The sequence below is a fragment of the Lissotriton vulgaris genome, chromosome 4_1 (assembly GCF_964263255.1).
Source record: "Lissotriton vulgaris chromosome 4_1, aLisVul1.2, whole genome shotgun sequence".
NCBI classification, from domain to species: Eukaryota; Metazoa; Chordata; class Amphibia; order Caudata; family Salamandridae; genus Lissotriton; species Lissotriton vulgaris.
In genome coordinates, this window is record NC_141691.1 from 875,002,815 (window position 1) to 875,074,903 (window position 72,089).

The following is a 72,089-nucleotide window of genomic DNA, read 5'->3' on the forward strand; positions in this document are numbered from 1 at the left end:
TGCACTGTATTAAAGCCCTGGAAATTGAAAGCAATACAATGCAGCGGTTGGGTCCAGTCCTTCTGTTGCTGTTGCTGTTGTTGCTGGTGTTTGCTGCTGTGAGACAAGACTGCCCTCTCTGGAAGTTGAAGTCAGCACCCCAGAACTGTGGGATCGGACTCTAAGTTTCAGCTGTTCTTCTTCCAGGTCTGCGACTTGCTCAACAATCTACCTCTTGTACTTTCAACCATCCCCTTCAGAAAAAGGAATACAAGTTTGTAGAATGTATAATTTGTACATTGGATCAAGTAGTGTAAAACAGACATACTCTTTGGGCACAATAGTTTCACGTTGCAGCCTTGTATTACAAGCCAAGCAAAGAATTAAGCTCTCAACCAAGGCATGCACTTCTGTCTTTTTATTTACTCTTGTGGGAGCGAACCTTTCAGACACCTTCTTAACCTGATCCTGCAATAGATGCAACAATGGGATAGCTTGGCCCATTGAACTGTCCTCCTAGTAACTTCCCATGTGAAAACCTCAAAAGAGTGTACCATCTGTGGCAGGCAATTGACTAGGCCCCATTTATCCACATCTATTGTCACAGCTTTCCCAAATGCATCCCCTCCTATTAGAATGACATGGTCCTTTATCTGTTTGTACTGCTCAACGAGACGTTAAAACTTGTTAGTACCTCCTGTATCTGGGCTTTAACTGGTGCTCTATTATTGCGCTGAATAAGACACAAATATTTTCAGATTTTAAAAGAATGGCTGAAATGAGTGCAGCTTCTTCAGTAAGTTGCTGACTATGTCTTCCTTTTTTGAGGAAGTCTTGCACCACCAGGTTGATGCAATGGGTCAAACACAAGACCATGATATAGCCTCCGTCTGACATGGCCTTGACTATGTTACTGCCTTTGTCCGTGTCAACAAATCCAATTCTGAGACCTCTATGTTGCAGCCATTCTTACACCTTGCTGTTAAATTCATCCAAGACTTTTACAACTATACGTGATTTAGCTATAGCGAACATGGCCACTGTTGCATCCCGCCAAACGTGCTTAGAACTTTCTTCAGGCCTAAGACCTGCAGATATCTTTTGCTTCACCGCACAAAAGAGATCCAGTTTGCAATGATGCACATGTAATCAGTCACCTGAAAACTGGTCCACATGTCTGTCATCATTTGGATAGTGTGAACAACACTTTGCTGCAAAGTTGGTCCAATCAACTGCGCAAATGTTTGGTTGGGTGGTTCAGCTCGTAGAGACCCTCCTGCATAAACATGCCTGTAATAGTAGCCTAGATTTTCTTTTTTTCAAGGCCACTGGCACAGGTATCTTTCAGAAGTAGATGGTGGTAGTAAACTCTATGAGCATCGTGGTGGGGCAGTCACTGTATGTTGTGGTGTCTTCATCTCACTCCGAGTCTTGTGCCATTGTGAAGTTGCATAGGTGGGTGATTCTACAGGTGTACTGCTGGGGACAGGGCTGCTTGACGTGAAGATGCCACCCTCTTCCTCATCATCACATCACACTGTAATTAGAATTGTAGCTGATGTTCCTTGTTTCTTTTCACCTCCACAGCCATGTTCAGCAATTTTGTTAAGGGCCTCCTCCCACTTGATTGTGTGGTGTTTTTTTCATATAGGTCATTTGGCCTCTAGTACCATAATGTGTACCAGGCTTACCTCGAAGACCTTTCCTGTTGCAAATAGTGCAAACTGCAATGTGCTCCACCTCTTTGCTAACCATAAAAAAGTCCCAAACTGGGGAGATGTACTTTGCCACTGGATTCAAGCTGCCTGGTGGATGAGGGGTGTTAACCGGAAAACAGTCCCAGGATGCTTGTTACCTGTCCAGGGAGGACCTGGCTTGGCAGTTCGGGCTGGACTGTTCCCATCAGGAGAAGGATCAAGACTGATTTGCATATGGCTTAGTCTGAACTGGGATGGCAAAAGGAGCTAAAGAATGATGATGGATTCAACCCAGATCAAATATTGAATGGGAGTTAGTGTCTGAAAAGCTTCAGTGCCCTGTCCATCATCTCCTTGTATTTACTTTTTTGCTGTGCTACTGCCAATGCCCTGAAGAAAAACTGGAGGTAGGTGGACATGTCATTGATTGCCTCTCTGCTTCTCCTGAGGTAGGGGTTGGTGTCGGTCTCAGCTGGGGCTTTGCAACTATGGTAATAGCGGTGCTACCTGTGACATGCCCCTTGGAGAAGGTTTAATAGCAATGTTGTATTCCTCTGTGTCACCTTCCACATGACTGCCTCATCATCTTCATCCTCCACATCATCCCCTTTCATAAGCCTATGATCCTTATTATGACTACGGTGGTCCATGGGACCACTGCGGTCCTGTTGCAGTCCAGCTCCCGCCACACTGCGGGACCGCCCGCAAAAGTATAAATGTGGTAGTCTGACTGCCACGGATCAAGGATTATGCAGTGGTCTGGCAGTGGTTTGAGGCCAAAATATGCTGGGGTTGCAGCAGCCGCACCGCCGAGCATATTTTGAGTTGCATCATCGACACCTATTTTATGGGGGTCGCATTGCCATGAAAAAGTTTGCACTAAGGCAACAAAGTAGGGCCCCCTTGTACCTCAGTGCACATAAGAACATGCAGGGGGGCACCTGTTGTGTCTCCTGTAGTATGCACCCCCAGGTCCTGCACAGAATTGAATGTAGGGTGCATTCCTTCCCATACAGGAATGTGCACTGGCAGTTTCACTGTGGTGTTGTTTAAGTCTCACAATGAGATGTTAAACAGCACTGCCATGGGACCGCCACACCACCTGCCCACCAGAACACGAAATTAATCCTAATCTGGTGGGTGGGCTTTGATGAGATTTGACGGTCTTGGAGCCGAGGGGTGGCATGCTGCCCACCCCAGGACTGCTGAAACTCATAATAAAACCTTAAGTCTTTAAGGAACTTTTCTTTTTCCTTGCCTCTCCTATTGTCTCATGGACTCTGCTAGGGTCCATTTCATGTCCCTATCATCATAATAAGAAGTGGTGCTTGGAGGAGATGGATGGTGGAGTAGTATTATTCATTCTCCTTGCTGGATATCTGGGAACCAATGATTACAAAATAGTAGGTTCTTGCTTGGAAGGAAGCTCACCACCTGTTCTGCTCCAACATCATGAAAATGTACCACTACTGGCTGCTGCTGCTGTCCACTTTGCACTGTTTCCAGAAACGATTGTGTACTACTTTGCGAAAGGGACAAATCCAATTCAATGTCACTACTCTTCAGTGTCAGCATGACTGCAGTACAGATATGATACTGGCTTGGGTTGGGGTGGTGCTGTTGATGCAGGAGTGCTGATCTCATCTTTCTCCCAGTAGACTGGTGCAACAGGCACACAAAGTGGTGGCCCAAAAAAGATTTGGAGCGAAACACCACTGGTGGTGAAGTAATCAGGGTTCCCAAGGCCTACATGTTCCGAAGATAACCCACTTACATTCAAGAACTGTTGGCACGGAAACTGGAAAAGTCAAAGAACAAGTTTATTAAGACCCCATGGGGTGGTGGTACACTCATACAGCACCCTTCGGTAATGCAAGAGGTATCACACCGAACATCGGTGTGACCCTTCTTTTATATGATTCTACAGGTAATAAAACGTACACGCGGCACAAAGTTACGGAACATTATGTACATATAAGGGCATATTTTGGAATACTGCCAGCTCATTGGAGGGTTTCAAACCCACTGGTCAGTTTGCGGCACATTCCTGAGGAACGACTGGTCAGTGTGAACTGCGCATGTGTGGCTTGACCAGTACTAAAAATAGCCTGTTGCTGGGCAGACTGAAGTGGTCAGTGGAACGGACAACGGACTAAAGGGCACGCCGGCCACGAGGCCGTTCATGATCTAAGATGGCCGCCAACACATACAAAATGGCGTTTCTATGTATAGCTAATTTAAGCGGGAATCGTGTAGCAAAGCTAAGCGCTAACCCAGCCATCGTCAAAATACGACAGACGACCCTTTTAGCGTTTAGCTGAAGCTACCTCATAGTGGACATAGTCAGGGTGTTCATCCTCTATGTCAATTAACATTATTTGTGTTACTTCTTTATGAAGCATCATTTTGTCATGGGCAAGAGCTCGTCTCGAGGGTACACAAACTGACAAGCACATAGAACAAAAAACTGGGCCACACTGGATACATAAGCAAATAGAAAACAGAATTCCCACAATAATACATAGAATCGTTAACAGTTTCCATCCCCAGGTGGTGAGTATTGACCAGAACCATCCTGACAGAGTCCAAGTACCATTATCTGGATGTATTTCAGCCGCTATCTTATGTAGTTTAGTGATGGCATCATATACAGAAGGTAAATTATCAGGTATGTAAACGCAACAGCTACTTCCGATGATTCGACATGCCCCCCCACGATCAGCTAGCACTACATCCAGAACCATCCGATTCTGAAGCGCAACAATTCTAGAAATCTGTACTTCTTCAGTGATATTCCCAAGTGCAATTGCGGTATCATTAGCCACAGCCTCAACAACACGAGTTAGTCGTCGGATCTTTCGACTGTTCAAAGCTGCCCCAACGAAAGAGAACAAACCCAAATTGAAGTCCACATATTGTTGCAAGGTAGTGTCCGTTTGGTCAACATCGTCCAAGACAAGGGAGCGCTTATCACGATTTAAAACAAAGTCGTGATAGAGGATGTAGTTGTTGTGATACATGGGTGGGGCAATGAATACAGGCGGCAATACAAAAGACACGTAGCAAGTGCCTGACCATCCCAAAGGAAGCTGATGATAACCCTTCGTTCCGCAGATGAAGTAAGTATTTCGGGAGGTGACAAACGATATACCAGTAGGACTATCAAACGTAAGTGTAGTGTTACATTCACTTCTCCCAACAGAAATTACACCTTTATTACGTATACATAGGTCTGCTTTGGTAGCGATAACGTTGATAACATGTGCATTCGATACATTGACATTCCGCTGGTTGCTATACATTCGTGAAGCAGACACATTGTCAGAGCGGTACTCCTCATATTCAAATCGAGTACCCTCAACTTGTGGATACCCATCCCGATCATGATGACACAATTTATTCAAACGAAAAAGCACTCCCCCTTTTGTGGGCCATCTCAAAGTAAAGAGGAGAGTATAAAATGCATTACAGGACCCATTATGCGAAAATGGGAGAGGGATGAGTGGAGTACCCCCTTTCTTCTGATGCCCAGGCAACATCCCACACACCCAGCAATTTGAAGTGTTTGTCATATTGTGTGTATGATGTAGGATCTGAATAAAACTATTGTTCAGATAAGTCTGTCGGTGCCGTTCTTCATGATAGGGCAGGGTGAAATGGTAATGTTCAGATGGAGCCGGGGTAGTTGGCAGCAAATGTTCACGTGCAGGTACCACAAGTTCGACTACCCAGGCTATTGCCGCAATAACTACGATAGTCAGAACAAAGAGAATGGCACCCACGAGTCTCTTATCTCGTACTGCTGATAATGCCATAGTTCTGAAAACCTTCACTGAGTCTCAATAATTCGATTTAGTCACAAAGTTTCACATACACATACGTGTATACCTAAAAAAAGAAAAATGTGGTGCTGAACTCCGAGGTAGCCGCTGTTTTCTTCTCCGGGCCAAGACGGGTGTCGCTACACTGGCAGAACTGATCCCCCCCCCTTGGAATTCCCGGTTTCCGTTTCACAAACCTGGAGCGGTAACCAACCAGTTCAAAAAGGCAAAAATCTTCTTATCGAGGGCGCAAGTTGTAGCGCTCTCGTCCGGCAACAGTGTGGTCCGGGAAGGCTCCCTCAACTTCGGCCGACGTCACAGCTGGGCTCTTTTCTTTCTCCAAGATCTCTTTGTAGTCAGTCAACACAGCCGGAGTCACCAGGTCCGGAGAGACACGGCGACAATGTGTCGAATGCACCCACCGCTTCCTGTTGGTCACTCGTACAGCGGTGCGGGTTGCAAGGAGGACCTGTTCGGGGCCCTTCCACCTGGGCTCCAGACTGCTTGCTCTCTCAAAGGAGCGAATCATCACGTGGTCAGCAGGGCGGAGATCATGGCCCTCTCCAGTTGAGTTGTCAGGGAGCGCTTCTCGAACCTGTTGGTGAATAGAGAGCAAATCATTTGTTAATCGTGCCAAATAATCATTCATCATAACACAAGGCACATCATGTATTAATCGCGGCTTGGGCACCCCCCAGATATTCATAGGGCGCCCAAACACCACCTCATAGGGCTTAAGGCCAGTTCGTGAATGGGGTACTGATCTAAGAGAGAGTAGTGCTAGCGGCAAAGCATCTGGCCACTTCAACGATGTAGACGCCACAATTTTGGCCAGCTTAAGCTTCAACGTTGCATTGTACCGCTCGACCAGACCTGCTGACTGAGGGTGGAATACAGCGTGGAACCTCTGCTGAATCCCTAACCCCTTCAGTACATATTCCACAATCTTTTCAACAAAATGAGGCCCATTATCGCTCCACAGAAACTTGCAAACTCCAAAGCGAGGAAAGAATTCCTTAAGCAACACCTTAGCTGTTGTCAAAGCCGTATTATCTTTCGTGGGGTAGGCCTCAACCCATTTACTAAAAGCACATACCACCACTAGGACGTACTTCAGGTTATTGCAGCGCTCAAGTTGGATGTAATCCATTTGGAGTACCTCAAATGGTGCAGAAGGTGGAACGAACCCTCCTTTCGGAGTATGGGTCCCCTTTCCAGGATTGTGTTGCAAACATACCAGGCAGGTCTGCACTACTCTCTTTGCAGTATTAGCAATCTCGGGATGTTCCCAAACTCGTGTTAAGAGCCGAGTGATTGCAAGAGCTCCGACATGCGCCAGTCCATGTGTCATCTGGACCATCGCCTGCAAGTAAGCTGCAGGCAATTTCCACTTTTCCATGTCTTTGCTTCTCCAACAACCCTCGTCATCTAGTACCCCATCTGCTGCCCATGTCGCAAGTTCAGATTCAGTAGCTGATTTTTGAATGTCTAATATTTCTGCTCTAGCATCACTCCATCGCTCAGCCTGCGATTGTACCACATACATGGGGGAGCTAGTTCGGGACATAGCCGTTTGTCTAGCTATGCTGTCTGCAAAGGCATTTCCTTGACCCACTTTATCCGTAATCTTTTTGTGGGCACTGCATTTTACTATCGCTACTTTCTTTGGGCCTAGCAGCGCATTTAGGAGATCACGCACTAGTTCTCCGTGCATAATGTGCTCTCCGTGAGATGTCAAAAACCCACGTTCTCTCCAAAGTAGCCCAAAGTCATGTGCCACTCCAAAGGCATACCGGCTGTCCGTGTATATGTTCACACATAGACTAGTACTCAATTCGCAGGCTCTTGTTAAGGCTATCAGCTCTGCTGCCTGAGCCGACTTTTGTGGTATCCTAGCTGTTTCTACCACTGTCTTAAGTGTCGTAATCGCATAGGCTGCGGAAGTCGTGCCATCTGGCAGCCTTAAACACGATCCATCAACCCACAGTTCCCCATCCACATCTGGAAGTGGGACATCCTGTAAGTCAACACGACCCTTTGTCTGTTCCTCGGTCAGGAAAACACAATCATGATGTTTTTCTTCCTGACCCTCCTCAGCCGGATAGGGCAATAAAGTGGCAGGGTTCAAAGTAGCGCATCTTTTCAGTGTAATGTGTGGCGCCAAAAGTGTCAGCTCACATCCTGTTAGCCGTGCACTCGTGAGGTATTGGGTCTTCGTTTGGTTTAGCAGGGCATCTACTGCGTGAGGAACTAACACCAACAGTTTGTGTGATAACACTATTCCCTCACTCTGCCGTATGGCCACTGCTGTTGCTGCTACCGCTCGAAAACACCCAGGCAACCCTCGTGCTACAGGATCCAGAATGGCAGAGAAGTATGCACATGGTCTCTGCTTATCCCCGTGTAATTGCACTAATACTGACAATGCGCACCCATCATTCTCGTGCACGTACAATGTAAAAAGTTTCGTGTAGTCTGGTGTGCCTAACACGGGTGCGGAACAAAGGGCCTGCCTCAACTGTTCAAAAGCCTTCTGACATTCATCTGTCCACTCAAGGGGCATTGGTGTAGCTTTGGACAGTAATGCTAGCAAAGGTTTTATGATATGTGAAAAACCCATGATCCATTGTCTACAGAAGGACGTCAACCCTATGAAGGCACGTACATCTCTCTGCGTGCGTGGGACTGGTGTGTCTAAAATTGCTTGAATTCGATCAGATGTTAATGCACGCCCCTCCTTAGACAACAGATGACCAAGGTAGGTCACCTGAGGTCTACAGTATTGAAGCTTCTTCTTCGAAACCTTATGATTATTCTGTGCCAAAAAGGAAAGCAACGCAAGTGTACTCTGTTCACATTGTGCATAAGAGTCAGCAGCCAGCAAAAGGTCATCCACGTACTGGATGAGAGCGACGCCAGACTGCAATTTAAAGGAATCCAACTGCCTTTTCAAAGCCTGACTATAGATGCTAGGACTTTCAGTATACCCCTGTGGAACACCACAAAATCTATACGATTTATTATTTAGCGTAAAGCCAAACAGGTATCTGCTATCAGGATGAACAGGAATAGAAAAGAACGCATTCTTTAAGTCAATTACACTAAACGTGGTGGCCGTTGGTGGAACCAAAGTAAGCAGGGTCGTAATATCGGACACCACCGGGTATTGAGGAATGACAATTTTGTTAATCTCTCGCAAGTCAATAATAAATCGATAGATTTTGCCGTCAGTGTCTCTCTTAAGAATCGGAAGAATAGGACTGTTGCAAACATTATAAGGGACCTCCTCCACAACCCCTGCAGAAATCAAATCCTGAACAATATGTGTCAATGCAATTTCACCTTCTCTCGAAATCTTATACTGTGGCACTCGTGGTAGAGGGGCCCCCTCCTTAACAGTAATATGTATCCGTGGAATACGCATCTCTCCCACATCCGTATCTGAGGTCGCCCATAACGTATGCGGGAGAGAGGCCAAAGCTGAAATATCTGAGATTGCGTAAAACCTGTCGGGGTCAGGATAATTGTCATTCAAGATAACCCGTACTCCCTCCGGAGCGCAACATATTGTCGCTCGAAAATATTTAAGCAAGTCAATACCCAGGATATTATCTGGGGTATGGGGTGATAACAAAAATTGACCAAAACTAAAGTATTTGTCAAGACATAGTGCAAGGGGCTTGGACAATGGGCTGGGGGAGGGTGTGCCATCAAACCCTACACATGTAATCATTTCGCCAGACAGGGGAGCCCTCGGAACCAAGTTTTTCGACAAAGCGCTACGTGTAGCTCCTGTGTCGACTAGAAATTGATCAGTAGAACCCAGAATACCCGCTGTTACATATGGACCCTGCTGATCTACCGGCACTTCAACTGATTCCTTACCCCATCCTACGCAGTCCTATGCATGCACATAATCCTGGTGTTCCACATTCTCTCCCTCCGAAATCTGATATTGATTCCGCCTATCAAACGTATTTCGTTCATCCTGGCCACGGCCCCTCTCCTCAACCTTTCCACAATCACCTCCGCCACCTCTCGCTCCCGTATAACCTCCTCTTGACCTTCCGCCTCCTCGACCACGCTGACTACGCTGCTCACGAAGTATCGGACAATCTTCGGCCCAATGCCCAAACTCCTTACAATAAGCACACTGATCCTCCGCTATGTCCGTACGACCATACGACGTATTTCCTCCACCCCGTCTACCTCTATCATTCCCTCTACCCTGTGTTCCCCGAACCTGCGCCAACATCACCTTCGTTTTCAATTCCTTCGCCTTTTTCTCTACACTTTCTTTAGCCTCCAATTCCTGCCGCTCATAGTACTGAGCCATAGTTAACAAGGACGCAGGGGTCGCCGTGGCCCAGGAACTTTCACTCGACTTCAATCGTTTCGCAATCTCCGGTAGGAGATTAGCCACATACTTATCTACAAACAAATGTCGACCCGTATCGTCTGTCAAAGATTGACCACTGTAATCATGAAATGCCTCCTCAAAACGTGTAAAGAAATCTGAGACCGTTTCATCGGGTTTCTGTTTGCACGACGCCAACATAGTCCAATCAATCTTTTTAGAGGGAACAAGCGTCTTTAATTTAGTCAGAATAGCTGCCGGGAGATCTAGAATTAACTGACAAGGCTTACATGCTGGTTCCCTGTCTAAATCTGCAGCATTAATTTCTTTCCATGTGCCCCCCAATATCGTTTCATCATTATTTTTACGAATTTGCCGCCACATATCAGGTGGCAGAATTAACCCAAAGAACAAATCTATATCCACAAGAGTCATCACACAAGACGAAATAGCCCCTTCCACCCCTTCATAAAATGCCGCCGGATTTTTTCGAAGATCAGGTAACGAATTTTTCAACGCCATAACGTCTGCTCTGTTCCACGGCGTATATACCCAATTATACACAAAATACCCTTTAGCATCCTTTGACAATTTATCATCATCTGTACCTTCCCCTTTAGGTGGGACATACAAAGGCGCAGCTTCACGCATAGGCATAACATGCAATGCAGAACTCTTATCTGAACCACGGAGAGAGCACTCCTTAATCTGCCCATTATTTCCCGAATCGGACTCCTTTTGCCTCCTTTTCCGCTCCTCCCGCAATCCGGCTGTCTCATCCCGTAGCGCGATCAGTTGCTTGAATAGGTCGTCAACATCTGAAAGATCAAAATCACCTTTAGCCAAATTCTCACGATACACTGACAACGCTTTAGATTCTAACGTGTCTGAAAGTTCCCGATACGCGCCTACAACTTCATCCGCCAAACTAGACAGAAAATACATTAATTCAAGATCCGACCACGCTTTCTTTTCTGTTAACAACTGCTCCTGAGAAACACAATTCTTATTCACTTTACGAGCCCAACTCCGCAAATGAGCGGACCTCGCCGTAGTAAACCTGAGAGCGGATATACCCTTGTGATCCGACTTATCCTGTCCATCGTCCTCTGAATCCCCAGCTGGAGCCGTCGGCGAAACATACGGAGGCGGTGACCGATCTAACAAAGAAAAATCATCAATTTCATTATTAAGGACAGGATAAAGTGGTCGGCGGATAGGAAATTGACCAGTCGTCTGCAATTTACGTTCCCGTTCCTCCCTTTCTTTCTTCTCCTGAGCCTCCTTTTCCTCATGCTGTAAAGCCTTATCCCGAGCCGCCTTGCGCTGCTCTTTGTCCGCCAAGGCAACCTCACGCTTCATTCGCTCGCGCACCGCTTTCTCCCACATTCGCACGGAATCCAACATATTTTGTCTAGACCTGCGTTGAAACAAACATTGCTCTACAAACTGTACTTTACGTAAATCGAACGACCCATGTAGAGGCCATTGCAATTCAGGATCGGCCTTTGTATACTTATGCCATAATTTGCTATACATAATAGGGGGAAGGCCATGTTTGATGTACATCTCACGATTTGGTGTTCCCTCTGGGGGAGCCGGCTGTGCTTCCGCTAACCTAATTGAGGTACCCTCTCCATGACAGCACATCCCTCGGAGTGTGCTGAAAACAGGCATGTTCAGAAAGTATCACGAAAGCGTGACACCGTATAAAAAGGCACTTACAGTACTTCACACAAATGTGCCGCTCAAAGGGAAAAAAACAAAGTTAGAGAAACATCTCTACATGCCTGCCTATGTGAAGTGCACTACACATATAAGTTCAAAGATCACAAATTCACAACGTTAGCTAACTCAAATCAAAACGTAGGACTTCGGCAAGCGTCCAAGGACTACCTTACCGATCACAAATCACAGAATTTCAGTAAGCGTCCGAAGACTACCTTACCGAACACAAATCTTACCCAAATTCTCAAATGTCCAGATTCCAACTGCCAAGGTCTTGTAAGCCAAGTCAGCCAAACGGCACTTTCTCAGCGATGCAGACACTCGAAAACTCAGTCGGAGACCGGCGCCACCTGGAAGGTCAGATCGGAAGGAAAGGAAGAAACACCGTGGCAGCCAAGACTCGGGTCACTCGTGGCAGCGCGCGTCCATGGCGAGTTTCCAATCCTTCGTCACGACCTCTCCTTCGGGCATCCGAGTCGCCGATGAGTCCCTTCGTGGTCGCCAATTTGAAGTAATCAGAGTTCCCAAGGCCTACATGTTCCGAAGATAACCCACTTACATTCAAGAACTGTTGGCACGGAAACTGGAAAAGTCAAAGAACAAGTTTATTAAGACCCCATGGGGTGGTGGTACACTCATACAGCACCCTTCGGTAATGCAAGAGGTATCACACCGAACATCGGTGTGACCCTTCTTTTATATGATTCTACAGGTAATAAAACGTACACGCGGCACAAAGTTACGGAACATTATGTACATATAAGGGCATATTTTGGAATACTGCCAGCTCATTGGAGGGTTTCAAACCCACTGGTCAGTTTGCGGCACATTCCTGAGGAACGACTGGTCAGTGTGAACTGCGCATGTGTGGCTTGACCAGTACTAAAAATAGCCTGTTGCTGGGCAGACTGAAGTGGTCAGTGGAACGGACAACGGACTAAAGGGCACGCTGGCCACGAGGCCGTTCATGATCTAAGATGGCCGCCAACACATACAAAATGGCGTTTCTATGTATAGCTAATTTAAGCGGGCATCGTGTAGCAAAGCTAAGCGCTAACCCAGCCATCGTCAAAATACGACAGAGGGAAGCTACTTCTTCTCACTGACCACTTTCTTGGAAGCATCTTTCTTTGGGGCCATTTTAACACAGCTTGCCCCCTGCTGCTGTGGCAGGAAGATGCAGGAACGATGTATGAAGGCAAATACATAAAAGGTTGGGGAACCATAATCCAAATGCCCTACATATCCAGCAGTCTCTGGTCAGCTCAGACCTCGGATTACTGCTGTCATCCACAATAAGTGCTTCGTCTATGCCACATCCACTGAAATAACTTCTTGCACACTGCAACATAACTTTTGTCATGTGGAAATTGCCCATCATTGGAAAAAGATCACCAAATTCTACTGCATTGCTCATAAAAATATCATCTACATAGGGAACCAACCTTCTGCAGCTGGATGACATTCTAGGAGATCAAAGGAAGAGATTGAATTCCAGCCCGCGGAGGAATTCACTTTTCTCATCCTTCAGTTTGCACCGAATAAGCGATATGATACATTCAGTTGAATCAGTTTTGCAGACTTCAGCATCAGGCAGAAGAAGATCCATGTAATAAGCCATTTTGAAGCTGTCTGGTAGACTGGGAAGTGCTGATGGCATGTAGTGATTTTGCACACGTTGGCAAGGCAGTTGGGGTATAAGTTTGCAGCTTCATTTGCTTATGCCTACAGCTGACACAGCTTGCTTTTTATTAGCTACTTCATTGGTACATTCTTGAAAAAGCACCATGGAAGTATCATGTGTGCTGGATGTTCCAGACAAAGGAGAGCAGGCTTTAAAATCAAACTTATTAAGAGCAGCAATTGTAAATCCTTTCCTGGTAAAGTGACTTAGAAGTGGTGGGCTGTCAACTTCACATGATATTACAGCATAAGCTGCTAACAAGTTCCTGCTCCGTACTATGTCCTCATAGCTTGTTGATACACCAATCCTATTCAGTGATGTGACTAGCTCTCTACTTTTGCACTTGTCATAGATTACATGGGCTGTCATCATGTGTAGCAGAGTTTTCTTTTTGCGATGATGTAAATCACAAAACATAATTTGGAAAAGACAATACGTTTGCGCAGTATATGCCTGTCAGTTCATGGGATTGTCTTCCACTTCTTAGCCATCATCAATGTTGTTGGCTTCTGTTCCCAACTCAAGAACATTATTTCGTAACAGTTTTGTTTTTCTGAAATTAAACAATAATGTAAACAATGTTAAGATAACATCAGGCATTCTTGTTGACTACCATGATTTACATAGTTCTGGAGAATCACAAAATGTATAATTAAGTCCAAAATCTAAATCTTTCAGGACTTTTCTTAAAGTGGTTGCTTCTTACTTTACTGCAGTCAGTCAGTCACACAGCTTTATTCGATCTTTTTAAAACAGATCATAAAAGCACACATAATATAAAATTCCCAACACAATATATACACATATATACACAATTAAAATAAAAATTAAACACTTTTGCCGTGATACAAGTAAATTCATGTAAAACGTTGAGAAAAGAGCAGTTCAGAATTTAAAATTAATTAATTTGCTGCTACTAAAATCTCGTCCCCCTTTCTCCTCTTCCTAAAACAAGCCCACAAAAATGAGGCAACAGATCAGCATACAAATGGGTCCCGTAAAGTTTTTAAAAAATACATAGCCACCCGACACTGCCTAAGGTGGCTCGTAGTGGGAGTGTTGCGGGGTGGTGGGGCGGAGGAGGGGCAGGGTGGGGGGTAGTAAACTTCGACATATGGCCCACCGGAGGTAAGTACATAAATAAATCAAATCAATTACATTGCGCTCTCTGCAACGCAAATGTCATTGCAACGCGCACAATGTAATTCATGTTATTTATTTATTTATTTACTTAACTCCGGTCTGACGTATGCCAGAGTTTACTACCCCCCACCCTGCACCTCCCCTGCCCCTCCCCTGCACTGCCCCACCACCATGCAACACTCCCACAACGAGCCACTACTGTTGGTGTGTGAGTATCTGTATTGGTGAGTGAGTGGGTGTATGAGCGGTTGTATGAGTAAGTGAGTGGCTTTATGGGTCTATGAGTAGATATGTGAATGGCTGTATCAGTGACTAAGTGGCTGTATGAGTGTGTGTGTGGGTGAGTGATTGTGCATAAGTCACTCTTTCTAGGACTGTCCGCATGCGCCATGAGACTCCCTTGGGATGTGATATGTTGCGCAATACAAATATCCAGACTAGACTAGACTAGACTGTATAGGTGACTCGATGTTTTAGCGGGTGTTTGGTTAACTGATTGGTCATATGAGTGGCTGTATTGGAGAGTGAGTATCCATGTGTGTGAGTGGGTGTTTGAGTGGTTGTATTGGTGAGAGAGTGGCTTTGTTGAGAGGCTGTATGGTTAAATAAGTGGGTGTGTGATTAGCTGTATGGGTGAGTGAGTGGCTCTGTGAGTGACTGTATGTGTGACTGAGCAGCTGTGTGAGGGGCTCTATGGATCAGTCAATGGTGTGTGAATGGTTGTATGAGTGTGTGAGTAGGTATATGAGTGGGTATGTGGGTGTTTCAGTAAATGTGTGAGTGGTTCTGTGGATGATGAAATCAGTGATGTCATTTGAGATGTCATCAGTGATGGCATGAGGGATGTCATTGACCATGCCATATCTGATGTAATATGTGAGGTCATAAACAAGGCATTGTGGAGGGGTAAGTTATAGTAAGCTCAGTTAACTATAACTGCTGAATTTCACAGGCTTTCTTTGAGCGAAATCAGAGCCTAACTATAATGTCCTGGATACAAAAGGCTTCTTATCAACGTTTCTCTTCAAAGATTAGGCCCACTTCAACTGATTCACTGGTAATAGAGGAAATATCAACAAAACAGAGATTAGGTACTACTATCAAAACATTGGCACAGTTGAGATGCATTAATTTTATAACCACAGTGACCAGCTTGTCAATGAGGCTGAATAATTTTAGTGCTATTGACAAAATCAATAAGCTGATTTTGAGTTGGCATAAGTCACTTTTTTCCCAATCATTGGAAGAGTTAATTTCATTTTTTTCTTTGAGACATTTCCAAATTGCATTTTCAAAAACTGCTAAAAATATAATCGTATCAACATCATTATCATTTTATTTGGATTCCTAAGATACCAGGGAAAGGTTTTAGTAAAACGAGCGGTAGTCCTTATTTCTCTCCCTTTTTTTCAAGCAAGCCAACCAAGAAGAAAATAGAAATATGGCAAATGAAAAATATCAGATTTGCATTTCTAGACCCTTTACTTACGACCCAATTGTGCAGATTCATAATTTTGATTTTTTTCAAATTAAAATGTTGCTCTCCCACATTTGATTGTATGTAAGTGAAAAGGCCACTCTGTTATTGTGTCATTCACATTTTCTTCTGCCCTTTATAGCAGCATGGGATAGTGGGTCAGCTCACTTCAAACATTGGCTAACTTCACTGTGACTGATGGCAATCTGCTCTTTCACAAGGAGCACATTCACACACAAAGTAATTCCCTTAAGTGTCAGAGACCACTATTGCAATGTGTGCATTTTGAGACCACAAAATGTATTTGCTTTAAGCCAGTATTTTATTAGATTTATCAGTGTATGCAGTTTCCACAACAATAAAGTTTTGCAAAACCCATCACAAACCAAAACAAAGCCAAATGCCTGGAATCTAATGCCAGACCTATTCATTTTGCAATGTGTGTTATAATGTGGGCTATGGCAAGTGAAAGCCTTTCTTTTATTTCAGTCTATACAAGCTAATATTAGTTTAAGCAGTTTCATCAATGTTGCCTTTTAATAATTCAAATGTCTGAATGTAAGGTTTTCTGCTCTCTTTAGATTTCTCAAAGAAAGTTATTGTGAAATTTAAAAAAGGCAATTATGCTCCACACAAATTCAAATTCATCTCTATTCACATAAGATGGAATTCAAAGGTACATATTAAAATACAGTACACAGTACACAGTTGCAATGTGAATAAGAAAGGAATAAAAAACACTAAACTCGGTGCATAATAAAGGCATTGGGCTCAGTAAGAAACTATGTCCACTAAGAGAAGCATAAAGTAGCACACAATACTAGCTAGAAAGAACATTTTGTGAAGAACTATCCATCATAAAAATGCACAAAGCATAAAAAATAATAGATAAAAGCAGAAGATTCAATCGATATGTACCCACTAAAACTTTTTAATAACAACATGGATTTACACAACCAGAGTGCATTGTTTAAAAAAGAACCAACTGCCTTACAGGTAGAGAAATCATCCAGTTGTTGGCGAAAAATCAACGCAACTCTGCACCCACTAAACATTTGCTTGCGTAAAAGCGGGAGTAAAAATAGTTTAGTGAAAGGGGCATAAAACTTACAGAAGAATGCAAAATGTAACAGTATCTGTGGAGATGTCTCATCACAGGGAGACATTAGTATAACAGCCAGGGCAAATTGGCCTTGAGGAAAGCACAGAAGACATTGAGTAGAACATGTCTGAAATCATGTCAGTAGCACCCGTTCCAAAGTGTTTGGCACAATAATGATTTAAGGGGCTACTGCATCAGTGGTTTGGAGGAGGCAAGAGTCTCTAACAGTTGATTGCATTGGTTCTTCCTCCTCTCTCTTGGCCTTTCTTTGAGAAAGGAAACAGCCCATGATCTATCCCTTATCCTTCGTAGGGATATTTTTTTGGTTTGCCTGGATTATATCTTGGTTCTTTTTGAGATATTATATTTCCTGACACTTGCTGCTTATAAATTTCCCTGACTTTGCCTGCATCTTAGGTTTAGCATTAGGGAGTTTCCCTTCAGTAGAAAAGAATGTGTTATAATTTCCCTATTTTAGCTCTAAATAATGCTACTTCTTATTTGTGGTCTGACTTGCTTGGACTATATTCACAATGCTATATCTAGGGGATTATTGAATTATGACTAAAACTGATTGAATTGAAATTTGAACTTCAGTAATATGTTAATAAACATTTACGGTTTGAAAATCTACTCCTCTCTGTCATTAATGTGGGGAAAATTAGGATTTACTTCCATTAATATGTTATTTAAGTTGACAATCCAAGCCTCAGTGCGAGATAAAGACTGATCCAAGTGGGTGCAGTGGATTTTAGAATTTGAACCAAGTTTGTACAGTGCAAACACCATTTTTTTATTCCGCTACTGTGATGATAGCACACAATAGTGCTCACTGGGGCACAGAGAGTTAGAATTTGCAATAGACATTTAAAATCTGTTCCAGCCCAGTTCACGTACCTGTTAGTTCCATAGTCCAGTTTGGAGAATTGGCGGCGTTCTGCTATACTGAAGTGGATGCTGTGTACTGGGAGTGTGAATACAGTTGGGTTATGTATTTTGTTGCGTGTTGTGAAAGCTTTCTGTTGTTTGTTGATGAGTTAGGGCCTGATTATGACTTTGAAGGCACAGAGCCAGGCCGGCCCTGCACCTGCACTGCGGCCACACAGCCAAAGCTGTGGTCAGGTGGCCCGCCAGATTAGGAGTGTTCTACAGTCTGGCAGGCGTTGTTTTTTGATGTTCCCACAGTGGTGTCCTACAAAATGGGCACCAAAATGGGAACACCTAAAAAGGTTCCTGCATGGCATGAACTCCAAAGTCCATGCCGAGCAGGAACTGGTGTGCATGCACACAGAGAGTGTTAGAACGGGGGGTCTCTAGTTGGCAGAGGTAGGTACCATTGTCCAAATAGGGACCCTTGCTTCTAGTCAGGGTAAGGAGGAAACCCCTGCTCACCCTCTAGGTAGCTTGGCACGAGATGGATGCGACGCCTCTGGCAGCGGCAACAGGTGCTGCGACGATCTCGGCCTTCGTAGCGGCGGGAATTACCTCGCACTGTCGGGGATGCGCTCCGCAGCGAGCAATGCAATAACTTTTCTGTAGCAAAGTCTTTAAAGCTTAGTTTCCAGCTTCCCAGCACAGGTACAACTTCCAGAGGCAAAACATATGGGCCACGCACTCCAGGAAGGACAGAACTCTCTCAGTAGAGCTCAGGGGAAGCTGGGGTTGTACTCCTTTTGTTACTGGGACTTCAAAACAGGGAGCCAGCTCTTCTCAGGCCCTTGGAGATTCCTTCAAGCAAGGGAACAAAGCACAAAGCAAAGTCATTCCACTCTCCTTAGCAGCAAAGCAACAGCAGGGCAATCCAGCATAGCAACAGCTGGACAATCTTCCTTCTTCAGTTTCAGCTTTCTCCTTGGCAGTGGTTCCTTCTTAATTCAAGGATGATCTTATATTCTGTTGTCAGGGGTCCTGTACTTATACCCCTAAAAGTCTTTGTTCTCTTTGTGCAAGTGGGCCCTGAACCCGGTCTGAACCAGTTCTGGGTGTTCCTTCAGCACTTTGTTTTCCTGGTTTCTCCTTTCCTTTCAGAGTGAGGAGCAGGTTCGTCAGCCGCCCAGCAGGAGGTGGAGCCAGCATTGTAGAAGGCAGGCACAGCCCTATTCAGGCCCAGGTGCTATCTCCTCCCACTCATGTTGCAATGCAGTCATTCAGCCTAGGGCTGCCTTAGCCAGCCTCCTGGGGAATCCCCAGCCCCTGTCACTCTAAAACCAGACAGTCAATACACAAACAGGCCAAGGCACACAGAAAGGGCAGACAAGAGAACAGCAACTTTCTAAAAGTGCTGTTCTCAAACACAGGATCCAAAAACAACCTTTTCCTGTTTTATGTCCTATCTTGTTCCTATCAGAAGATATGCTGGTAGCCACTGTAGCCAGCATCCCCCATGATAGACTTTGGAGCAAGATTGCCTTGAAGCAGTGAAAAACGAAATTGGCTGTAATTCACTACCAGCACATGTCACCTGCACAAGTGCATGCTCTACCTTTCACATTCACTGCACCCTGCCCCAGGCGGTACCATGGGCCTTCCATAGGGGTGACCAATGTGCACAAAAAGGGAAGGGTTAGGCATGGTCAGTGGGGACACTGACCAGGAGGACATGGCAGTTCACAGACTGCCCATAGGCACTGCGATGGCAGGCCTGAGATACCATTTTGGGGCTACTCCTGTGGGTGGCACTATCAGTGCTGCAGGCCCACTAGTAGCATTTGTCATCACCAGCCCTGGCACACCCAGTGCACTTTACTGGGGACTTCTTGGTGATACAAATATGCCAATCATGTACATCCAATCATAATAACAATTTACACAGGAAGCACTTACACTCTGACACTGATCAGCAGTGGCAGAGTGTCCAAAGCATCCAAACCAGCAAAAACGAAATCCAGCACAGCATCAAAAATACAGGAGGTAGAGGCCAAAAAGACTGGGGAAACCACGCCAAAGATGCCAAGTCTAACAGGGAGGAACATGCTGTGCCCTCCTGTGTGCAACCCAGGGTGCAGAGGCGCATTTATTTCCTCTCCGACATGGTTTTCATGGAGGAGGAACCGCCATGAAAACCATGGTGGAGAAGAAATTCCTAATATGCTTGGGGGGACCACAGCGGTCCTGCAAAGCATATTGATGCCTCTACACTGCTACCCTACTGCCGGGGTATGGCAGTTCCTTGCTGCCTACAGCAGGGCAATGGCAGTCTGACCACCCTAATTGTAATAGGGCGGTCGGAAGATCACCATCGCCGCGCCCAGCCTCAGTTTGTTGTGCCTTTTCCATTTATAGTCCATTAGGGCTCGGTGGTGATGTGAGTCTTGAGATGTCGATTCCTGTATATCGCTTTGAGTTATGAAGCGAAACGTGCTTGCGGCAAGAGTTGGAATTTTGGTTATCACACTCGCCGCAGTCTGAGAACCCGATATAAAATATTGGATATAATAAATTGTGACTTGTCTGTTAGAGTTTGTGATGTTGGGCCATGAAGCACGATCAACCACACAATAGATAGGGACCTAATAACTTCTATTGTGAGGGGACATTAATTTAGAATGGTGTTTTGATAATTCTTTTGTGCAGAGGAAGAGGCTGCATTAGTCAAGATAATTTACTGCAGATTGAGATTCACTTCATGTGTGTGATAGTGCTAGGATGGTGTTATTCCCATGTCTCCTTAGAGTGATTGCGATCTTTGGAAGTTTCTTATAGTGGAACAGACAAGTTATTGTTTACTTATATTTGTTCTTGTCAAGCTAATCGCTGTAGAGGGAGAGCTGTCTGTGAAGTGCTGCATTGTAGGGTTCAGTGCTGATATTAGTCAGTTAGTGTATATCCCACTTTGCGATTGGTTATTATGTTAGAGAATACTGCCCCAGGAGTGAACGTTGCTGTGGTGTCATGCTGTGACTGGAAGTTAGTGTTATTTCATTTTGATTTGCAAATTGTTGAGAAATGCCAGTTATTTCAGTTGAAGTGTGTTGCACCATACTTAAGAGACAATAGAGAGAGGTGTAGAGAGGTGTGGCTCACTGGTTAGAGGCGGCAGACCCGGAGGCTGAGAACGGCCCGGGACCAGGGTTCGATTCCCGACGCGGCAGGGTCGAGGACCAGGGTCAGCGGACTGATAATTCTCGCCTCGGTGCCCACTTTGGTCAGTGACCACACTCGGTAACTCTGGGCATTAAGCTTGCCTCATCTCTACAACGGCCCCCCACAGACGCCGGGGATGCCTGGCTTCACCTTGGAGATACCCAGCATGGGACCATCTCACAGGGAAAGCCAGGACGGGTTCCCCAGCGGTCATTCGCGCCAGGATACTCCGGTAGTAATTGAGCGCGCTATAAAACACCTTACATTTACATTTACATATGAAATTTTTGATCAAAATGAGAGCTTTGCTTAGTGGCAATGTGAGAATATCTCTCTATGACTGGTATTCTCATGCCCACTGATTATATGACAGGTCATTTTGGTTTATATGCATGTATCTGGCTTAAACAATGGAATATGATCACTGCAAATAAAGAGTCTTTGCAGTTTTCCCCAAAGGTATTTTTAATCTATGAATGATTAATATTTAAAGGGGAGTGTTGCATGAGGTGAAATCTCCCTCCTAGGTCAGCCCAATATGAAGCTCGGAATGCATGGAACATGCAGCACATGCATAGGAGAAGGAAAAATATCAGAATAAAGCCAAAAGGTCAGTTTGTGGTCAGTTGGAAGCGAAGTAGGATGCAGAACAGCAGGCATGGAGGAAAGAGATAATTGGGGGAGTTTGGATGTAGTCTGTGCTGCCCAATGGAAAGGCAGGGAAAAGAAAACATGAGGGTGAGATTGAAACAAGGAAAGATAATAATAACAGCAGTGATTATAGTGATAATTTCTCACAGGATTTATTGGCCTCACGGCCACCTCCATTTAGCGTAGTTCCTCATACTGGAGGAAATCTGCCATCTTCTGATTTCGGAGCAAGTAGTCCTGTTTATCAAAATCTCCTTGGTGGGATGTGACTGGTACTCTTACACCTCAACAGATAGTGCCTGTTACCCTTCTAGTTCCAAATTGAGTGCCTATTTTATTTCAAGTTCCACAGATATTTCCACCTATCCCACTGCCAGCTTCACAGACGGTGCCCCCACATGCTACCATAATTGCTCCAAACCCTGTCCCGTCAGTACTCTTGACAGCCACTTCAGGTTTAGGAGTTGATGCTTTTTCAGAGATGGGAGTGCGACCCTGAAAAGAAGCAACTTGTGTTGTGAGTGCTCTGCCAGTAGAAATCGATAGCCCAGAGTCATGGCCATTAGAGAGTGACACCCCTTTAAGAGTCCTATATGTGGTAAGGGTGCATGTAGAGTTGGAGGAATCAGAAAGGAAAATCTTGAATTGAGGTTCAAAGTTCAAGAATTTTAGGATGTTTATGACTGAAGATGCACTTAAGAATATGTGAACTGCTGAGGTAAAATTTTAACTAACGGAACTAGTTTGCAACATTCGATTGTGGAGTAATGCACAAACGTTCAGACATAGATGGGCTCAGAAAACAAAGGAACAAATGACTAAAAAGGGACAGATAGGTATGATAGGAGTGATCCCGAGATGAAGGATTAACCATTGAGGTAGGTGTATGGAGGAGAACATGTGCATATGGCTTGGAGTCACAATGAGGTTTTTACATTCACAAAAGAATTCCCAAAATTGAGCAATAACCCCGACCTTAGTTATGCACAGACTGATGGCTCAAGAAGATTTCAAAGGTAAACATTGTGGCCCCCTATAGTTTTGGGCTAAGTGTAAGGTGTCTATCCAATGGCCAAGTGCAGAGCCACAATACATGCTTAGACTTATGCTCCGTCTACTGTAGTCATGGAAAGGTATGATCAGGTGATCCCATTTTGAAAACTGAGGTTCTCTAGAGTGATTGGTTGAAAATCTCAAGAACTATTCATAAGTCCAAAGATTCAGTGTTTGCCTAATATGAAAGACTGATGCAAGACGTTCCTTCAGCATTGTAGCACCAAAAACCCATAGCAAGGAAATGTTGTGCCTCAGTTTGTTCTTGGTTTGTGTACTGAAATGTACTCACATATCCAGATGAACATGGTTTGTTGAGAGTCAAAGCCATTAGACTAGATATGAGATATGCAGAGTACAGCAGTGATGATTTGGAAGCTAGACAGAAGAAAATTAAGAGGAAGTTCCTGATAGCCCAGACAAAGTTTGACCAGAAAGGATTTCAGAATTGTCTGTAACTGCCAAAACCTGCTTATGATTCAGGTGTAAATGCTGGAATGCAGCAATGTTGATATCAAAGTGGTGGTCAGATGATCCAAGGTGGGAACAATGTCCCACAAGGTAGAGAACAAGGAATGCCGATTGATCCCAATTCAGGGATGGATATAGGTATGTTTATAGAAAACAAAGCTCTGTCATTACTGTAAATAGTTGGGCAATTAGAAAGAAGAGTGTTGGTCTAATCCATTTCAAAGGCACCCTGATGGCAAGATGTCTAATAGGAATGTTGTGTCAAGGCCAAACGTGCAAATGGCAATTATTCTGAATACTAATATGCAGTATAATCTAAATACTCTGAGGTTTACCATAAATCCAAATCCCAGATTTCAACATAAATATTTCCTGAATTCAGACAGCTTCTATCAGTTCCTGGTATTCAAAGGTTTTGGTGAGTCAGAGTCAGATCAATCACAATAACAGTGCCTGAAAGAGGAGTAAGATTGCGTGCTTGGTGAAGTCTTTGAGGAAGACCAGAGTGGCCGATATGGGGATGTTGCAATGAAATGTAGGCCTGGGCAGTGAACTCCGCTCTGTTCGCTGGCTTTGCAGAGTTTTCTGCACTCCGTGGAGCACGTGGAGTTGTGAAAAAGGAGACAAGATTTTTCCTCATTCATGCTCACCAAGAATAAGTTGCCGAGTGCGAGAGTGGAAAATCTAACGCTAGACTGCTTCCCAGCAAGTTTTCTCAACGTGAGCGGTCCCAGATGGTCACGACCACTCTCATTGAGAAACCATCAGTTCGCATTGAGGAAGCTGTAGCTTGAGTAGAAAATCTACTCAAGTGGCAGAAAGAAGCAGCGCCCTCTTGCGCTGTGCATGGTTCTGTTCACACTGATTTTCCAGCATGGGACAAACACCTGGCGCTTAAAATCTACGCAAACAGAGTGACCTTATGCACACCGGTGCTTGCGGAACTTTGCATAGCTTCGCAGAGTTTTTTGGTCACTTCGTGGAGATTGACATATCAGCACTCACCAAAATCAGGCCAGGCCAGTGAAATGCCACAACAATAAATTTGTTATTGACACTGGTGCTACTCTTTCTACTGTAAGGACAGTGGAAGTCCCAAATAGTCCCACAAACTAAATTTGACATGTAAATTGAGTAATACTGAAAATGATTTCATTGATAATTTGGAAGATAGAAGAGAAGTCCTTGTATTGAATGCAGAGTGGAGGGGGATACATCAGAAGGTGTATGGGGTTAGGAAGAAGAGAAACATAAAATGTTTGGGATACAACCGAAATTGAGTTTGAATTGGCAGCAGCAAACAAAGTTATGTTTTATCAGGAGAAAGGAAAATTTTGGAATTCTTAGTGGATAGGTTGAATTAACCCAGGGTATCATTTATTCAACGAAAATAATCACATTTTAAACAAGGCAAATTTTAAGCTGTGAAACCATTGATTTTTTTATTAGAGATTTCTTGCTTTATTTTCCATAATTTGCAGATGAACTTTTTTTTTTACGTACTGATGTCTTCATTTTGAGTTTGGTGGATGGGTGGGAGATGGGCATCCGCATTAAACCCTATGACATTTGTAATAGGCTGGATGGGGTGTCCACCACGCGTGTGACGAAGTAGCCCGTCGGTTAAACTCTAAATCAGGCCCTATATCGTTAAACAATTCGATATTATGTGACTGTCTCCTAGCCTTACCTTGCATCCTGTAGACACAGAACCGTAGTTGGCCACGATTTGAACCATTAAGTGTTATCGGATTAATTCCGACAGAAATGTAATCAACATTGCTAATGCTGAAGGAGGAAACAGCAGAAATATGGCAGGTCACAAGGTCCCCTGAAACCATGAAAGCAAGTGATCCATGTTTTCTAAAACGTGGACGCCCCATTTTCGCGCATCATTGTAACTTGTCAGCTAAGTGCTTCTTCGGCAATGGCACCGTCTTTTGTAAACAGGCCTCCGCGCTAAATAGGCGGCGGAAATGCCTCTCGGGTAATTGTTGAGAAGCACTCAAGGCTTACAAAGCCCATCATTAATGCATGCAGCTGTCTGTCCCAGTGACAGGTGTACTGTACTGTGCAATCTGACCCGCTGCATTTCCGCTCAGTCTGAGACTTTGCTAGGAATACCGCAGGCCCTGCCTCCAGATATGATCCAGGATAGCATTAAAGGGATTGATGTAGGCTGGCAGATCAGAACTGCATTTAGTGTGTGCGAGGTCGCAGCGGCAAACACATAACCACTAAAGTAAAACATAAATTGAAAAAAAACCTGTTTTGGTGATGCTTTTCAAACTTTCAAGTACAAGAATAAAGAAACATCTGGAAAGAGCGTCGGTGGATATTCAAATAAGTACCCTTAGCGGTATTTTATTTTGTTTTTTCCCAAAGCAACAGGCAAATTCCATATCTGTCTTGTAAATGATACTAAGGCGGCTCTTATCTTAATGAACTTAAATCGTGATATCTCTCCATCCTCTGCACAATACCCAGAGGCGAATTTCTTCCTGTTATCAGATGTAGTTGAATCTGATGGCAAGCATCCATTAGTCTTTAAGAATAGGACTATGCATTTCAATTGTCTTGCTTTTAGTTGGGTCTGGCATGAAAATCTGAGCCTTACAGTGACAGACAATAACCACAGGTTTTTAAGAGGCTCACAGAAGTAATTTGCATTCATAGAAACGCAGCGTTTTGCCAAAACGGTTGGCACAAGTTCAAAACAGGGAATGCAGATGACCACCAGCAAAGTGAAAAATTAATTGACAAAGCCAATAGCTTGGGATTATGTGTAATCATAAATCTACTGCAAAATCTAACCAAAGTGATCATAGTCCACATAAAAAAAGACTTTTGCAAACATTTTGTGTTGAGTCATTTACGAGGTAAAGTTATGCAATGTATTAACATACTTGCAAAGTGTTTTCGAGTAAATAACGCAGTGCAATGAGAAAAATACAAGCAAGGTATACACTCATATAATGAATGCTTGTGAGCTACCAGTCCAACTAAAAAGAAGGGGAGATGGTGTTTGTCTGGCTATGTCAGAGTTTAGATAAAGGTGATTAGGCACGGCGCACTGCGATGGTGCTTGGAAAAGTTGGCTAGAAAGGTTGAAGAAGTAGTGGTAATTTCAAGGTGCTCCTACAGGTGACGTAACTGTTCAGGTGCGTCCTAAAGGGTTGAGGGGTTGAGTGCGCTACTAGGGTGTAGGCGCATCCCTGTGGTGGGCACACTTATGTGGTACTGTGTGTGGCGAGACAACACAGTGAATTCCAAAAGAAGTTCAAATAAAGTTCCAATGATTGATAGTTTCAAAATTTAATTAAAGTTTTCATTGATGCGTTTCATATTTCTTTCATATGAGTTGACAAACAATCAATTTAATCATCGTCAGACATTGAGAGTAGCTCCAATGCATTTCGGACAGATGTCCTTGACCAAGGAGCACTGCAACAAAGAGTATACAAAAGGTCCAAATCAATAAATGCAATATCAATATGGGTACAACAACATAATTAAAAGGGAAACATTGGTGTCTTCGTGAGTCAACCTCATGCGCCCTTTAACGAAAGTGGAGGTAATGGGAAAACGATAAAGTCTCGCCCGAAAATGAAGCCTTGAAAGGAGTGTAATTAGTAAGGATGGGAAAATTTGAAGGCGGTTTAGAGGGGGTCGGTAAACAGGGGGTAGACCTAGGTGGTAGGTGAGGATGGCGAAAATAGTGTGTATAGGGAGTGAAAAGATATGAAGCGAGTGAGAGCTCCAGAGGAAAGTGCCTAACGGTAAAGCCAGCGGCTCGAAAAAAACGAGACTTACGTAAATGGCTTGAAAATTCACAGCGGTCCTAAAAAGAAAGTAGGATCGCAGCTTACTAAGGTTAGGAAAACAAAAAGACGAATGAAGGCTAGTACAGCGGAGAGATTAGTAAGAGACTTACTGAGTCTGGCGGTTAGGCGTGGTTGTAAGGATCAGGTTCCCGTGGTGAGAAACTCCGCGGAGTGAACGCGGAGTTTGGGTGAAAGGTGGGAGGGTAATGGAAGTTGAAAAGGGACTGAAAACGGAGAGGAAAATGAAGAGGCCATCTATGAAGGGAGGGTGAGATGAAAATGAACCAAGTGAACCAGAAAAAGAATGAAAGGATACCAATTAAGTGCAAACAGCAAAGCGGAGTGACAATGCATCAGGGAATGCCCACTGTTGGCATTTATAAATAACAGCTTAATTCAGTTCGGTCATTGAGACCAAAAGGTTTCTGTGATTGTAACCTGTACATCCATGCAGTTTCTCTTTGCAGAAGGGTTTTGTTATTGTCTCTTCCTTCAGTTTTGGGAACAATCTCCAGAACCATGTATTTGAGTTGGGCCACGTTATGGTTGGCCTCATTGAAGTGGATGGCTATATTGGACTTGGTGTTTTTAGTCCTTATGTTGGACTTGTGTTCGTTCAACCTTGTTTTGATTTTCCTGCTGGTTTTGCCCACATAGGTTTTGCCGCATGGGCATTCCAGGAGATAAATCAAATTAGAGGAGTCACATGTGGCGTCCACATTGAGTTTGATATTAAATCCTCTCATGGGATGATTGACAGTATTTCCTTTGATCACATTATTGCAATTGCTGCAATGGTGGCACGGTCGTGTGCCGGTGTGGTGGACTGAAATGGGTTCAGTTGAGTTCTTAGATAGGATCTCTTTGAAGTTCATGGGTCTGGTGTAGGCGAAAATAGGGGGGTCCTTGAAGAGGTCCCCGAAGTCTGGTTCGGATGAAAGGATGCGCCAGTGTTTCAGTATTATCCTCCTATAGTTGTTACTTGAGGTAGAGTACCTAGAGACGAGTACCATTCTCTGATTGTCAGTTTTAGGCTTGCTCCGTAGAGCTTCTGTCCGAGAGGTTCTGGATGTTCGATCAATAGCCTCCTTGAGGATTGTCTCTGGGTAACCTCTGCAGCGAAATCTTGATGCCATAGATGAAATTTGGTTTGTCCTGGTGTCTGGGTCGGATCACTGAAATAATATAGACTGCCAAAATATCGACCTGCAAAAATATCGTTGACAAAATATCGACAGACAAAATATCGACTTTCTATCTACAAACAGGTAAGTACAAAAATATCGAGTACAAAATATCGTTAACAATAATATAGATGTAAAAAATATCGACTTTATTAAAAACAGTGTTAAATTAAATTAATATTAAATTTTAATGACTAAAATATACTTAAAAATACTTAAATTAAATTATAATAATTAAATATTAAATGAAAATAATAAAAAAAAAAATTACAATCTTATTTGTTGACCCTGAACCCTAAAATATACCCCTTTACCCAAAAACCCAAAACTGACCCTGAACCCTAAAAATACCCCTTTACCCAAAAACTAAAAACTGACCCTGAACCCTAAAAATGCCCCTTTACCCAAAAACTGAAAACTGACCCTGAACCCTAAAAATGTCCCTTTACCCAAAAACTGAAAACTGACCCTGAACCCTAAAAATGCCCCTTTACCCAAAAACTGAAAACTGACCTTGAACCCTAAAAATGCCCCTTTACCCAAAAAACTGAAAACTGACCCTGAACCCTAAAAATGCCCCTTTACCCAAAAACTGAAAACTGACCCTGAACCCTAAAAAGGCCCCTTTACCCAAAAACTAAAAACTGACCCTGAACCCTAAAAAATACTCCTTTACCCAAAAACTGAAAACTGACCGTGAACCCTAAAAATGCCCCTTTACCCAAAAACTGAAAACTGACCCTGAACCCTAAAAATGCCCCTTTACCCAAAAACTAAAAACTGACCCTGAACCCTAAAAATACTCCTTTACCCAAAATTTATCAATATTATTTAATTACCAATTATTTATTAATTAACAATAACAATAAAGTAAATATATTAGCACATTAGCTGTAATTATTTTATTAATTAATATTATTTTTCCCAATTAATTACTTAACAATAACACAAAATTATATATATTAAAATGTACTCTAATTAATGTAATTAACTAATTACAATTAATCAATTACCAATTAATTACTAATTCAAAATATGTACACAATTATATTAATTAATTAACTAATTATTATTAATTATCAATTAATTATTAATTATAAATATTTACAAACATATATTAATTAATTAATTATTATTAAATTACATCCCACCCTATTCCCCTATAAACCCACAACCCGCTACAGAATTACATAACGCAATTATTAAAAAAACAAATTCCATTTAATAAAATATTTTATTACATTAATACACACTTTTCACACATATTATTACATAAAAATACACTATAAAATATTATATATTATTAACAATTCGATATTTTTGCTATCTATATTTTAAACAGTCGATATTACTTCACTTACCTGAAAAACGATATTTTTGTAGTCGATATTATGTCCAGTCGATATTTTGTCCAGTCTATATTTAAAACTCGATATTATGTCCAGTCGATATTTTGGAGTCGATATTTTGTCTGTTCACCGCCTGGGTCTGGGACAATACGGGTTACTCTCAACATCTGGCTATAAGGCAAATGTCTTTTCAAGGAGGTTTGGTGAAAACTACTAAAAAGTAGAGCATTGTTGCGGTCGGTGATCTTTCGGAAAAGGTCTGTCTGTATTCCTTGAGGAGTTATTTTGATAAGGACATCCAAAAAGGGTATCTCTTGGTGGTTGATATTCCAGGTGAAATCTATTCGGTCATCTTTAGAATTAAGGTCTATTAGAGCAAGTTCCAAGTTCTCTTGAGAGTGCTTCCAGATGAAGAGTAGGTCGTCTATATAACGTACATAGAGTTTAAGATTGAATTAGAGCAATTATGAATTAATGAGTACAAAACGGAACTACTGACCATTGTTGATAAAGCCGTAACAGATGGAGTCATTGACGATAGAACAAAGAGATACCTAATCACAGAACATCCTCGAAGCCCATCTATAACCATGCTGCCTAAAATACATAAAAATCTGATGGACCCTCCGTTCCGTCCAATCATTTCGACCACAGGTTCAATACATGAACCCACAGGCAAATTTATAGATCGCTACTTGCAACCCATGGTCTCAAGTCTACCCAGCTACATTAAAGATACGACAGAGTTATTGAACAAACTATCCACTGTACAATCCCTTGAAAACGAGAAACTAATCCTATGCACAGCCGATGTGAGAAGCTTATATACCTCCATCCCCCATGAAGGGGGGATTAACGCTGTGGAACAATCCTTACTTTCATCTGAAATTAGCGGTCCTTTGAAACCATTCATTCTTGAACTGATGATATACACTCTATATCATAGTTATTTCAAACATGAGGAAAAATGGTACCTACAAATGTCCGGAATGGCTATGGGCAATTGTGCGGCTCCTACCTACGCTAACCTATACATGGGCAATTTCGAACTCAACCATATCTACAAGAACAAAACCTGGATGGACAATCTTAAACTCTATGTACGTTATATAGACGACATTTGCCTTATAGCCAGATGTTGAGTGTAACCCGTATTGTCCCAGACCCAGACACCAGGACAAACCAAATTTCATCTATGGCATCAAGATTTCGCAGCAGAGGTTACCCAGAGACAATCCTCAAGGAGGCTATTGATCGAACATCCAGAACCTCTCAGACAGAAGCTCTACGGAGCAAGCCTAAAACTGACAATCAGAGAATGGTACTCGTCTCTAGGTACTCTACCTCAAGTAACAACTATAAGAGGATAATACTGAAACACTGGCGCATCCTTTCATCCGAACCAGACTTCGGGGACCTCTTCAAGGACCCCCCTATTTTCGCCTACACCAGACCCATGAACTTCAAAGAGATCCTATCTAAGAACTCAACTGAACCCATTTCAGTCCACCACACCGGCACACGACCGTGCCACCATTGCAGCAATTGCAATAATGTGATCAAAGGAAATACTGTCAATCATCCCATGAGAGGATTTAATATCAAACTCAATGTGGACGCCACATGTGACTCCTCTAATTTGATTTATCTCCTGAAGTGCCCATGCGGCAAAACCTATGTGGGCAAAACCAGCAGGAAAATCAAAACAAGGTTGAACGAACACAAGTCCAACATAAGGACTAAAAACACCAAGTCCAATATAGCCATCCACTTCAATGAGGCCAACCATAACGTGGCCCAACTCAAATACATGGTTCTGGAGATTGTTCCCAAAACTGAAGGAAGAGACAATAACAAAACCCTTCTGCAAAGAGAAACTGCATGGATGTACAGGTTACAATCACAGAAACCTTTTGGTCTCAATGACCGAACTGAATTAAGCTGTTATTTATAAATGCCAACAGTGGGCATTCCCTGATGCATTGTCACTCCGCTTTGCTGTTTGCACTTAATTGGTATCCTTTCATTCTTCTTCTGGTTCACTTGGTTCATTTTCATCTCACCCTCCCTTCATAGATGGCCGCTTCATTTTCCTCTCCGTTTTCAGTCCCTTTTCAACTTCCATTACCCTCCCACCTTTCACCCAAACTCCGCGTTCACTCCACGGAGTTTCTCACCACGGGAACCTGATCCTTACAACCACGCCTAACCGCCAGACTCAGTAAGTCTCTTACTAATCTCTCCGCTGTACTAGCCTTCATTCGTCTTTTTGTTTTCCTAACCTTAGTAAGCTGCGATCCTACTTTCTTTTTAGGACCGCTGTGAATTTTCAAGCCATTTACGTAAGTCTCGTTTTTTTCGAGCCGCTGGCTTTACCGTTAGGCACTTTCCTCTGGAGCTCTCACTCGCTTCATATCTTTTCACTCCCTATACACACTATTTTCGCCATCCTCACCTACCACCTAGGTCTACCCCCTGTTTACCGACCCCCTCTAAACCGCCTTCAAATTTTCCCATCCTTACTAATTACACTCCTTTCAAGGCTTCATTTTCGGGCGAGACTTTATCGTTTTCCCATTACCTCCACTTTCGTTAAAGGGTGCATGAGGTTGACTCACGAAGACACCAATGTTTCCCTTTTAATTATGTTGTTGTACCCATATTGATATTGCATTTATTGATTTGGACCTTTTGTATACTCTTGGTTGCAGTGCTCCTTGACAAAGGACATCTGTCCGAAATGCATTGGAGCTACTCTCAATGTCTGACGATGATTAAATTGATTGTTTGTCAACTCATATGAAAGAAATATGAAACGCATCAATGAAAACTTTAATTAAATTTTGAAACTATCAATCATTGGAACTTTATTTGAACTTCTTTTGGAATTCACTGTGTTGTCTCGCCACACACAGTACCACATAAGTGTGCCCACCACAGGGATGCGCCTACACCCTAGTAGCGCACTCAAGCCCTCTATGTCAGAGTTTACCCACAGTGGTCCGGATCCCACAGCATGTGTTAAACATGCGCACAGACACACACAAAATAGCTATAATACATAAAGCATCTTTGTAAATGTTCAGACTTCTTTTGACACACACACACACACACACACAGGTAGAACACATGAAGCACCTTAGCAACATTTAAAGCTTCTCTTAACCACACAAACGTGCGCACGTGCGGGCACACATGCACACACACAGATATAACACCTGACACTTTTAATAGTCTCTTAACCATTGAGAACAGGAATGGTAAAGGTTACAGCCCTGAAAGCTTCCCTAACAAAAAACGAAGTAGTGCAGCACAGCCAGCAGGAGTACTAGCATCCCACACACATGCATACATCCTATACAAAACCAGCAGAAGCATTACAAGCAAATTTTAAAAATAAATAATTACAGCACAAACTACAATGCAAGCTTTATTCATGCACTGAGAACAGGTGAAATATTAACTGCAGAATACAAGCATCCTTTCAAAGTGTATTTTTTATGCTTCTTTCACAAAACCTGAACAGGTACAGATACAGCACGTGCAGCTGAAATATGAGCTTCTTTTCTTACTTAGCACTAATACAGCTTTGGCAGCAGCCTTGCAAGGAAGGATGCTTCATACAAAATCAGGTATTGCTTGCAACTGCAAAGCAGTATTCTCATCCACACAGATTGGACACTACTAAGGAATCAGCTAAAGCTAAGGGATGAACATGGAAAGCTTCTCTCAAACTCAAGACATTCCAATTATATGCAACATCTGTATGAGCTTCCCTCAAGTACATACTATCTGTACATCTTTTGCAACAGCGTTGCAAGGATGCTTCAGGTACAAAAGAGGCACAGAACACAGAGGAAAAGGCTGCCCTGCAAAACACACAATCAGTAGTGCAGGCTTATCTCAAACACAGTACATGTACAAGATGTACAGCGGCAGTGCAACTTCCTTATCCCTGCAACATGTACCATAATCATCAAAGGTTGTGCAGAATAGTATAAACATTACAAATCACTGACCACTCTTTAGAAACCTTTAAAACACCCCTCCACACAACTGGGCCTGCTCATATTTTCTGGATCCATATGTTATTCTCATGTAGTGCATGTTATAAATAATTTGACAGATCACTTACAGAATATTTGAAACAAAAAAATTGTGTGGACAGAATATTGTGTCAAAAATATCGAGGACCAAAATATTGAGAATGGAAGTGCAAATAGGAAAGTATAGATCTACTATTCGTATCACCCACCTACATACTGTGAAGATGTATATATCGTCAAAGTATCTATATGTACCTATATGTGGAGTTATATGGTAAAAGGTTGCTTCCCTATAGAAACTTATCTTTGCCATATTTTTGTCCTTGAAATTCTTTACACAATATTTTTTCCACACTATATATTTTCTCTGATATTTTGTCTAAACACTTTCACAGGAGTCAGTGTGGCAGCAGCTCATGTGAACACACAGGATCACTGATATGCCAGCACAGTGGTATGTCAGTGTGGTAGATGTAATGTCCTTCACACCCTGACAAATGGCAGGCCACCCACCTAGGGGTGGCTCCTCTGCTAAGACGGAAGAGCTTTGCCCCACTGCTCTTTAAGCAGGAAAAATAAAAGGATAATAACGTAGTTAATATAATTTTATTTTTTACAGGTTTGGAGCTGGTTTAGGGAGGGGCGGGGCTGGAGGCACAGTGGGAGGAGTGGTTTGCACACTCCAGGTGCGCGTGACTGCTTGGCCGGCTGTCTCGGGCAGGCCAAATAGTCATGCTCACTTTGCATGTTCCCCACCAGGCTGCATTACACAGCCTGGTGGGGAACATGCCTAGTCGCCCTGTCCCCATCTGAGCATCGTTCCACAGCGCTCATACCAATCACAATGCTGCATTGCAGAGAAATACAGTTGATAATAAATGTTCTACTATTCTATATTCCCACATGTCTCTTGATAAAAATGATATCTCACTTATGGAAACTTAGTTGAGAGAGAACTCTGTTCCTCTAACAATCAATCATTTAGGATTTATAAAGTGAAGGCTAATCGCTCGATCGTGTATCCAGGCACTTGCAGGTCCCTGAGGCTTATTTGAACAGCCAGAGTTTGACGGCCATTTGCAATTCCAGAAATGAGGTGATGGTCCAGAGGTGCATGGGAAGGCTGTTCCAGGTCATTGCTGAGTCTTCTTGACTGTTGGTGCAAGTTCAGGTGCTGGTTAATGTATGCGGGTCCCTTGTTGTTTAGAGCCTTGTGTACATTGGTAAGCAGCTTGAATTGGCAACTCTTTAGTACAGGGAGTCAATGCAGTTGCCTGAGGTGGGGTGTGATGTGGGTCATTGGGGAAGGCTGAGTCTGGGTGTGGCGTTCTGTATGTGTCTCGTGTGTAGACGTAGCCACTTGAAGATCATACATAGCATGCACAAAGTGAGGAAGAAGGTGAAGGAGATGACGTTCATCTGTGATTTCTGAGTGAGCCTTTTGTTAATGATGATTCAGAAACCGGTCCTCAGGAGGTTGTTTCCGGTCCAGGGAAGGCATGGCTTGGCAGTTCGGGCTGGACTGTTCCCACGAGGCACAGGGTCAGACTGATTTGCATATGGCCATGTCTGAACTGGGGTGGTGTGGAGTGCAAAAAAAGGATGGATTTAGGCCCAGATCTCTGTACTGGGCTGAATGTATGACATTGTTCTGCATTCTGTCCATCAACTGTGGTTTTTGCATTTGATTCTGAGGCCTCTAGCATGGTCGGAAAGAGTGGAGGTGGGTCCTAGGTGTGATAGCCATCTGGTGTCATTCCATGTGTTGCTGCTGTTGCCAAAGATCTGTACTTCCATCTTATCTGTGCTCAGCTGCAAGCAGTTGTTCTTTATCCACTCAGTGATGTTTGAATATCAAAATGTAAAAAAAATTAATTAAAAACAAGTGATGGATGGAATGCTTGAATGAATCTCAGCCACTGGTAATTAGTTGTGCTGCATCACAGTCCATTGTTATGTTGCATACCATGCCACCTCAGTTTGGACCAGCTATATGCAAATCAGTCTTGATCCTGCTCCAATTAGAACAGTCTGCCCCAAACTTCCAAGCCAGGTCCTCCCTGAACCAGAACACAAGCAACTCAGGACCGGTTTCTCCCTAGTAATGGGCTCATCAACCGGGTACAAATTGGTTCCAGTGACACAGTGTGCACGGGACCACATTGGACATACCAGTCCCACTAAGGGTTTTACATCAAAGTGTACAAAAAAGTGATGTATGGAATGGTTGAAGTAATCTCAGTCACTGGTAATTAATCAGGGCTGCATACCAATAAATTGTTCTTTTGCACACCATGCCACCTCAGTTTGGACCCAGCTACACGCAAATCAGTCTTGACCCAGAACCAATGGGAACTGTCCAGCCTGAACTACCAAGCTGCCAAATGTTTCTGTAAAGGCAATATACTTTCACAATGCGATAAAAATATTTAAAAAATGGAACAACATTAAATTATAATCATTAAGCTGTGTTAATAACAACTAGCATTGAAGCAGCCTTGGCCAAGTTGTTTTCCTGTGTGTGCTACACATTTGGTACTTGCTGTTGTCAGTCTGTTGTCAAAGAATAGTAGAGAATTGTACACTTTAGAATAGCTGATCGAAATATATTTGACAGTAAATTCCCACAGGGAGATATCGATATTCTAGCCAAATATCTCATGTATAATCCTATCTATGGTACAGTGTAGACAGCAGTTGGACATGCTCCTTTCTGCAGGGTTATCATCAAACCTTTTGTCTTCTTCATCCTATTTTTCTGCCCCTCTTTTTGTTGACCTTAGGACTCGGGGCACCATACCACTGCTAATCAGTGCTAAAGTGCATGTGCTCTTTCCCCTAAAACCTGGTATGAATGAGGGTGTTTCTATAACACATTGCTACTCGTAAAAGTGTCCCGGCCAAAGTGAGTAATATAGAGGGTTTGTCAACCCATGTTCACCACTAGAGTCTAAATAAAAATGAATTCACTTCCTTTTTGAATTTACCTTCCTCAGATATATGTCTCAGATGTTCAGGAAGTTTATTCCAGAAGTTTGCTGCTTTAACAGTGATCCACTGTTTCTGAAATCGAGAAATCACAATGAGGCCTGCACAATCAGAGCACAGGAGGCTCCCAGGGCAATATGCCTGAAAGCGTTCATTTAGGTATCTCGTCCCCTATTGTGGAGGACTTGATGAGTTAGTAACTGTGCATTGTGCTTAATATGCTGGCGGACTGGCAACCAATGAAGGTTGTCCCGATAAGATGCCACAAAGGCAAATTTTAGAATTTTGAATAATGAACGGACTGCCATATTCTGCATGACCCATAACCGCTGGATCAAAAAATCCAGGGAACCAAGGAGTAGGGCATTGGAATAGTCCGGCCTAGATAAAATCAGTGACCTTACCACTGTCACTTGTGGCTCAAAGGGTAGCAGGTGAAGACATTTTTTCAACATGCAAAATATCCAGAAACATGATTTCGCAACGGTTACCACCTGTGCTCCAAATTAAAACTGGTCATCAAAAGCACACTCAGATTTCTGGCTACTGCCATTGGACGGGGTGGGGGGACGTTGTACGACCAAGCTCCATGCCAGTCCAGGAGAGGGTCCCATCCAAACAATAAAAGTTCTGTATTATCAGGATTATACTGTCATCTGTTAGACATCAGCCAATCTAGTACTGCCACTAGGCAGCTACCAACGCAGCCCTTGCATACACAGGATCCCCATCATACGTGAGTAGCAGCTGGATATCATCAGCATATGCGATGATGAGATGATATGAGAGGATCTTGATGTTAAAGAAATAAATCCACCACATATGCCAAAGGAGACATGTAAATGTTAAAGAGCATGGGATTAAGGGTGGAGGCATGCAGCACCCCCCCATTTCAACACTTTACCTCCTGATGATTTGTTTACACTTGTGTGGCATATTCAATTTACCTATAAGTCCTGTAAACAATGGTATCCTATATACCCAGGGCCTGTAAATTAAATGCTACTAGTGGGCCGGCAGCACTGCTTGTGCTACCCACTGACATAGCCTATCAAACTGTTCTCGGGCCTGCCACTTCAGGGCCTGAGTGCGCAGTTTACAGCCACATTGAGTTGGCATTTAAAACTACATGCCAAGCTTTGAATTTTCCTTTTACTACAGATAGGGCCCACCCCTGAGGTAGGCCCTAGGTAGCCCTTTGAGCAGGTTGCTGTGTACGTAAAAGATAGGACACGGGCCATTATTGTACAGTATGTCCTTGTAGTGATATAAAGCCTATTTTGTTTCTCACGACTGCGAGGCTATTCTTCTTATAGGCTAGCTTTGAAAATGCCAATATATGTGTTTCAGGAGAAATTCTTGATCTGAAAGGAGTAGCATTGCCATGTTTGGTATCTTTAGAATGGTAGTCAAAAATCGTTCTTACTGGTGTAGTGGAATTTTACATAACTATTTTAGAAGTGTTAGTTTTAGAAAGTGGGCATTTCCCTATGCTTATGACAGTTTCTGCTTTGCAGCCTGACTCTATGTCTAGGCCTGGGTGACAGCTATTCTTTTCAGACAGTCATCACTCAGGAAGGGCTGGGTGTGAAAGGGTTATATCTGCATAGTCTTCCTGGCCTGAGAAAGAGAGGGGGGGTTCACACTTTACATTTGTATAGGTTATGTCTGGCCTTCACACAAAGGGCTGATTTACACCCTACTGATGTCTGGAGCCAGGGCTTGGGCTGAAAGGAAGTATTGTATATCAAAGACATTTTGAGTATAAGTACAGGGGTTCTGACCCCGTAATTTTAGACACTGCATGGGACTGGTAATCAGACTCTAGTGGCTCTACATAGGGCAACAGAGGACTGCTGTGCTGCCAGGAGGAACCACCATTTAGACTTTTTGTTTTGTTGTGCTAACCTTCTGCCTGTTAGGTTGCTTAAGGGACTGCCAAGTGAGTCTGTGTGCTTGCCAGTCTGCCTAATTCCCCCGAGTGCTCCCAGTGTCATCCCAACATTTGTCTGCTTGCCTCCCATTCTCCCTGAGGTCAGAGGGATTTTAAATACCTCGTTGACTGTTTCTGGCTCATACACTTGCAGAAGGCATTCTGCAGGAAGGCCCTGCCCATTTGCCCCGGGTTCAGCACACCAAGACTAAAACTCAGAAGCTACATTATCAAACAGATTGCACATGATGCTCTACACCGAGCTGTACCCTCCACCAATTTATATCACCCCTCTGTCAGCATGCCAGTTCTGAAGGGTTGAGAGAAACCTTGTGGAGCAAAGCCCCAGCGCACCCTGACAACCGGATCACCATGGTGAAGTGACTTCAGCCGAAGTCACGCTCCAAAGGGCGGGGGTGCAAGAAGTAGGCTGCTGCTTTGGGACCTTTAGCTTCAACTTACCAGCCCCGAGGAGAACTCCGCAATTCGCTGCACTCACCAGTGTCCCCCACCGAGACAACTCTATGCTAAGGAGGCCACCTGAGAGGCCTGGCCTACCACTGCAGCTGGTGTGAGGTGCTGTGCTACAGCAGGTCCCCGGAGGGGAATCGGCATAGCTGACCTGTGCTGCCTCACGAGTGGCCTTTAACTGCCAAGAAATTTCATCCATTCTCCCATTGCCCGCATCTTTTGCAGTAGGGCTTGGGAGCATTGTGGGGGCATAACAAACTAGGCAGTCAGCTGCTCGAAGGACCCCTGATTAGGGATAGTACAGTTCTCTACAGTTGAGGGACCGCACCAGGAATGAACCATATGCGAACCATCAGTTCCCATACCTGATCAACGGGCATACATTTCTAAGTATTGGTTCGGCACCTATTGCCTAGAAGATTATATTTATTGAACCAAAAAGGCAAGTTTTATCGTTTTACACAGGTTTTGTATAGGATAATAAGGGTAATCTTGGGACATTCATGTTGTGAAAAGTTTCCACCACATTTCTGGTGTGCTAACTGCATTTGTTTCAGGATAATGAGTACTATTTTATGACAGTGATAACTTGAAAAGTATACACACTATTTATGTCATTCTGGTCCGAATATGTTTATAATACAAAAGCTGTCTTCTTATATAAAATTGTGTGCAGCCTATTTTGTGGTGTATTCATTGTTTTACTTTGTGTACGTGAGTTCCGTAAACTCTTTACACATTGCCTCTGATGATAGGCCTGACTGCTCTGCCTCAAGCTACCAGAGGGTCAGCATGGATTATCTTTGGTGTGTAACCTACTTGCCCTGACTAGAGTGGTGTGTTCTGCCTGGCTCAGGTGTATACCCAAGCCAACTAGAGCCCCCATTTTGAAAAACAGTGATGTATGGATTTTATTGCCCGCTGCACCACTTTTCTGGATCAGCAATGGATGCATATTTTAACTGGTCTTTTTATCTTTTTGTGGATGTATAATAAGTTTTGCCCTTGTTGCTCTTTTGGATGCAGAGTGCCCCGTGATTAAGAGATTTGCTCTTTGAATGTTCCCATAAAGATAAATCCGCTCAATGGCAGTCACTGCTTTCATGCAGGACAATTAGGTAGATGGATATGATGAGAGTCGGGCATAGAATATGATTAGTTCATCTGTCATTCTCTACTCTGTTGTTTATTACTATGCCAATTTATCTGTGCTGCCACTGATTGCTCTATTGATTTGCACATGCTGGAAACAATTTGTAATTGCAAAGTATACATTATGCTTCTTAGAGAAGGCGACGAGGATTTCTTTGATTTAGTGTGGCGAAGTGTTATCTTTAACGTGGAAGTACATTTTAATATATGTTTGTGAAGGTTTAAAATAATAAAAAATGTCTTAACAATATGGTATGTTAATCAAACACCCCAGGATGTGTATGGATCATTAAACGGAGAAGCCAGAACCTGTTTATGACCCAAATGATATGCTGTGAAGATCATGTGGGGGAATTAAGGGAGGTCCACTCTATTAACAGGCACGAGGCAACATTTTTGTCGTTTGTATATTTTTGTACAATACCACGTTCTGCAAATGTCCATCTATTATATGGGACTGGATTTTTCAATTAATGATCATTTTAGTCAGCACTTAGGGTGTTATTCGGGTTAAAAAGAGATATTGTGCATGTATTGGTGTATGTTTACTATTCGTAAGCATTGGGAAGTTACATTGTTCATTCCAGCATACATTGATGAGGCATGGTAAAATCCCAAGATAGGAATGTGCAGATGTGGAATAGCTTCCTTCAGTAAAAATATATCTAATACATTTCATGAAAATAAGTCAGCATGTAATGTATATCTATCACTCCGTGCAATGCTATACAAAGTGTTAGAAATTGGTTGTTGGTTGACTTGGGTGTGAGCCCTGGTCAAGCGGCAACCACATTCATTGTCAGGGTAAGGCACAACCAAACTCCAAATGAGCTTGTGCTCAATCCCTTAGTAGCATAGCATGGAGCATTAACTTAACGGCAAAATGTAAATTGATTGTGCAACACTTCAAATAGTAAAACATGAATAACACCACACAAAAAGTTCCCATACAAGGTTAGAAAAAAGGGGCTGAATTTAATACCTGAAACAACAGCAAGATCGCAAAAATCCAATAAGTAGAAGTAGAATTATGATTTATTAAAGGAATAAACTATAAAATAGCACCTAGAGGCACACAGTGCCAACTGTTGCTATCTGGTCAGCTTGGACCGAGTAAAGTCAAAAGGTCAGGCCGACTGCGGGAGACCGCTGGTTAGATACAGTCCCAGATTAGTCACACTGAAGGTTTGCCTTCTCAGGTTTTGTGCCAAGAGTCCCATTCACTTTGGAGAGGGACTCAGGGAACAAGGAGTACATCATAGGTGGTGGTCGGTGCGGCGCGAAGATCAGGTCGGGCACCACCAATGGCAGGGCTGGAGCTTCACGGTGGCAGTCTTTTGTGGGTGATCGGTGCTTGCTGTGCAAAGAGATGGGCTGGCAGTGGCTTTCGCTGAATTTTGTTGAAAGTGGCACAGTTCCAGGGTGAACGGGCAAGTTCATGGTCGCAATGAGCCCAAAAGCTTGAAGAGTTTGTGATCCACACTATTGGTCCAAAACCTGAGAGGCACAACCTATGGGTCAGGAACTTGCTGCAGCTCGGTCTAGGAGCTGGTTGGGAAGTTTTATGTCCCTGAAGCTCAGATCAGTAGGCCAGCAGATTTGCCCTTTGAGTCACTCTGGAGTCCTTTGTTTAAGATGAAGTTTCAGATTGAGTTCTTCTGTTCCCCAGGCAAGAGCGTAGCAAACAACAGGTCAGCACAGCAGGGTAGCCATTCATTTAGAGCAGCATTCCTACAGAAGCAAAGCAGTCCTTCTTTCTGGCAGAGAATGACACTTCTCCAGGCATAGTGATATGAGAATTAAGATTTCAGTAAAGACACAGAGGCTAACATTATGCATTACATCCTTTCATGCTAATCTGGAACACCTTCACTGAACCTTACAACAGCCAAAAGCAGTAGAACCGGAACCTTCTGGTCCATAAATAACCCTTTCACTGAACATTCCTCCTCTTTTAATTCGGTGAGATATCTTTTCTTCTTTCCATCATCTCTTTTCTATCTGCCATGAGCTTCTCCCAAAAGTCTCTTATTCTGCAGAGGGAAAAAACACCAACTGCTTCAAGACTTCCTTTTTTGCCTTTGCTAAACATTTATAACAAATCATTAATACTGTTTTTTGAAGAAATAAAAATAGATATACAATTCCCAGTTCTTTCCCTCTTATAATTTTTACTTCTTTACCTTCTTTCTTTCTTGTTTTTTTTTTTACTCTTCTTTGAGGGTTGAGGAGGGTTGGATAATGTTAGCCTCTGTGTCTTTAATAAAATCTTGATTCTCATTTCACAATGCTTGGAAAATCGCCATTTAATTTCAAGAACCGAGGCAACCTTTTTGGATGTTGGCAGTTTCTCAACACTGCATTTGATACATGTGTTATAGGTCTGAGATAATACTTTGCAAAAATATCCACATTAGGCCAATCTGCTGCCTTTACAATTACCTCCAGCCGTCCACCAGACAAATATAGCTTACTCGCCATTGCTCCTTGTAAGGAATATGATTTAAATTTGTCTATATCAACTCCACTCTCTTTTACCACTTTGTAACATCTTTCACCCATCTTGCAAACTTTGCTGTGCTCACCACACCATAAGTTTTCATGTAAGATATCAGAACTGATTTTCCTCATGCTTTCTAAATTCCAAAGTGCTGCTCTCATACTCCATCAAACAATGCACTACACACAACTTCTTCTTTGCAAGTTTTGGATAAAAATGTAATTTAACACTGTTTTTGTCTTCTTCTTCTAGATCTCAAAATACACCCCATCTAGCCCTTTTACATTGTCACTTCCCTCTTCCGCTTTCACATGTGAATCTCTCCTGACACTAAACATAATAAAGCTGTCATTTTTTTCAGAAAGTCTCTTCAAATCTATGGGCCTCAGCATGATGTTGGCTGAAAAGCCATCCAACAGCTCGTGCTAGGCTTTCACCCCAACATCAGAGGTTTCTGTCGGTATCCATTATTACGATACTGGCAGCCCGAGGGAAACCCGTCAGGCAAAACTGCTCTGCTTCAGACTGGGTCATGAAGCCCGTCAAGGTGGCAGTTAGAAATATTATCCACAAATATCAGAAAAGCCAACCTCACCTCTGGTGTCGGGATTACAATTAAATTTTCCGCCTGCCCTTTCATGACGGTCTGCCTGCCATGAAAACGCAGGCTGAATATGACTTTTGAGCCCCTGGCAGGGACCCCTTCCCCCTGTCTCTCAGCTACTGGGCTTGCCACACGATGTAGGAATTTTGAAACTCTGCATTTTTTCCATTGTGGCTTGTGCTGCGAGCAGCAGCAAAATCCGTAATGGAAATAATACAGGATCTGGCAGTCAGACCATAATCTGGAAAGCGGGACCTCGGACTCCTTGTTGGGTGGTCCAGCTTCTGTCACAATGCCCGACGGATGCGCGTCCAACCAGCATTGAAATCAGCCTGTATGTGACAGTGACAACACTGCATTGACATCCCACAACGCACTGTAGGGTGTCATTGGAGGCCCTCGTACTCTTTAGAGCACTACATTCCATAATTTCTACCCACTGTTCTGTCAGTGAAGTAGTGTGGCTCACTGGTTAGAGGCGGCAGACCCGAGAGCAGAGGACGGCCCGGGACCAGTGTTCGATTCCCGGCGCGGCAGGTTTCTGGACCAGGGTCCGCGGACTCGATAATTCTCTCGCCTCGGTGCCCACTCTGATCAGCGATCACACTCGGCAACTCTGGGCATTAGCTTGCCTCATCTTCACTAACGGCCCCACCAGACCGCCGGGGATGCCTGGTCTCACCCTGGAGATACCCATTAAGGGACCATCTCTCAGGGAAGCCAGGAAGGGTTTCGCAGCGGTCGAAGCGCCTTGGGACCCTCCGGGTAAGTAGTGCGCTATATAAATGCCTTTACATACATACATACATCATCTACATGTGCATTACCCACTGAAATCACTGACCGGTAGCAATTAAGTTATCCTAATCCCGCTTCAAACTGCTCCACTAAAAGAATGATCACTCAACTACAGGGACCTCCATGAGATCCAAACTCCTTTCAATGCAATAAGTAGCCCATATTCTCCAAATCCCTCTACCTACGTCTAGTTCCTGGAACACCGGATTCTTCCAGAAACTCTTCAACCTTGCTCAAAAGACCCCTGAAACAGTTTGGTGGCCTAAAACCTTCCAAACAAGAAGGTGCAGTACCTTGCTCTGAACTAAAGCATGTTACTCTACTTCTGCGTTCCTTAGAAATCCTTCCCTTGCTGGGATTAAAAAAGGCTCTGCACAACCTAACTGCATCACCGTCGTAAACCAGACCTGCGACACCCATAATGCTGTCACCAACACTATTTGACATTTCCCTTGTCTCAAATTCAGGAGAACTTTCTGTATCATTGTGAAAGGAGGGAAAGCATAAGCTCTTCTCCCGCTCCACCTCTGTTGGAATGTACCCACCTCAGAAGCCAAACGATCTGCTCTTCAACTGTAAAACTGCTTTAACTAGTAAGCCAAGGGACTTGCAAAAAGGTCCACCTCCAGTGGAACCCACAAATTGTCCATCTGGTAAAAACAACACTGGTCTAACTTCCCTCAAAGTTCTTCAATTTCCATCTGCATTTAAATGTAATTTTCCTGGTAGGCACTGTGCTTTCACTACTATCTTGTGTTCCAAGCAAAAACTCCAGATATTCTTTACCAAATGCGCCTAATCTCGGGATCTCATTCCAAAAGCCACTGCTGACACATTGTCCAACCTCATTAACACAGACTGTCTTTTCTGTTCTTTCTTGAAGCTCTTTAGTGCATACAAACCTGTTGTCAAATCCAAGCAGTTTATGTGCTCTAACTTCTGCTCCCTTGTCCAAAACTCCACCTGTTTCTACTTGACTTAAACTTGCTCCCCCTCCACTCAAAACATGCATTTGTCTCTAAGACAAAATCGAATGAACTTTCAAAAATAGCGCACCCATTCCAGGCCTTCATATTATACATCCACCAGAGCAAGTCATCCTTTGCCTCTACACTCCAAGAGATTCTGTCTCCATACCACAATCATTTCCTCAGAGCTTTCTCTTTTAGCCTCTGCAAAGCTTGATAATGAAGGTGCCCTGGAAAAATTGCTTGTATTGAAGAAGACAACAACCCTATTATCCTTGCCAATTCTCTCAACATTAAAAACTCTCTTTTCAAATTATGATGGTGCTCCTTCTTTATAATTTTTATTTTCTTCGCTGGTAACCGCAAAAGACACTCTAGTGTATCTACTTGAAAACCCAAAACTCCATTCTCTGTGATGGTACTAAACAGAGTTCTCTTCGTTCAGTAAGAATCCTAAGTCTTTCAATTTCCTCACTACCTGCGTCAACTCCTTTTTCAGGGTACCCTAGTCCTGTGACAGGATGAAAATGTAATCTAAATAAATTACCATGCGTATTCCTCCCGGACCGAAAAAAGATACAATCACTCTCATCACCTTTGTGAAACACTAAAGTGCCAAGGATAGGCCAAAACATAGACACTCAAATTAATAAAGATTCTTCTTCCATTGCAACTGCAAATATTTCAGACTCTCCTTCTCCATTGGAACAGTGAAATATGCATCCTTTCGATCCAATGTCAATAGCCAATCCTGTTCCATCAACAAGTCTCTCAAATAATGGATTCCCTTCATTTTTAAAAGTCTGTATAGTAAAATCTGTGCAGCTATCCAAGATGTATGACCGAACGCCATCCTTTGTCATTCTTCTCTACCAAAAATATGTTGCTTACAAAGCTTTTTGCCAGAACCTCTACATGCTCTATCGCATCCTTCTGAATAAGACCCTCTATCTCGGAATCTCCAATTTCTTCCTCTTCATTTAACATTCTTCTCTCTCTTTGTTCTCCTTCTTGTTGTGGACAACTCACACATTCTATTGCATACCCTTGTATTGTGTTGAGCACCCAAGGATCCTGGGTTAAGTTCTCCCATTTTAAAAAAAATTAAATGTCCCCCTACTCTTTTCAGGAAAGAACCTATAAAGTCCCCATCCTTACATTGTCCTCAATTCTGCATCCGACCCTGTCCTCTTGAGAATCTTCTGTTTTGCCTTCCTGTACTTCCTCTGCTAGGGTAAACCCCTGAGCTTGTTTGGAAACCTCTTCCTCTAAACTGACTGCCATTCTGGGAGCTGTATTGTGAACTATATTGGGATCTCTGTACACCACAGCCAGTAAAAAGTGTCCCCTCCTACAGGCCCTGCCAAAAAATCCAAACTCCAAACACTGTATTCATGTTAACTTGCGCTTTATCCCAAGGGATGAAAGTATTTACATACTTTCCATTATCTTTCACAAGGCCTTTTCCGCAAAGTTGTTCCATGCATCCTCAATAGTTTCTTTCTGGGCCATGTCCCCCAGTTTAAGGCTTATTTTCATGAGAATTGCTCTTCGACTTTCTTGCAACAACCGGCATTTGCATAGCCTAGAACGATCATAGCCCTTTGGCTCCATCCTGTTAGCAACTCCAAATCTGCCTGCTACTCATTAGCATACACCTCCTCAATCATATCTAGTATCCTGGCTAATGAACCCATAGCATCCAAGACTTTATCCTGGTAAATCTTTTTGGATCTCTCCAATCCCTTCCATGGGTCCCTTCCTAAGTTAATCAAATGCCTAATGATTCTTAGGTCCAAATTTGGTGTGGCGCATACCTTTTCGTCTATTATTGGCCTTGTGCACTCAGCTCTCTTCACCCTCCGCACTTCCCTATTCAAGGGTTTGTGCTTCCATGCCTTTATAAATTTTGCTGCATGATGCATAGGCCAAAAATCACCACTTCTAGGATACTTTGTATTCAAGGGTGTGAACATGTCTACCCCAAAAGGATCCCTAATTGCATCTTATGGACACACCACTTTAATACATTCTAACTTGTCAGTAAATTCATCCTCTTGTTGTAAATCTAATACTTATTCATCCATTTCTTTTTCATTAATCGAGCCAGACATGTTCATTTCCCCTTCGAAGTCCTCATCCTCCTGTGTGCCGCCATGGGCATCCTTTCCATTAATGCCACTGTGGACACCTGATCTTTTTGGGACACCAAGGACACCTTTCATTGAAATGGCATGACAGCCACCTTTGCCTTGTTTTGACATTTCGATGTCCTCAACATGCCAAGTCTTTTTTGCTCTCTTTCTTCCAATATCACCACTTCCTCCCTCTCATTCAGATATAACTAAATAGATTGAATAAAATTCCTTCCCTGACTCTACTTCTCTTCTGTTCCTACTTTTCAGAATGCCTTCCACATTCTTCTTCACCTGATTTTTCATTTCATATGAATACGCTTCATAACAACCTCCTCATTAACCATATTACCAGTCACAGTGAAATCTCTGCTCAGATTCCATCTCTCCTACAACAAAATAATCAATCTACTTCTTAATAGGGTAACCAAAATGTTTCCAATTTAAGTTAACTCCCACACTAACCTTATCTCTCCTCACACAAGCTCAAACTGTATGCTTATGCCAAACGATACCGGTTTGACAGTTCAACAACCCGCGCTACAGCAAATTCATTATTAGTGTATCTAAATGAAACCAATTCAAAATGGCTGCTCTCATCTCGCAAGAGAAGCCTAATATGTTTCTAGTAATCCCACTGCCCATGCATAATTCAACACGCTGCCCATGCACCATCTGCTGTGTCAGCATTCCACAAGCCTAGCCTCCTCACTGCCGGATTCCACCTTGTGGTCCACTTGCCTCACGTCCTTACTACGGGCATGTGCCACATGAGGGACAAGTTGAGCTCATGCATCTCTCCAGCAGCGAAACCCGCTAGTGAGTAGCTGGTTTCTCCTGTGCCCCCATCAATTGAAACCAATGTCATGAGCTGCTAAACCGAAGCGCCCATAATAATTGAAAACTATGTTTTCCTGCAACACATTTAGCACAAGTTAAACAAGGCAAATATTATTCCCTACAAGTATATACGTTCCTGCTTTTAAAAACACATTTTTAATTTAAAAACAACCAATCCCATAAATTGCCAAATTACTGAAAGTTAAAAAGTTAAATAACTGCCACAAGACAATCCTTTGCTCCGTGTATTAGAAGCTTAGGCTCATGCCACAATCATTTTTCTGCTCTGCATTTAAACTCATACTTCATAACCATCTCTCATTTACCAAATCATACTTGTTTATAAAAAATATATAAACGGTACTTATCTCCTCAGGAGCACCAATTAAAAGAGGAGGAATGTTCAATGGAAGTGTTTTTCATGGACCAGAAGTCCCGGTTCTTGCATTTTTTATTCTTGTAAGGTTCTTTGAATGTGCTACAGGAGTAGTATTAAAGGATGTAATGCATAATAGTAGCCTCCGGTCTTAAAGTGAAATCCACAAGCCCAGACGTGTACTGAAGAGTTGGTGTCTGAGGTCCTTCTCTTTTACACAATTGTGCCTTTGAAGTGGGGATAAGCTTCTAGAGCCATGCCTTTGAAGTGCCTTTGAAGTGCACAGATAACCTTCTTCCTCTGCCCTCGCTCGGAACCAACTATGGGGGTATGCAGTCCCTTATGTTGAGACAGGACACAGAGTATCCAAGTGTAAGTGGGGCTGTGCCCAGTTCTTTGATCCTATCCTGCCAGTCATGGCCCATCCGTCACACATAAACTTCCATTATGTGTGGGTATCTAGGAGGAATAAAAAAGCCCAACTCTCACCCACACCCACTCATGTAACCTGGAGATTGGCAGCAAATTGCTAAGGCAAGAAAATGTAAACTTTCTAAAAGTAGTATTTTCAGAATTGCCTTTTAAAATCCTTCTTCACTAAAAGTCAGGATGTCCAAGAGACACCAAACTTGAACTGATGATTTCTTCCCATTTGGAAATTACACTTACAAAATGTAATAAGGCAACTGCCATGTTATACTATGGGAGATATAGACTTTACAGCAGTGAAAAACAAACATAGGTGTTTTTCACTACCAGGGCACGTAAACCTAAAAGTACATGTCCTTCTTTTTTAATTACATGGTATCCTGCCCTCTGGTCGGTCCAGGACCTACCCTAGGGGTGGCTTGTATGTATTAAAAAGGACGGGTTGGGACTGGCAAAAGGTTTATTTCACCAGGTCGTAATGGCAGTTTAACTGCACACGAAGACGCTGCAGTAGCAGGCCTGAGACATGTTTAAAGAGCTACTTAGGTAGGTGGCACAACCAGAGCTTCAGGTCCATTAGTTACATTTAATGTACAGGCCCTGAGGACATGTAGTACTACTTTACTAGGGAGTTATAAGTAAATTAAATATTCCAATTCGGGATAAGTCAATGTTACAATACTTTAAGCAGAGAGCACAAACACTTGAACACAGATTAGCAGTAGCAAAGTGCACAGAATCCTAAAGTCAACAAAACAAATTCATCAAAAAGTAGTAGGAGGAAGGCAAAAAGTTTTAGGATGATCCTGCAGAAAGGCCAAGTCCAACAGAAAGTGAGTGTGAATTATCATTAATAAAGCTACTCAAATTAATTTGCACATCCAGTGAGCACTGATAGAACTGTTGGGCATGATTCTTAAAAAATGTACTCTGCATCTTTACTATTCTCTATGGGTGCAGTCATTCAAAGGTTTGCAGGAGTACTCCTAAAATAAATTGTCCATTCTTTTTTCGCCTTGGCAAATATACATGTTGTATTTGATCATGCAAAAATCCCTGAGCATGTCCTAACTCTTATTAAAAAATGTACATTTCAGTGCATTGTTTTAACATGACAGAGGCTGCACTAAAACAATGTGTTGTGAATGCTGAGGTATTATGTCACAACACTGCATAAACAGGGGGTTAACAAAGCCATTTTACAGTATGGAGGTTTCTGCGTACTTTATATGTAGCTTTTATGGTAAAATACCTTGGAGTGCAGAACACCTCTTACATGGATCGGTGTGAGTGTGTGACCTGTAGAAACAGGTTTGGTTTCAATACAATGGCTCTGCAAGATGAAGCAAAGCTCTTGATGTTTTGTGTTACTTCCAGGTCATGTTTTCCAGTCGCAGAAAGATGGGGCGGCTGATTTAGGCTTGTGCTAGAGGGATATAGGTGTAACCAGTTGGTAAAGTTGCCCAGTGCCAGTATAATTCAAAGGAGTTATACCTGGCATTCTTGATGTGGTTTCCCCTGACTTTCTGACCTCTGATCTCCTGTTCTGATGACTTCATTTTTGCTGGCTTAAAGATTCTGGGTACTTTACCACCGTTGACCAGTGCTAAAGTGCATGTGTTCTTCCCTAAAACATGGTAACATTTGACTCATCCACAATTGGCATATTTAATTTACTTATAAGACCCTAACAAAGTGCACTGCATGTGCCAAGGGCATGTCAATTAAATGCTACTAGTGGACCTGCAACACTGCTTGTGCACCCACATTAGTAGCCCTTTAACCATGTGCAATTTTAAACTGTCATGTTGACCAGGAAAGATAACTCTCTTTCCAGGCCCAAAACTTCTTTTTTAATACATATACGTCACCCTAAGGTAGGTTCTAGACATCCCTATGGGCAGGATGCGGTGTATTTAAAAAGTAGTACATTTACTTTTGAGTATTATATATCCTGGCAGTGAAAAACACATTACATTTGTAGTTCACTATTGCAAGGCTTGCCACTTCAGTATGTTAACATGGGGATTACCTTATTACATTTTATAAGTGTAATTTCCAAATGGTAAAATATTGAATTTTCCAGTTTTGTGTCTCTGGACTCACAATTTGAAATCACAACTTATGGTAAAGTCCGATTTTAAGTTGTAAGTCTGAAAATGCAATTTTTAGGAAGTTGACATTTTCTTGCATTAACCATTCTGTGCCTCGCCGTGTCTTTGAATACACGTCTGAGTTGGGTGACACCTTACCTTTGTACATTCCCTTCAAACAGTCACACACAAAGTAAGATTAGGTGTGACTGCTTGGCCCTCAACATTCTTGTTAGAAATGGAGTCTCTAGTTGGCAAGGACTTGCACCTTTGTCCAAATAGAGACCATTCTTCCTAGTCAGGATAAGTGGATTACACTCCTAAAATAACCCTTGCTCACCCCTTTGGTAGCTTGGCACAAGCAGTCAGGCCTATTTTAGAGGAAGTGTGTAAAGCATTTGCAGATAACCAAAAGTAATACAGTGTAAGCACCGCAAAAGAACACCACACCAGTTTTAGAAAAATATCCAATCTTTGTATATACTTAAAACAAGACCAAAATGATAAAAATCCACAATACAGTACTTAGAAATCTTCAGGTCTCAAAATACTGTTGAAACACAGTTCATTGATGTCGATAGCTCCGTCCGGGGCTATCACGGCGTCGTGAGCAAACAAATCCAAACAGTTCTGGCTGACTGCGGCGTTACAGGCCAGCTACGGGTGTCGGGAAGACCCACCAACAGCACCTTTTAGAAATGCAGGGCGCCGGCGACCTCTCGGTGAGCTTCTGAAAACACGGCGTCTGCAGGTGTCAGTTCTAGAGGTTGGTGCAGGAGTCATCGGGCCCTCTAAGTCACATATGTTGCACATCGAACTCCTCTTAGTTGAAGTCAGGAGTGCTGGCGTTGGTAGACGTCAGGTGCTGCGGTGCAAAGGGCAGCATTGCGGCACGTGGGGACCTCAGGTCGCGGTGCGAGCAGCTGCTCAGTGGCAGCGCCAGATAGCGTCGTCGGTGACACTAGGGTCATGGTGTGAGATAAAGGCAGTGCTCGTCACTGTGCTCGCAGGTCGTGGTGCACGCAGCGGCGTCTTCGTTGCTGAAGCGCTGTAGTCAGCTGATGAACTAGAGACAATGGCACCAGCCGGTAGGCTGTGGTGCGGAATAGGGGCGGTAGGTCATGTAAATTTACGAGCGGTGCCCTCGAACTATGGTGCAAGCAGCGACGTCAATTCTGGCGTGGAGTGGCACCATTGGGGATACAAAGCCGTCGCCGTGAAGCAAGGTGGTGCAGAGTGTGGTGCCCACAGGTCGTGGTGCGAGCAGCAGCTCGGTGGTGGCATCAGCAGGCGTCGTTGGTGAGACCAGGGTCGGGGTGCGGCGTTGTCGAGTTGCTTTTCTTCTGTTGCAGCACAAAACACACAGTTCCCAGTGCTGATGGCAGAAGAGCTTGAAGTCTTTGCTGTTCCTGAGCCCTTGAAGAAAGTCACAAAGTAGATTGCAGAAAGTTCAGTCCGGTCCTTTCACTGCCCAAGACAGAAGCAGCCACTGCAAGCCAACACAGCAAAGCACACAGCAAAGTGGTAGTTCCTCCTCACAGCTTCTCCAGCTCTTCTTACTGGCAGTGTCCTTGATCCAAAAGAGTTCTAAAGTTCTGGGGTCCGATATTTATACCACCAAATACTTTGTCCTCTGAAGGCAAAGGGTCCTGTACCTAGCCAAATCAGTTCTGGTCAGTCTTTGAGCACCTTATTTACAAGACTCCTGCTTTTCCTCTAACAGTGTAGGCCAGGGACATCAGACGCACCACAGGAGGTGGAGCCAGCATTGTGGAATGCAGGCATTGTCCTATTCAGGTCCCAGGTGCTCCCCCTCCCACCACTCTACATGTAGATGGGTCTATTCAGCCCCGTGCTGACTAACCCTGTCTCCTGGAGCCACCCCATCCCCTCTCACTCACAAACCGGACAAGCAATACATAACCTAGCAGAGGCAGGCTGGATGGTTAGGCAGGAAAATACCTACTTTCTTAAAGTGGTATTTTCAAACACAGAATGTTAAAACCAACTTCACTAAAAGATGTATGTTATACTGAGTTCAGGCATACTAAATGTGTTGTTCTACCATATTCCCTGGGTCAGTTAGGATAATAAGATGTTATAATCAAACTGCCCATTTTGGCCTATGGGAACAGGTAGCCTTGCAATAGTCAAAAATAAAATTGGGAAATTGCCTGTAATTCACTATCAGGACAAGCCACACACACCAGGGCAAGTCCTACCTTTCAAATACAATGCGCCCTACCCACAGGGGTACCTTGGGCCTACATTAGGGGTGACTGACATGTAGAAAAGGGAAGGTTTATGAACTGGCAAGTGGGTGCACTTGCCAAGTCGACATGGCAGTCCCACACTGCACACAGGCTCTGCAATGGCAGGCCAGAGTTACACTTTACGGGCTGTTTGCGTGGGTGGCACAATTCAGTGCTGCAGCCCACTAACAGCATTTGATGTATAGGCCCTGGCATGTGCAGTGCACTTTACTAGGGACTGACACATAAATCAAATAGGTCAATCATGGAAAAAAACAATCCATAACACATTTTACTATGGAGCACTTGCATTTTACCACTGGTCAGCAGTGAGAAAAATGCACAGAATCATTACACCAGAAAAAACAGAGTCAAAACAGGGAGGTCAAAAAGCAAAAACGTAGGGGACACAGTCCAAAAGATGCCAAGTCTAACAATTCTGATGGGTCATCCTGGGCAGGTTGGGAGGGAGGAGCTGACCCTTACACCTGATTGGGCTGTGCCTGTCGCCACACAAAAAAATGAATACCCTCTGTAGTGAGTCTGAAGCCAGGGCAGGAAGGGCAGGGACGTTGTGCACTTCAAAGACATCTCTTTGAAGTCTCCCCACTTCAACGTCATGCATATAAGTGGTGGACCCCCGCACCACCAACTCAGTACACTTAGTCTGCCAACAAGTGACCCTGGGGCATATTTGCAAGTATTGTGGTGCAGGGCAGCACAGCAAGTCACTTTGCTATACTGCTCTGCATCACAGGGAAAGGGCAGGTATGGACCGTGTTTATCCAATATGGAACATTTCGGTCCTTTCACCTTGCGCTGGTGCTGTTTTGGCAGCCTAGCACCAATGCAGGCACCCTTACACCATGGTGCAAGGGTGCCTGTGTTGTAGGCGGGATTGTTTTTGTGCAGAAAGGGCAACATTGATGTACAAAAAAATCTCGAGCGTTTTTTGTGCAGAAAGCAGCACACATAGAAAGAAGAATAAAAAGGACATAAAAATATATTTCTCCTCGTAACGCCTCTCCTGGTGAGGCATATCTTTTTGGTGTATTCCCATGTTTACCAGGTTTGGTAAATCTGGGAATGAATCAAAAACCATGGGAAATATGTCAGAACACCCACTGCAGTGCCCATGGAATGCCTTCCTTGTGCAGAGTAATGCAATGCAGCGATTTGCGCTGCATTACATTACTCCATATTTTTTAAGCCATTCAATTCCAGGCAAAGTTGCGTGGGTTCAAAGATATGACTTAGAGGTTTGCATCACACACGCATCACATTGCGTGGTTCAATCATGACAGAAAGCTGTCACAAATATGCCACCCAAATTCTAACAAGACGTGTTCCAAACTGCTGGTCACGAGTTCCAATCCCAGTGATATAGCTCAGTGACCTATTGCACCCACTACAGAGATCTGTATGCAGCTTGCTTATTACAGATCTGAATTGCAGGAGGCCACTCTTAGCTGTTCATGTATCCAGAGGCAAAAAACATGTTTAAATGATTTTGGCTTAAAAAGAACTGGTACTAAAGGTCTTGAATATCTCACTATTTAGTGCCTAAGAAAATATGAAAATAATTGCTATTTGTTTTATAACATGGACTTCTTCTTAACGTTCTCTAATTGAAATGTTTGAGTGTGTAGATTTGCATCATTCTCCTTGTCATTTACCCCCCATTGCTTCTTCTCCAAAAGCAGAAGCAGCACATCTTACAAACTCAATAGGTTAGAAGAGGCGGCCGTTTAGGTAATGCTTTATGAGAATTGTGAAAATAATATTCAGGGCTGTGGGCACATTCAATGATTCACTTCTATGAAACTTGAAAAGAGCTTGGATTTTGACATTGTGAGTATGTGAAGCTCTAACCAGCTGATCACAAAGTGAAGAAATACTCAAACACAAAGGTTTCCCTATTGAAGGGGCATATTATCAAGAACAACGTTAAAAATTATCGCGGGTTTAGCAGCAGAAAACTGATGCTAAAGCGACCATAATGGGCTTGATAATATGCCCTGGAGAATTCCAATAGAAGTCCATGTTCTGGTGTGAACATGGGCTTCTATTGGAATTCTCCAGGGCATATTATCAAACCCATTAACGCTGCTTTAGCTGCAGTTTTCAGCCGCTAAACCGGCGATAATTTTAACACCGTCCTTGATAATAGGCCCGAAGCTCCTAACTGAGTGCTCAGTAACATGTTAATGTATGTAAATGCTCCCTTTGCGTTTCCCTGATCTGCTTGATCAGAAAGAAAACATTTAGAGCGATACGAAAATGCATACTGCACAGGTTTAAGGGGACGGATCATGTAAAGTTTCAACGTCCCTAAGAGCCTACGGCCTGCTCATTGATTGAGCTCATGGGACTACTTCACAAAGTTAATCTATACCAAGTACATGTGAATTACTACAGGGGAATTCAGGTGTCAGGAACAACTCGCACCTATTGAGACAATCTTTGTGGGTTATGCCAGGCTAGTTAGGAGTTCTGAGTCAGATCTGGGAAGATGCAGAACTGGAGTGCTTTCTTTTTGGTTCTCTGAGTAGTAACCTGTTCCATTTCAAGATTTACCCTGCAGCTCCCTACTCCAGGGCACTTTATTACAAGTGTAGTGTAATTCCCAATTCAGCTGGACCAGGTGTTGATGGCTGCTTTTCGAATTACAGAAGGTGCAGGAATTTTGAACTCACAATTTGACCCCTCCACGTATTTTACAAACGAAAAGCTGATGAAATGTATGGAATTACAGCCGGAAATCAAGTGGTGTAGCTCTTAATTACAAGGAAATTACTCAGTCCTCAGGGTGCCCTCAGGGTGCAAAGTCTAATGAAGCCATATTCTTAAATTCAGGATTTACCCTTACCATGATATGGATAATTAGATGAGGAGAATTACTGCAACTGTATGCCTGCAGCGTGCAGAATGGTGTTCAACATGTTCTCTTACTGGTGTAGACCATGAGATCATTTTATTTATAAAATCAAAAACATTGAGATATTCATGTTAGATTACAATATGGTGTCTCATTGGGATCCATACAAACCACGGATATAATACGCAGGTATGTATGGGTTTGTTTGTGGACCTGCACATTTCTTCTTTTACTGATATATTTTGCAAAATTTACCAGAAAGTGACAATCTCAATTACAGCTTACATAAGTTCCATAATTTTTTTGTAGGACACCATCTGTGAGAGGCCATGATAGGAAAGAAATGAGATAGGATGGGCCCAATCACCAGACCTTCAATGTGGCTCTTCAGGTTTCAGTAAGCCACTGACACTTGACACAGAATCAGACCCTAAACATTTAAAAATGTTTAGCATATCTTGTATTGCATGTTTTTAACAGTTTAAAGGTAGATGTTTTGGCAGTACGAGCCTCATTTTCTTCTGCCAAGTCATTTTTTCAGTGGCATCATTTTAAGTTGTCTCTTTGAACAAGAACTTCAACATAATCGCCTCTAACACAGAAATTATGGTCAAATACAGAAAGTGTGTGTATATACAATGTGGAGAGAACAAAAAATCTTATCGCACTTTAAGTGGAGTTCGTGTATTCCTTCTCGCTGTTCCGAAGGGTAAGGGATTCAACACTATTGGATATATATATATATATATATATATATATATATATATATATATATATATATATATATATATATATATAAACAAACAAATTTTCCTCGCCATCTCCAGCGCAGAAATCGAGCCCACCAGTCGGACATCAGCGGACCCACTTTAATCAGCAGGTTCAGCATGACCGGTTTCAACCCTCGCAGGTCTTAATCATATGCATTTCTGAGAGAGCAGGTGATTAGGGTTCAAATAGTTTTTGATTTCACCAAAAGTGAAGAAGGACTTTCGGGCAGGTTTCAAATCCAGTTTGTAGTTTTGTTTGTAACTTACACCTTTTTATTTCGCGCAGTTTACACCAACCTCCGGATATTTCAACACCTTTCTCCTCCGTTTTTTAGCTTTAATGCTCATAATTCACAGTTATTGGAGGTCTCTCCTCGGGCTGAAGTGTTAAACGCTTTCAGACTACATGTCCCATCATTCATACCTTGCGCTGATAGTTGCCCCACAAAAGTCATTTCTTCATTTGTTTAACGTCATTGTTTGTTATTGATTCGGCTTTGGTACACTTCCCTGCGCACACTGTTCTGCCAGATGCCAACTGTTCCGATAGATAGAGTGGTGTCCTGCTGGTTTTCTGTCCCCCGGGTCGACTGTGCGGGAATGTAGTATCCCACAAACCTTGGCTGTCCACAAGATAGGCAGGATTAATGGCCCGTAGACCTCCTAAGGCTTGGTGGCAGCACCTCCCGCATACCCCAGTGGTGCTCACTTCGCTCAATCCATACCTCTAATTGCGGGTGCATTTCAAAAGGGGGTGGGGTCGCACACCACTCACTCACCAGCGGGATCGCCCCTAAGGACTATGGTCAGTGTAGTTTTGTATTCCGCGATGTATCTTTCTTCGCCATCCCTGTACACGTGTTTCGGGGTATTTACCCCTCATCAGCAGGGAATAGGCCATCTTCTTATCTTCTGGGGTTGCCGGTGGCTGCCAAATATTGCCAGGTCTAGTACCACACAGGCGCGCAGGTGCGGGGTCCCAGGCTCGTCAGCCCACAGCTCGAGGGAGCTTAAACATTTCAAAAGGGGGTGGGGTCGCACACCACTCACTCACCAGCGGGATCGCCCCTAAGGACTATGGTCAGTGTAGTTTTGTATTCCGCCATGTATCTTTCTTCGCCATCCCTGTACACGTGTTTCGGGGTATTTACCCCTCATCAGCAGGGAATAGGCCATCTTCTTATCTTCTGGGGTTGCCGGTGGCTGCCAAATATTGCCAGGTCTAGTACCACACAGGCGCGCAGGTGCGGGGTCCCAGGCTCGTCAGCCCCCAGCTCGAGGGAGCTTAAACATTTCAAAAAGGGTGTGGGGTCGCACACCACTCACTCACCAGCGGGATCGCCCCTAAGGACTATGGTCAGTGTAGTTTTGTATTCCGCGATGTATCTTTCTTCGCCATCCCTGTACACGTGTTTCGGGGTATTTACCCCTCATCAGCAGTGAATAGGCCATCTTCTTATCTTCTGGGGTTGCCGGTGGCTGCCAAATATTGCCAGGTCTAGTACCACACAGGCGCGCAGGTGCGGGGTCCCAGGCTCGTCAGCCCACAGCTCGAGGGAGCTTAAACATTTCAAAAGGGGGTGGGGTCGCACACCACTCACTCACCAGCGGGATCGCCCCTAAGGACTATGGTCAGTGTAGTTTTGTATTCCGCGATGTATCTTTCTTCGCCATCCCTGTACACGTGTTTCGGGGTATTTACCCCTCATCAGCAGGGAATAGGCCATCTTCTTATCTTCTGGGGTTGCCGGTGGCTGCCAAATATTGCCAGGTCTAATACCACACAGGCGCGCAGGTGCGGGGTCCCAGGCTCGTCAGCCCACAGCTCGAGGGAGCTTAAACATTTCAAAAGGGGGTGGGGTCGCACACCACTCACTCACCAGCGGGATTGCCCCTAAGGACTATGGTCAGTGTAGTTTTGTATTCCGCGATGTATCTTTCTTCGCCATCCCTGTACACGTGTTTCGGGGTATTTACCCCTCATCAGCAGGGAATAGGCCATCTTCTTATCTTCTGGGGTTGCCGGTGGCTGCCAAATATTGCCAGGTCTAGTACCACACAGGCGCGCAGGTGCGGGGTCCCAGGCTCGTCAGCCCACAGCTCGAGGGAGCTTAAACATTTCAAAAGGGGGTGGGGTCGCACACCACTCACTCACCAGCGGGATCGCCCCTAAGGACTATGGTCAGTGTAGTGCGACCCCACTCCCTTTTTTAATTGCGGGTGCAGCCGGCAGGTTCTCCCTGTTAAATGTGCCCATAAACGAAAACAGAGTTTGACGAAGGAACACCCAGCCTGCCAGGTCGGGGCTTGTTTGGCGACGTCACCGCCTATGTATTGAAACGAATTTTCGTCACCATCTCCAGCTCAGCAGGTACAGCATGACCGGTTTCGACCCTCACAGGTCTTAATCATATGCATTTCTGAGAGAGCAGGTGATTAGGGTTCAAATAGTTTTTGATTTCACCAAAAGTGAAGAAGGACTTGCGGGCAGGTTTCAAATCCAGTTTGTAGTTTTGTTTGTAACTTATTAAGTTATTGTGGTCCTTACGCATTTCAAGACCTCACGGTCTCTTCATCGGAGGACAGGAACATTAAACAACAGAAAGTGCTGATCAGGTATTTAAACGCATGCACCAGATTTTCCGCAGGTGTGCTCTTTCGCCTTGGCATGCTGGTACCTGTAGTATTTACACACAGCGCAGTATTACCACTGTGGGTTTATGTTGAAATAATGTTAAACTCACATTCTATTAAAACACCCCAGTGGGCCTCGGGCCGATCTGGCAAGTGGTTAGCACAGTCTTGCAATCCCACTCTCACAACATGAAAAAGCATCCTTCGTCGTCGGCCCCGCAAATCACTCTGCGGTGACCAGTTTCCTGCGGCTAGGCTGCCGCACATGAATTTCAAAACAAAGGTTGCCCTAACGTGGAAACTTGCGACCAGCAAGACATAAATTCATGCCAACTTTCCTTTTCAGTCCTTAAATATACACATATATATATATATATATATATATATATATATATATATACACACACATATATATGTCTATACATATATATTCCTATATATATGTATAAATTCACCCTGTGACCTGATTTTTAAAAACCTACACAGTCTGGGCTCTTTCAGCAGATCATGCTGTTCTCCTTCAATCATCAGAACGGATAAATGCTGTAAATCAAAAGAATTTTTTTCTATATGCATGGGAGGGAAATTCAGATAAGTACGTCTGCTGAACTCCCACAGTGCCATATTTACAATAATAATCCCATTGCAGTTTATCTTTAAGTGCTGTAAGTTAGACTTAAAACCTTTTTTGAATGATTTCTTCTTTCGCAGTCAGTTTAGTTTGACTGTCACAAACAACTTTCCAACTGAACCCTTGTTAATTTCAGCGGCGGCCAGCACAGGTAAAGCGTTGGGGTGGGGCGAGGGCGGGCGGGGTTGGAGGGGGGAAGTCGACAGACGACAGAATAAGTATAACTAAATAATACATACATACGGTCCTCTCCAGCCTCTATTTCTACCATGGATTAGGTGCATACCATATGCTCCTGCTTTAAGAGATTCTTATCTGACCTCTGTGCAAATTCAGACAACCATGGTACTACTGCATAGCTCAATTGCTTCTCCCACAAAGGACTAACGTCACTAATTATGGGACCTTTTTAAAAAACTAACATCTTTGAAAACATATGTTTTAGAAAAGTTAGGTTAGCTAACATTTCAGTACAAAATAATTTGCATAGTTCAAAACGTTTCCCATATTGGATGTTTGCTTTACATTACAGCACACATGCAATGTTTGAAAGGTTGGGAGAATGCATTTCTTCTATCTATGCCGTCCTCAAAGAGGCGTTCATTTTTGGAGCAAAGCTCTATCTACCATTTTTAGCATATGTGGTTTTGCATCAAAATCTATGGATTATTGCATGGAAACACCCTTGTACCACACATGGTATGCCCACTGGAGGCAAAGTATCCATCACAAAACATGATTTAGACTGGAAAGTAAATCCCAAATCTACACTTTGCACCTTTTGTCCACCATTTTGTGGCACAAACCTGGCAGAAAATGTTAGAAATTCTACTGAATTGTATTTTCTGTGATGCCTTTATTTGATTTCTACAGGGGTTAAGGGAGTAGCAAAATAGATCACATGAGATGTGCCATGTGATGCGACCTGCATTTAAATGGGAAGGACAGACTCCTGCTGAGACAGAAGTGCCGACCTAACTCTGCTATTAAGTGACGGAGTGACAATTCTTTAGCTCTTCTTTACTGGCTAAATCGAGGTTACTATCTGCTCTCTAAAATACTGAATTTCAAACCCCGAACTCAACACCTCCTTCTGTAATTCTGCTGTTTGACAAATTGGCATCATTATCAAGCCAAGATCCACTTTCTTGCTGCTTTTTTACATAGTGGGACTTGAGATCTGAGAGTGCCTGGTCAACGATTGACACCGAATAAGCAGGGCCCCTTATTATTTCTCCCAGCTACCTTCTATTTAGCCACTTGAAGTCAAATCAAGAAATGGTGGTATGCCACAATATTGTTAAAAAAAAATGTTGACATCAATTTTGTGTTCTAAATATTGTTTACAAAAATATGATCTTGTGAGAAATATCCAAGCTCTTGGGTTATGAGTTATGTTTCGTTATTAGGTTTTCTAAAGCGCAGCAAATACCTGGAGATTTCTTGGCTAAAGGTACAAAAGCAGTGGAAGACACAGAGAAGAGACTGGAAACCTAAAGAGTGTTGACAAGCCAAGTTTTCCGCAGTTTCCTGAATGCCAGTAAGTTGAGGGCATTCCTAATATGCAGAGGAAGTGCATTCCAGGCTTTTGTGGCCCCCAGAAAGAAACTCTTACGTCCCCAGGTTGTTCGTTTAAACCTGGGGACAACTATGAGTTTAGCATTAGCTGAGTGTAAGGTCTACCTGGGGAGTATGAATTGAATCTATGCTGTAGAAATTTAGGTCCGGAGCCCTAAGGGGCTTTTAATGCAATACAAAGCAATTTGGAAGTAATCTGCTGTCTAATGTGGGGCCAGCGCAGTTTTTGGATTGAGTTAACCACAGAATGGTAGTTCAGGATCTTTAGAAGGAGACTTGCTGCCGCATTCTGCAAGGTTCGCAATTTCATAAAAATGTATAGATGAGCATTGAGGAAGAGAATGTTACAGTAAGCTAATGTGGCCCTCACTAAGGAAGTGACAAGAGTTTTCTGAATATGGGCAGGAATGTAAGACAGTATCTTTTTAGGGTACTGAGAGCCAGAAGGCAGTGAAAATCATCATATTGACTCGGTCGATGTAGCTCAGCTTATCGTTAATGAGAAATCTGAGATTTTGGGCTTTCCTGACAGGTGTAGGTAAAGAGCCCATGTTCTTTGGCCAACAATTCAGTGCCCAAAAGGAGGATTGGTTACGAAATTCTTGTGAATACTGCGCATCGCTGTGTTTTCAGAATGGAGAAGCGTGGTGTTAACAATGTTTGCTTAATGCATGCTTCTACATTCGGTTGTAAATATCCCCAGCAGTTTCTAGATCACGGAGGGTGCAGGTATCAAGTCATTAAGAGTTTTGGAAAAAAGAAGTGATTGAATGTTATGCGAGGCACCAACAGTGGTGGTGATAGATTTGACATTTATGTTGGGATTGGTATGTTTAACCATTAGGTGAAAGAAGACTGCACAGTGGTCTGACCAGAAAATAGGAAAGGTTTCAACATTGCCTAGTAAGGTGTTATTGGTAAAAATCCCATCAAGAGTGTGACCCGCCTGTAGGGTGGAATTGACTACAATTTGAGAGAAACCAAGCTCAGAAAGGGTCTGAAGGAGTGCTGAGGTGAAGGTGTCTTGGTGAGATTTTAAGCACAGGTCAAAGTTACCTAGGACAGTGAAATTAGTGGACAAGATGTATCCCTCAAAGAGGCATCTGATCTCCAGCATGAAGACGTGCCTAGACCAGGTGGAAGATAGATTAACAAGTCTTACAATGCTTTAATATTTGATAATATTCAATATTGAAAGACATTGATTTACAATGGTGTAAGGGAGCAGGATTGCAGTTGACCACGAGGTCAGCTCTTTGCATGATTGCTAGCCCCATGCTCGAGTACCCTGTCTTGTCTAGCATTGGTAAAGCCTTTAGGTAATGGTGCTAGCAGGTCTGGGTTGCAGGAAGGGTCAACCTAGGTTTCTGTTATAAACACCAGAACCAGTTTATAGGTATCCATAAGCAAAAGGAATTTGGTGCTATGTTTGATTAATGATCTAGCATAAATAGGGGTGTGTGCAGGCCGATCGGCTCCTGAGGAGTTGCTTTGAGTCTGTGCATGGATAGCAGAGGCTGCAGTATGCGCGGCTATAGAATGTAACTCAACCAGGAGTATGCGTGACCACAGGTATGGCAGGTATACATTGTGTAATGGCAGTCAAGTTTAAGTTAAGGCAATTGGTACTCTTACCAGGATTTAGGGTGAGAAGTTCCTCATGAGTGAAGGATCGTGGCAAAAATAGCCAAGGGGACATGCATTAAGCACTGTCCGGGCGTGTATGGGTGCAATAGGGCTTGCCTCTGGTGCACCAGCAGTACAGACGTACTTTGGAACCCTTAAAATATCCCACCATTCCATTAGGTGGCATGGTGGGGGGTGTGGCTTGTGCAATCGGCAGGACATTAAGCATAGAACAAGTGGGCAGATCAATAAAATTAACCAGAGTCCAGCAACCCCTGCGTTTAGTTTCAGGCTCCCCTGCAACTGTTAACACCTTAGCTGCGTCGAACGTTCAGCACCCAGTGCTGAACGTTCGAATAACGAGCGCTGGCCCGTCGGCCAACGGTCTTGCGCAGCACTGGGGAGGTAGCGCTCGCGACGACCGTTGGCCGACGGCAGCGCTTAAGGGGCTAAAATAACAGTGGAAAAGCAAGCTATGAATCAATAAAACATTACAGGACCTAGCCTTTGCACCACACATAGTAGAGAGCCAGGTAGCTCCCAGAAAATGACAGCACAGCCTACAAGGAAATCTAACTGTGAGTCTGGAGTGCATCAAGAGCTGCGCGGACGTGCTTTGGAATGCCTAAAATTGCCTGCCATTGCAGGGGGGGGTGCATGGCAAGGAGTGTGGCTTGTGGGCACTGAAGCACGTCAAGCACAGAACCTGTGGACAGATCAATAAAATAAACTGGGGCCCAGCAATCCCAGTATTCAGTTTCAGGCTCCCCTGCAGACTAATTACTACTTGTAAAAGAATCACAAGTTAAAATAACAGTCGAAAAGCAAAGCTTAAAACAATAAAAAATGAATAGATTCAATCTTTGACATGGCGCCACACGTAGCTGGGAGCCAGGCACCTCTCTAAAAATGGCAGCACTGCTGCCTACAAAAAAATCAAACAGTTAGCCCTCAGTGCATCAAGAGCTGCACAGATGCGTTTTGAAACGCTTCAAATAGCCCGCCACTCCGGGGCGCGTGGCAGGGGGTATGGCTTGTGCACTCAGCAGGGCATCATGCTTAGAATATGTGGGCAGACTAATAGAATTACCCAGGGTCGAGCCAGCCCTGTGTTGAGTTTCAGGCTCCCCTGCAGATTGAATACTACTGGTAAAAGAATCACACGTTAAAGTGAATACAAAATGAAGAGATTCAACCTTCAAAATGGCACCAGGTGTAGCAGGGACCCAGGCAACACTCAGAAAATGACAGCACAATATAAAACAAATGCTGAAAATAGAAGTAAATATAAAAGGAAGTAAAACATAATATGGTTTTTAGAACTAAATAATTTAAAGTTATGAGGTACATTCTACGTTTTACAAATGTTACAAATCAGTCATGCTTCCTACATCACAAGTGAGAAACCATTATTTTGTTGTCTTTTCTGTTTTGTATTCAGATTGCATGAGGCTAACCGTTACTGTGTCTCCCATAGTTGTACGCGTCTCCCCTTAACATCTTACATGGTAGAAAGAGAATATAGTGGTTGTGTTATTGTTCGATCATGAGGTTGTAGAGTGTTGTAGGTGCTTATTCTGTTGTTACAGTGGTTCCTTTTGCAGAAGTTCCTAAAACGTCCAAGCCATTCCAATCAAGACAACTGCTCTAAAGAAGGTTAACATTCGCTGTGCCTAATAGGCAGCACCTGCCCGCACCCCAGTGCAGCTGGACTATAGTTGACTGTTTTTATTGAGAACCCATTTATTAGATTTAATTTTGAGTATTGTACAAAATTCACTGTGCCCTATTGTGCTACGCTCAAGCCTAAACTGGCCAAACATACATCTCTATCAAAAAAAGACTAGGAAAGAAGATAATTTCCCTGGTAGTCACCGAAGGGCAAATATGTTGTACAAACTGACCTAGTGCATTAAAAGTGACCTCTGCTGGAGGACACTAGGTGCACTTAACATTTAAAACCACTTGCGGGTAGGTCCAGCGACACTCATCACCCACATCCAGGAGCTTCTGCACAATTACATCATGAATAATAATGGTCTTTAATGGGTGTACAACCGGTACAACGCAACTATTACAACGGACTACTTTTACAACGCAACCACTACAACGCAGGATCCTTTACAACGAATGCCTTAACAACGCATGACTTTACATCGCAGATACTGTTACAATGCATGCCATTACAACGTAAGTAAAGGTAAGTATATCATTTCATTTAAACATTTATTTAATTTAGAAAAATCTATTTAATTTATTAAATATTAATAATTTAATAAATATTAAAAATAATAATTATTTTAAAAAAGTACTTTAAATAAATTAAATAAATTAATTTAAGTAATTTTAATATTTATTTAAAAAGTTCTTTAAATAAAAATATATAAGTAATTTTTACCCCTGCACTATCCAGCACTTACCCTACTATTACACCCCCCTGGAGTTAGAATAGTAATTTTTACCCCTACACTATCCAGCACTTACCCTACTATTACACCCCCCTGGAGTTAGAATAGTAATTTTTACCCCTACACTATCCAGCACTTACCCTACTATTTCACCCCCCTGGAGTTAGAATAGTAATTTTTAGCCCTACACTATCTAGCACTTACCCTACTATTACACCCCCCTGGAGTTAGAATAGTAATTTTACCCATACACTATCCAGCACTTATCCTACTATTACACCCCCCTGGAGTTAGAATAGTAATTTTTACCCCTACACTATCCAGCACTTACCCTACTATTACACCCCCCTGGAGTTAGAATAGTTATTTTTACCCCTACACTATCCAGCACTTACCCTACTTTTACACCCCCCTGGAGTTAGAATAGTAATTTGTACCCCTACACTATCCTGCACTTACCCTACCTTTACACCCCCTTGGAGTTAGAATAGTCATTTTTACCCCTACATAATCCTGCACTTACCCTACTATTACTCCCCCCTGGAGTTAGAATATTATTTATAAACACCTACACTATTTAAAAAAAATGTATATAAATATTTACAAATACATTTAAAAAAATTAATTTAATAAATAAAATTAATTACATATTTATGAATTACATTTTTATTAAAAATTATATACTTACCTATACTTACTTACTTACCTATACTTACGTAGTAATGGCTTGCGTTGTAATAGCATCTGCAATGTAATGTCATGCGTTGTAAAGGCATTTGTTGTAAAGTATCCTGCGTTGTAAAAATTGCGTTGTTATGGTATGCGTTGTTAATGTATGCGTCGTAGCGCCATACATCAGTCTTACGCTCTGGACACTCAACCGCAGTAACAGGACTGAAGGCAAATGATTTGCCTCCACTCACAATACCTGTTCCAGAATCAACAACTGGTTAGTCACCTAAGACGTAGTCACATGGATCACAAACGTTGTTCACCTCCCCAGGACACTATCAGACCATGCACCTGTTCTGATGGAGCTTCCCCTCCGAACTTGGGCATGACGTCCTCCTAACACATGCAGATTGAGATGGCTGGTGTTTACGAGTGGCCCTTGAAGTAAGGAAGGGGACCATTCTTTGTTTAGGAATTAGAGGGTGAAGATACTCACCTGTGAACTTGTGTTTGGCAACATTGGGCACGCGAAACGTTCTTCCTTGAAAAGAGCACACCTGTGATGCCAGGCTTGGCTCCAGGCAAGGTTGTAACATACAGTCCTGAAGAAGACTCACAGCTAAGTGTCTGAATCTCTTACAGCACAGTCGAGTCGAAACGTCGACGCTCTCCCCTTAACCAAGACCTGTACCTACATTTTCTTTTGTCATATTTAAGCATGGGCGAATTTTGCGAATCTCGCGTTCGTGAATTTTGCGGATTTGCGAACTCGCAATCCGCAAAATCCGCGAATTCTCGCGATTTTTTTTTTTGTGTGTTCGCGGGTTTCTGCCAGTTCGCGAGGGTTTTGTACAATTTCGCAAACGCAAACTTACCTGTTGGGTCGCAAGTTTTGCGAACTTGTTGTTTCTACGTGTCCAGCCTGTTTCGGACACTCTTCTTCATCACTGCCACTCTCTGTCACCACTGCCACTCTCTGACTACTCATGCCACCCTCTGGCCCACCCATGCCACCCTCTGTTTCATCACAGCACCCTCTGGTTGTCCAGTGTACATTATTGTGGCACAGCAAAGCACACCTTCCCTGCCTCAAGTGACCTGAATTAATTTGGGGCTGATTAATGTGTCACAGAATATCTTTTTAGCTGGCACCTGCTTCCTTAGTGCTTCCTGATTAGTGATCTTTTGCACTTGCTAAGTGCTTTCATTGTTGCAAAATTAGTTACAACACCTGCCCAGCCCCAACTGACAATAATGAATTTTGGGCTGATTAATGTGTCACTGGATTTGAACTTCCAGCCTGGCTCCTGCTTGTCTGCCTTAGCTGTAATTCAGGACTTTTGTGTAACTATTCTGAGGGTCAGAGCAGGGTCACATAATAGTTGCAAGTAGGCAACTGAACTCTGGAGGGGCCCCTCAGGAAGCACTACAGGAAATGGCTACTAATGATGAGCTTGAACTTTTGAACCTGGTAAGTAGTTTCAGATTTGCTAAGATCGTATTTCTGCAATTTAGCGCTTATTCGCGGGGCGCGAAGTTGAACTGGGAAGCCGCGAACTCACGCGAACAGTGCAAGCAAGCCATAAAATCCGCTGCTCGCGGATTTGCGGATTTTGCGGGAAATTCGCGAATCTCGCGGATTGCGAATTTACCGAAAATCCGCAAAATCCGCGAGCGTAACGGATTTTCCGCCCATGCTTAGTCATATTACTGGAAACTGCATTTTGTGCACAATTGTAATTTACAGACTACTTGTAAATATAAAGATGGACAGGCTTGTAATGACTGGTTCTCATTACCAGTACGTGTAAAAGATTGAATTTATCTCCTTCATTCTTTGATTTATACTTTCACCTCCCACGACCACTACCCTCCCTCTTTCCTTTCCGCGCGCAACCTTTGTTCATTTGAAAAAGTTATTTATTTTTGATTTATGCAAAATAAATATCTGTTAATTCATTACAATATTTTGGTGTTTTATATTTGTGTGGTCTACTAATTCCTGTACATGCATAAATCGGTATGTACGCATAGGATCTTTGTTTTGTTATTGAATAACTAGGTTGTAATGCTCTCACACAACCCTAATTTATAAATCTTTGTTACTTTTTTGGTCACGGGCCATTGTTTTCATTCCCATCCTCCTAACACAGTTAGGGACCAGGTATTTTAAGATGAAATCAGAACAACCAAACTTGAATTGTTTGAACAGATGACTCTCCTTCTACATCCCCAACCAGCCATCTCCGTTCCGCTGACCTCTCACTCGCCGTAGTCCCAGGCATCCGAAGAACAACCACCGGCGGGAGATCCTTCTCCCACCTCGCCGCCAAAACAAGGAACACCCTCCTGCTGAGCCTACGACAAACCCAAGACCTGCTGACCTTCAGGAGGACACTCAAGACCTGGCTATTCGATCAGTAGCACCCTCCCTCTCCAGCGCCTTGAGACCCTCGCGGGTATGTAGTGCGCTTAACAAATGACTGATTGATTGGTTGATAGATTGAATGCAACAGTCACTCAAATGACTTGCCCCCCAAACTCTGGGAGGCATTGAATGAAGTTGCATGTTGTGCATGCATTGCCCAATAAGTTGGAGTTCTACGGGTGATGCATAGGCAACCTACTAAACTGGAAATGGACATCTGTTCACTTGAAATGTAATACTTTGATATCAAGAACACTCACACGCTGGAGTCCCTCAACAGTAAGCTAGTGGAATACGAGGAGGCTGTTGCTTGGAAGGGGACAAGGCAGGTAAAACACTTGGTAGACTCCTTTGAAAACCATAGGAAGTAATCACATTGTGGAATTTATGGATGACCAGCAAACAGTCCACACGAGCCCTGATGAAATTCAATGCACACATGACCCTATTTCCGTGACCTTGTTTGACATGATACGATTACTCTGGCTTGACAATGCACACCACCAGTTTCTAAACGTACCCTTCACGGCCGAGGACCTTATACAGGTCAGCCAAAGTATGCCTGAGGATAAAGCACCAGGATTAGATGGTTTAACTGTGGCCTTCTATATAGAATATGCCCAAGTCCTAGTTCCCCATCTCCAGGTAATGTATGAGTCATTGCTTTGCCAACTTCTCCTGGTGAGACGTTAAATTGTCACCACTCTAAAACCCGACAAGTCACCACACCGCTGTGATTACTATAGGCAATTAGCCATGATTAGTATAAACAAAATAAATTGCAAGTTCCTCCTCCCCTACCAGTTATTGTTCCTCCTGATCAATTTGGCTTTTTTCGGGCCGCTCGATGGTGCACAAATTACAAACCTTATTCACACTTCTTCATAATGTGGACTCCTAACTCGATGCTGCAGCTGTTCTGCTCTATGCCACGTGTACAACTGTTTGGTATGGCCTTTCCCTTTTCCAGCACTAGGCCGGTATTGGGTGATTGCTACCTACAACTGATTCAATTACTTTACAAGAAACCTGTGGCCTACCTACATGTCAATAGAATGATCACTCCTCCATTTTTTTTTATCTCCAGTGGCACCAGACAGGACTGCCCACTGTCACCTATATTATTTGCCATCACAATAGAGCCCCTAGCTTCCAGACTAAGGTACCACCATTCACATCGAGGACTTACCTTCTCCTCCAGAAGAACTCCGGTTTCCATGTACGCAGACAATGTTACCCTATATGTCCAAGACCCAAACATCAATATCACCCGTATAATCCAGAATGTCATTCACTTTGGTTGACATGTTGTGATAGATATTAACTGGTCTAAATCCATCATATTCCCATTTATTTAGGGAACACAGCCTTTCAACTCTGAATGTATGAATGCAGTGGATGATGGCACCATTCCAATACCTTTGTATCTGGCTCAGCAATGATCCTGATTTCCTTGTTCTACCTGGAAAGATTGGTACCCCTGCATGGCATAAGGAAATGGCAGGAAGCCAGGGCCTGATGGATAGAAGGACCATCTTTATCTCTTGGAATGCCAATGGGTTAAGGTGCCCCCGGAGACAGAGGCTAATCTTTAAATATTTAGAGCTCTCAACTGCTCAAGTCTGTATGTTACAAGAGACCCATTTGAGTTTAGAGGAAAGTAGTGCAATTTTCTCCAAGGTTCCTTGGAGTAAAAGCTTTAGTGCGTCGCATCAGATATCTCAAAGTAGAGGAGTGGCAATTTTAATTAAACAAGGAGCTCCTTGCACTATAAATAAAACACAATCGGACTCCACAGGAAGGTGGTTGGTAGCCCAATTGGCATTTGAGAACGCAGATTTAATATGAGCCTCTTTCTATGGCCCCAACATGGACGATCCGACCTACAAATACAAATTACAGTCAGTCCTGATATTGGAACCGCCGCCCTATGTTATCGGGGGGACTTCAATGTCCTGTTCGATCCATTAAAAGACAGATCCAATTTGAGCCATTACGTAGGAGCAGTTAAGATACGTCAAGCGCTATTGAATATGATACACAATATGGATCTGATCGATCTATGGAGGGCCCAAAAAGGTGAACAACAGGGTTTTACATTCTATAGCAAAAAACATGGTCATTCCTCAAGGATCGATTATGTCTTCTCAGACAGACTGCCATCAGATAACCTAGGGGGATATCATTTCTGCCGAGCCACCTCTCCGATCACGCACCGCTACAATTTATTTATCAGAGCAAAGAGTTGCAGCAGCAGCCGCTGAGATGGACGCTGAATAGGGCCAAGCTTTTTGATCCTCAGGTCATTGAGGCAGTGCAGGCTTCCTCTCTGGAATTTTTTTCATTGAATACGGGCTCCACGACATTGGATGTTATATGGGATGCATATAAGGCCTAGCTAAGGGGGAAACTGCACGGAGTAATTTGTTTTAAGAATAAGATTGAAGCGGAGTCATTAAAGAGTATCGAGGGGAAGATAAACAAACTGGAGAAAGAAACAAATGGACTAAGTAATAGGGAGTCAGAGCAGCTTCCACAAGTCTTGAAGGATTTGGATGAGGCAAGATCAGAATATAGAGGGATGTTAGTTGCCAAATGCAGAGCACAGTGGAAGACCAGAAAGATGCAGAATTATGAATATGGGGAGAAGGCGGGCGCTCTCTTTGCCTGGAAAGTGAGAACTGATCGTACCAGGAATGATATAAAAGAACTGATCATCAATACTAGCGGGGAAACTTCAAGTAGGGTTGAGGATATGCAGTCCTGTCTTCTTTCCATTTTCTCTGAACTGTATAATGAGGATCTTGCACCTCTACTGAGTGCTATCCAGTCATGTCTGAGTAATAAACATCTCCCTTCCCTGTCGGAAGAAGGTAAGAATGAACTAGATGTTCCCTTTACTCTAGAGGAGATAGCTGATCAAATAAAAAAATCTAAGAATAAAAAAGCTGCAGGCTCGGACTCACTTCCGAGTAAAATTTATAGGCTCCTCCAAGAGGAGTTGATAACTGCAATGGGGGTTACCTTTAATCCGGTTCCATGTTCAAATATCGTTAACATAAATATCGTCTGATAAAAATATCGTCACTAAAACATCGTTTACATAAATATCGTCATCCTATACTTAAACTAGAATTCACACAAATATCGATATTTTTTTATCGACAACCCTAATATCGTTCACACTAATATCGACTATTTAAATATCGACTACTACATTATCGACTTTATTTTAAATAACATTACCTTTGACATATATATCGACTACACTAACAT